The 57,197-nt window shown below is 47.5% G+C and overlaps 2 protein-coding genes across 5 annotated transcripts in view; both read left to right on the forward strand.

The window, feature by feature from the left end:
- The first annotated feature begins 18,881 nt into the window (after positions 1–18,881).
- On the forward strand, positions 18,882–46,076 carry CNR2 (cannabinoid receptor 2). 4 transcript variants are annotated; one of them, XM_058718650.1, is made up of 4 exons: positions 18,882–19,055; positions 19,536–19,648; positions 42,630–45,214; positions 45,444–46,076. In XM_058718650.1, the coding sequence occupies exon 3, from the start codon at positions 42,675–42,677 to the stop codon at positions 43,755–43,757; it is 1,083 nt and encodes a 360-aa protein (XP_058574633.1). In that variant the 5' UTR covers positions 18,882–19,055; positions 19,536–19,648; positions 42,630–42,674; the 3' UTR covers positions 43,758–45,214; positions 45,444–46,076. The 4 variants fall into 4 exon arrangements, with proteins under 4 accessions (XP_058574633.1, XP_058574637.1, XP_058574635.1 ...); XM_058718654.1 differs by lacking the exon at positions 19,536–19,648; XM_058718652.1 differs by lacking the exons at positions 18,882–19,055; positions 19,536–19,648 and adding an exon at positions 33,892–34,933.
- Positions 46,077–48,623: 2,547 nt separating this feature from the next.
- Positions 48,624–57,197, forward strand: part of FUCA1 (alpha-L-fucosidase 1) — a 13,400-nt gene continuing 4,826 nt past the window's right edge. The window contains exons 1-4 of the mRNA XM_058718655.1: positions 48,624–49,051; positions 50,900–51,034; positions 53,138–53,275; positions 55,428–55,533. Coding sequence (XP_058574638.1) covers positions 48,678–49,051; positions 50,900–51,034; positions 53,138–53,275; positions 55,428–55,533 — 753 coding nt within the window. The 5' untranslated portion in view covers positions 48,624–48,677. The remainder of the gene's footprint in view (positions 49,052–50,899; positions 51,035–53,137; positions 53,276–55,427; positions 55,534–57,197) is intronic.

Genomic DNA, 57,197 nt, shown 5'->3' on the forward strand with positions numbered 1-57,197 from the left:
GAGGTCTCACACTTCCTGATTTCAAAACTTACCACAAATCTACAGGAATCAAGACAAAATGATGCCAGCACAAAGATAGATATGCAGGTCAATGGACTAGAATAGACAGCCCAGAAGTAAATCCTTCTGTATATGGTCAAATGATTTTTCAGCAAGGGTACCAAGGACATTCATCAGGGAAAGGACAGTCTATTCCACACACGGTTCTGGGAAAACTGGAGGTCCACCTGCAAGAGAATGAAGTTGGACTCAAATCTTATACCATAGACAAAAAAAAATAGCCACAAATGGATAAAGACCTAAATAAACATGAGAGCTGAAACTTGGGATAAAAGCTTTACCACATTAGATTTGGCAATAATTTATTGGATTCTGACACCAAAGGCACAGACAACAAAAGAAAATATAGGCAAATTGGATGGATTTTATGAAAACTAAAAATTCTTGTGCATCCAAGGACACTAACAACAGAATGAAAAGGCAACCTATGGATTGGGAGAAAATATTTGAAAACCGTATATCTTTTAAGGGCTTCATAGCTAGAATATATAAAGAACTCCTAAAAATCAACAACCACAAAACAACCCAGTTCAAAAATGGGCAAAAGGCTTGAATAGATATTTCTCCAAAGAAGATCTAGAAATGGCAAATAAGTACATGAAAAGATGCTCAGCATAACTGATCATTAGGGAAATACCTAACTCCACAACCATTAGGATGACTGTCATAAAAACAAAAACAAAAGACAGAAAATGTCAACTTTTGGCAAGAATGTGGTAACACTGTAACCTCTGTGCATTGTTAGGGGGAATGTAAATTGCTATGGCCACTGTGGAAAACCATATGGTGGTTCCTGAAAAAAATTAAAAATAGAATTACCTTATGAACCACCAATTCCTGTGCTCGGTATATACCCAAAAGAATTAAAAGTGGGGTGTTGAACAGATATTTGTTCACAGCAGCTTATTCACAACAGCTTAATCATGGAAGCAACCGAATATACACGGACAAGTGAATGGATAAGCAAAATGTAGTATATACGTACAATGTAGTATTATTCAGTCCATCAGCCTTGAGGACATGACATTAAGTGAAATAAGCCAATCACCAAAAGATAAATACTGTGTGATTCCACTTACACACAGTTCCTTGAGTAGTCAAAATCACAGAGAGAAAATAGAACGGTGCTTTCCAGGGACTCAGGGGCTGCGGGGGTTTGGGGGAGGGGCAGGAATGGGAAGTTACTGTTTAATGGGTATAGACTTTCAGTTTTACGAGATCAAAAAGTTCTGGAGGCGAGTGGAGCTGATGGTTGCACAACAATATGAATGTACTTAATCACTGGACTGCACACCTTTTTTTGATTAAATTGGTAAATTGTATGCCATATGCATTTTAATTGGCATTAAAATTGACAAATGCTGAATTGACAAGAGAGTGAAATAAAGATACTTCTTTGTTGTTGTTTGTTTTTAAATTTTATTTATCTAAGTAATCTCTACCCCCAACACAGGGCTCGAACTCACGACCCTGAGATCAAGAGTCACACGCTTTTCCTACTGAACCAGTCAGGTGCCCCAATATTTCTTTATACCACGAATCTTTTTCAACATACCATCATACTTGCTAGACATATGTGGGATCTGAGGTAGGGATACAAACAGACACCCACATGTATTTGTCTAAATATTTAATTGGGGCAAACTAAATGAAAGTTGTTCTATATTCCTACTTCGTCAAATTGTCATTCAACTCCTGGCTGATAGAATTAGGTTTATTCGGACATTCTGGTTCACATTTCTGGATCCATTTTGAGACAGGGTGCTAATCGCCTGCTTGTGTACATCATTGATAACAATGATTTCTTGCAATTTGATTTCGAGATTTCATTTTTACCTCTTATTCAATACATTTATTTTATGTGTGTCTGCGATGGGGCCCTGTCAATCGTCAGGCCCAAAGCAAGGGCCTCTCTTGCCTGAAATAGGAGGTAATGTATCTGCTGATCTATCCCTAGAATCTGGTAGGAATGAAGGCAAGATCTAGTGGCGTATCCAATGGTCCTGTGACCGCTGTGTCCATCAGAAGCAGTGGACACATAAGGGCCTTGCATTGCCTTTTCGCTCTGTTGATAGTGAGTGTCCTTTGATGCACAAAAGTATTTAATTTTCATGAAATCCAATGTGCCCATCTTTTCTTTTGTTGTCTGTGCCTTTCTGGTGTCAGAATCCAATAAATCATTGCCAAGTGTAAATCGGTAAAGCTTTTATCCCAAGTTTTCCTAAAAGTTTCAGCCCTCACGTTTAGATCTTTCTCCGTTTGTGGTTATTTTTTGTCTAAGGTATTTGACAAAGGTAAGATTTGAGTCCAACTTCATCCTCTTGCAGGTGGGTCTCCAGTTTTCCCAGAGCATGTGTGGAAAAGACTGTCCTTTCCCTGCCGAATCGCGTGGGCACCCTTGTTGAAAACCATTTGACCATATACGCGAGGATTTACTTCTGGGCTGTCTGTTCTATTCCATTGACCTGCATATCTATCTTTATGCCGGCATCATATATTTTGATTCCTGTAGATTTGTGGTAAGTTTTGAAATCAGGAAGCGTGAGACCTCCGACTTTGTTCTTCTGTTTTCAAATTTGTTTTGGCTATTCGGAGTCCCTAACGCCTCATCACTTTTGCTATGTTCTGTTTGTTGGAAGCTAGCCACTGAGTCTGGCCCACAATCAAGAAGGGATTACACAAAGGCTGTGAATACCAGGAGGCAAAGATTACTGGGAGCCATTTTAGGGGCTACCTACCACAATAGCTAACATTTATTAAGGACTTAATACGTAAGCAATATGTATATATAGTCATTTAATCCTGAAAATAACCCTGGGAATCTGGAGCTATTATTACACCTAAATTTTACTAGAAAGAACTGAGGTTTAAAGAGATTAAATTATTGGGGCATCTGGGTGGCTCAGTCGGTTAAGTATTCGACTTCGGCTCAGGTCACGATCTCATGGTTTGTGAGTTCGAGCCCCATGTAGTGAGTTCGAGCTGTGCTGACAGCATGGGGCCTGGAGCCTGCTTCAGATTCTGTGTCTCCCTCTCTCTCCGCTCCTCACGCTCTGTCTCTCTGTCTCTCAAAAAGCGAATAAACATTTTAAAAATGTTTAAAAGAGAGAGACTAAATTATTTTACCAATGGCCCCACAGCTACAAATGCTGGAGTTGGGATCCAGACCCAACCTGTCTAAATCCAAAGCTGTACTTTTAAGAGCTGTATGAACCACGGACACTTGGCTGCCTCAATATTTCAGATGCATGTAAAATGTTATTAGTTATAATTTAGAGTTTACATCTATGACTGGCCAAATCTCAGATGACTGCTCATGAGTAAAATAAGCTATTTCAGCTGTGTTTGGCACTAGTCAAATGAGTTTGAAAAATTCTTCTATTTTGGTTCCACGTCAACTTCTTACGGAAATTGCCACCCACTGTGGAAAAGGAAAGACAAAGTCACTAACTGGAGCATGTTGAAGAATTTCCCTGCTGCCTACCCTGAAGCCTGTTTAGGTTCTCCAGGCTTCTAAAAGAAGGACCTCAGCTAAGGGAAGCTTCGGGACCCGATTTCAGGGGCAGCTGCCTCATAACATCGAATTTCTCTTGAACTTCCCCCGATTTCTGGGTCAGGTCACACACAAGAGAACTTTGTGAAAACAAGTCTCCACAGAACTTCTTGGCCTGAGAGAATTCTGCTTTCAAAGGACCCCACCCCACCTCCTCCCCAGTTGGATTCTGCCACTTGGGACCAAAGGCCTCTTTCCCAGCCTGGGGAACGCCTTAGGGAGTGTCTGAAGGAGTCACAAAGACTCTTTGCTTCTCTTTCTCCCCTTCTTTTGTGATTACATCTGCAAACTCTGAGAAGGAAAGCACTGGGTTGTGTTTTAAAGCCCAGGATAAAAATCTTGGGCTAAAAGTGGCTCGGAAATGTTGAGAGGTGTGCTTGTTCTCGTTACGTTTCTGTGAGCGGATATAATTGCCTTCACGGTTCAGCTTAAAAGGGGAATCCACACTGTCCACATTTTTATCTCAGAGCCCCAGTTCAGTCCCTGGAGCTGGGTTGGGTGCTGTGCAGGTGCAGAGACGAATTCTGGGTCTTACCTTTAAGAAGCCTTGGGGCGCCTGGGTGGCTCAGTCAGTTAAGCGGCCGACTTCGGCTCAGGTCACGATCTCGCGGTCCGTGAGTTCGAGCCCCACGTCGGGCTCTGGGCTGACGGCTCAGAGCCTGGAGCCTGCTTCCGATTCTGTGTCTCCCTCTCTCTCTGCCCCTCCCCTGCTCATGCTGTGTCTCTCTCTGTCTCAAAAATAAATAAACGTTTAAAAAAAAAAGAAGCCTTGCCAGTAGGACCCAGAATCGGGAGCAACTGTGTCTACGGTGGGGCAGAGCATGCCAAGGGCCACAAGGGAGCTGCAAACACCATAAAGCGGGCTCCTCACCTTTGCACGAGGTGCCACTTTTGTTTACTTTGTGAAGCTCTCCTTGAGTTTCACCCACCCCAGCTGGGTCAACACAATGTTAAGAACACAAGCTTTGGACGGAGCGCCTGGGTGGCTCAGTGGGGTAAGCGTCCAACTTCAGCTCAGGTCATGATCTTGTAGTGCGTGAGTTCGAGCCCTGCATCGGGGTCTGTGCTGACAGCTCAGAGCCTGGACCCTGCTTTGGATTCTCTCTCTCTCTCTCTCCCCTTCCCCCGGCTCATGCTCTCTCTCTCTCTCTTTCTCCCTCAAAAATAAATAAATATTGGGGCGCCTGGGTGGCGCAGTCGGTTAAGCGTCCGACTTCAGCCAGGTCACGATCTCGCGGTCCGTGAGTTCGAGCCCCGCGTCAGGCTCTGGGCTGATGGCTCAGAGCCTGGAGCCTGTTTCCGATTCTGTGTCTCCCTCTCTCTCTGCTCCTCCCCCGTTCATGCTATGTCTCTCTCTGTCCCAAAAATAAATAAAAAACGTTGAAAAAAAAAATTAAAAAAAAAAAAATAAATAAATAAATATTAAAAGAAAGAAAGAAAGAACACAAGCTCTAGAGCTAGACAATCTGCATTTGAATCCCAGCTCTGCTGTCCAGAGGATGCATAACCTTGGGCAAATTATTCAACGTCTCTGGGTCAGTTTCCTCATTGGTAAAATGGAGACAATATTCTCTATCTCACTGACTGGTTGTGGTGGTCCATTTAAACTGCTCTGCGTTGGGGCGCCTGGGCAGCTCAGTTGGTTGGGTGGCCGACTGCGGCTCAGGTCACGATCTCGCCGTCTGTGAGTTCGAGCTGTGCTGACAGCTCAGAGCCTGGAGCCTGCTTCCGATTCTGTGCCTCCCTCTCTCTCTCTGCCCCTTCCCTGCTTGGTCTCTGTGTGTCTCTCTCTCAAAAAAATTAATAAACATTTAAAAAATTTTAAACGGCTCTGCGCCAGGATGTGCAGAACATTCAAGAAATGTCAGCAGTTATGGCTTGTCCGTTTCATAAACGAGGAGGCTGAGCTTTAAACTGACCTGCCCAGAATCATTCAGCTGGGGGGGGGGGGGGAGGGCGGGGGGGAGGGGGGAGCTTGGACCCAGGGCTTCCAACTCCAAGTCCAGTGCTCTTTCCATTGTTTGGCACCTGAAAAGCTATGGGAGTCTTTCCCCCCTGGGGCTGGGGGAAAGGATGGAGGTGGGAGTGGGGAGGGGAAACCCAGGGAGGTTTCCTAAGACGGTACGAAGTGCAGACTTTTCTTAAGCTCCTGAATCCAAAAGCCTTCACCTAAAGATTACTTCCAACAACTCAGTTTGATGGTGTATCCTCTTAGATATATTAACGTAATTTCCTTCTTCATGTAGAACATTCCACCACCTTTAATGGCTGCCCCCGCCCCACCCTTGTGTTCTCCAACACACTGTACATCTAGGGCATTTGGGTTACCTGCTCTTCCAGTTTCGGTTGCTGCACAATAAACCACCCCAGAGCTCAGTGGTTTAAAACAACAGCAAGCATTTTATCATCTTTCTAGGTCTCTGAGGGTCAGGAATTCAGGAAGAGATCGGCTGGGCGGTCTGACTTGGGGTCTATCGTGGGGCTGCTGGGGCGGGGGGGCGGGGGTAGACGGAGCTGGAACAGCTGGAAGCTGGCTGGCCATCTCTGTGTCCTCACGTAACTCTCAGAGCCTCCCCCCACCCAGGTTGTCCCTCCATGTGGGAGAGTTTGGGTGGCTCCCAGCATGGCTACGTCATGGTAACTGAAGGCTCCGGGAGGGAGTATTCTCAGCCTTGAAAGTCACATAGCATCACTTCTGCAATACTCCATGGGTTGAAATCATCACAAAAGCCTTCCTAATTTCAAGGGGGAGGGGACATATGGGAGAAGTCATATGGATGGGAGAGTCTACTGAGGTCATCTTTAGAAAATACAGTCTGCCAAAAATATATATATATATATACAATCTGCCAGACACGTTTTTGTGTCTGCCTTCCCTGCTAGAACACTTATTCATTCAACCACTCATGCATAAATTTGTTCACGCATCAAACGTTTGTTGAGCACCTATTATGTGCCAAGCACTAAGCCAGGCCATTTATATTGATTATTTATTTCACTTAATCTTCATGTCAACCCTTGGAAGTGAATGCATTATCCCCACTTAAGAGGTGAGGAAACTGAGGCTCAGAATGGGACAGTGATCTACCCAAAGTCACGTGAATGGAGAAGCCATGATTTGCACCCAGAACTGCCCATTCTAGAACCTTTGCCCATTCTTTACATCAAGCTACACTCCCAGCCTCAACATAATCTGGTCGACTCTAGGGCCTTTCCACCTGTACCTTGGCAAACCTCCTTGCCCTCCATTTCTCCGGAGCAGGTCAGTAGTTGGGGAAAGGAACAGAGAGACGATGTATGGGACCAGTGGGAAGGAACCCCAAGTCTTGTGCCAGTAGCCACAGGACCACCATTTGTGGTCTCAGAGGTTCTGGCCGCACAGTGCAGGGTTGCGAGGGATTCATGCCTTTATTGACTTGTGTTTTCGTGCATGAAACCAGGTTTATCTGGTGCCACCTGCGGTCGACAATGGCAGCCTGGAGTGCGACCCTGAGGATGATCGGGAGCAGCATCTGGACCCCCCAGAAATAAAGACCTTGATCAACTAGTCCTGTCTACCACTGACATGTCACTGGGAGCCTCAGGCCTTGCATCCACCTTCCCAGTCTCAAAATGTCACACCTGTTTTCAATGGGAGGATACCAGGATGAGAGCAGGGCGAGGATTTTTGTCTATTTTGTTCACTGTTGTATCCCCAGCACCTAGAACAGTGCCCAACAGGAATTAGGATCTCAATAAACATTCTCAGAACGAATGAAGCAGTTAAGGGATAAAGGTTACATGGGCCGAGGCCAAGGGCGTCACAGCTCTGGGCTTGAGTTTCAGCTCTGCCCCTTGCTAGCTGGATAACATTGGGCAATTTATGTAACCTCCCTCAGGCTCGGCTACTTTCCTTCATTCATTTCTTCGTTCAACAAATATTAGCTGAGCACCTGGTGAGCACCACGCACTGCTCTAGGCACCAGGGATGTAGAAATGACCAAAACAGACACAGATCTCCACTCTAAGGGAGTTTATATTTCTGGGAGGAGCAGGCAAATGAACTACTAAGTGGAGGATACAGTGGGCTTCAGCTGATGATACGGGCTTTGGAAAAAACAAGGAGATGGGGTTCTGGGGTGAGGAGGGAGGAGCTTTACCTCCTGGCCTATGGGACCACGTGAAGATGAGAGTCCAGGGCGCAAAGGACTGACCCAAAGCACCTGGAGCTCGGCCTACTCCTTCCTGGAGAATACTGTGTTATATTTCCACGCGTAACATCACGTGGATATAAAAGTCCTTACTGCTGCTAAGTGTTGTGAGGCTCTGAAGAGAAAATATCTGAGACACAGATATATCTGTGCCTGGTACGCAGCTCACTGCATGCAGATTGATATCGCTTTCCTCTCATGTACTCAGTGCACGTGTAAGTAGCCGCAGAAGGTCAGAACCGGATGGTCTGTCCCCTTCTCTAAATCTTACGCAAGAGGGATCTAAGGCCTAGACTTGTTCAAGATCACACGGCCACGGCGAGGCCGAGCCAGAACTAGAGCTCGGTCCCTCATCCCTGCATTGTTGTTTCCTCCTCCATCCAGGCCCCCCCCGGTGCCCCACCCCCCACCCCTGCACTTGTGGACTGTTTCCTATGTCCACTCATGGGTCCTGCAAGCTACCGTTAAAGAACATTATTCACGACACTCGCTTAAGATCATAAGGGGCAGTGCGGGGGGGGGGGGGGGGGAGGGGGCTGTGGATGAAAAATGACTAACAAGACACAGCAGGAGTAAGGAAGGATTCTTACTGACCTAACGAGATTCTTGCTGCAACTGGGCAATGCAGGAACGAACACAGAAATCCCTGAGAAACTCAGGAGAGACTGAGTGGAGTTTGGTCAAGGGGAGAGTCTTCGTCACTATTCAGTGGATGATTTAAAACCATGAAATAGCTTCGTTTCCCTGGGAGGTTCACGCTAAACCGATCCGTGGCTTCTCGAGCCAACCCTGGGTCAGGAGTATCCCGCCAGGTGGACGCTTTTTGCTTAATCACCGGGGGCCCAGCCAGCCCGGCGGCAGGAAGCGCCTCCCTCTGACCCACTTCCCTTGACCCCTGCACCGGGCCCTTGGATGCTGCCTCCTCTTTGTTCAGGGGACAGTTCTTCCTGCTCCTCTCCTGTCTAGCTGGAAGCTCGTTTTGTCTCCAGCCCTCTGTCTGCCCTCCCTCCACTCCTCTGAATTCCTTCGGGCAGGGGTGCAGTTGCGGAGTGAAGAGGGTCCCTCCTTCCTCCAGGAGATTGTCACCCGCTCATAGGCGGCCTTCTCATGATCCCTATTCTCTGAGTCTCGCTCATGCCAACGCAGTACCTGGACCCTGAATGTGTCTCGGGCCTTTCTGACGCCTCCACTGTCCCAAGCACAGATGGAGGGAGACACTTGAGTACCCAAGCAAATACTAATTGGTAGACATGGCCCTTTATGAAAAACAAGCAAACCAGATTGAGAAGTGAGACCAGTACTGTGGCAGAGATCACTCCCGGCGAGGAAGGACTTGAGTTAAGCCTGGAGGAGTAGAGGTCAAACAGGTGAGCAGCAGGGGTGGGCCCACAGGCTGGCAGAATGGCAAAACTGAGACGTGGCCAGCGGATTGGGATTCAGACCGAGACGGGAGGCCCTCCAACCAGTGGTTTTCCGACTTTTGTAACCCGGTGGTGAGTGATCAAAATGATTTCTTTGGCTACAAATACCTTTTGTTTTTGTTTGTGTTTTTTGAAACAGAATAGAAGCAAATAAGAGAAAGGAAAACGTCTGAGCATATCCCACATAGTAAGGATTATCATCATTGCCTAAAATTGACCTTGCAATTTTATATACCGTATTAAGTATATATAATTAAGTGTACGGGGTCATGATGTAAAATGAATGGATTACACTTAAACAGAATTATATAAAAAAAAAAAAAATCTCTTACCAACCCCTATTCATCTTACAGATGAGGAGACTGGGGCTCAGAGAGGAAGCTCAAGCAGAACTGGGGCCTAGACCCGGATCTGCTGCCCCACTATCCTCCCCCCCGCCCCACCCCACTTCCTCTCTCCACAATATCCCACCCTCCTCAGCTGACGGAAGAGATGGAACTCGGTGCTTTAACACTCTGGCTCCTATTAGTTCCAATGTTCCACGTTTTGTTTTGTTTTGTTTTGTTTTGTTTTGTTTTGTTTTGTTTTAAAGTAGGCCTTACACCCAGCATGGAACCCAACACGGAACTTGAACTCACAACCCTGAGATCAAGACCTGGGCTGAGATCAAGAGTCAAATGCTCAACCGACTGAGCCACCCAGACACCCCTCCACTTTTTAAAAAAAAAAATTTATTTAAATTCCAGTTTGTTAACATACAGCATGATATGAGTTGCAGGTGACAACAGAGTGATTCAACACTTCCATACATGACCCGGTGCCCATCACAAGTGCACCCCTTCATCCCCATCACCTATTTCCCCCATGCCCCACCTCCCCTCTGGGAGGAGAGTTTGTTCTCTATAGTTAAGAGTCTGTTTCTCGGTTTGCCTCTCTCGCTCTTTTTCCCCTTTGCTAGTTGGTTTTGTTTCTTAAATTCCAGGTATGAGTGAAATCGTATGGTATTTGTCTTTCTCTGACTTTTTTCGCTTAGCATGATACACTCCAGTTCCACCCACGTTGTTGCAAATGACAAGATGTCTTTCTTTTTGACGGCTGAGTAATATTCCATATTATATATATATCGATATATAGAAGGTATATATATGTGGATATATAGAAGGTATATATATCTACATATGGATATCTATATATTCATATATAGATGGATATATAGAAATGGATAAAGAAGGTGTGGCATATATATATATGTATATATGCCATATATATATATACGCCACACCTTCTTTAATCCATTTGTCAGTTGGACACTTGGGCTGTTTCCATAGTTTGGCTATTGTAGATAATACTGCTGTAAACCTTGGGGTGCGTGTATCCCTTTGAATTAGTATTTTTGTATCCTTTGGGTAAACATCTAGCAGTGCAATTGCTGGATCCTAGGGTAGTTCTGGTTTTAACTTTTTGAGGAACCGCCATACTGTTCTCCAGAGTGGCTGCACCAGTTTGCATTCCCACCAACGGCGCAAGAGGGTTCCCCCTTTTCCGCATCTTCGCCAACACCTGTCGTCTCTTGCATTGTGGATTTTTAGCTATTCTGACAGGTGTGAGGTGACAGCACATTGCAGTTTTGATTTGCATTTCCCTGACGATGAGCGATGTTGAACATCCAGGGACACTCCACTTTCATTAGTCCAATAAATCCTTGCTGAGGGCCTACCTACTCCGGGCTGGGCGTCTGTGCCACGTACAGGAATAGTATGCCGTTTAGAGTGCCAGTGTGGGATTTACTGCCTCGTACCTGGGTTAACTTTTTAAATTTTTGGTTTCAGATGGGGATGTTAAGGAGTATTCTGACACTTGTTTAAACCGCACGGAAGACTTTATTCGAGAATCTTGCAACGCAGAGAGAGATGGGGCTCAACTCCCAACACAGCACAGACAGCTGGGGGTTTACAGTCGAGGAGCACAGTGAGGGGGTCAGTGGACAGATGGTCACCGACAGGAGACATCGAGGGTAGGGGACACCCTCGCTAAACTGACCTAACAGGATTCTTGCTGAAGGCAGGCCAAGGACTTGAACCTCAAAGGTGGGAGATGAATAACCTAATCACGGATCACAGGTGGATTTAGCAGGATTCTTTGCTAAGACAAGGCTGGGCAGGCCTCAGACAGCACAAGGGCCAAGATCAAGGCCTACTTGGAAGAAGGGCTCAAAGGAACCCAACTACAGTTTGGTCAGAGAGATCCTTTGTCAGACAGCATTTCCATCTGTCTTCTATATCTTGTGTTTTCCTTGTCTCTGATATTTATATGGTCCTTTCTGATTCTTGCATTAAATGCTAGGTAGTAAGGGGCGCCTGGCTGGCTCAGTCGGCTGAGCGTCCGACTTCAGCTCAGGTCGTGATCTCACAGTTCGTGGGTTCAAGCCCCACATCGGGCTCTGTGCCTACAGCTCAGAGCCTGGAGCCTGCTTCGGATTCTGTGTCTCCTTCTCTCTCTGACCCTCCCCTGCTCACACTTTGTCTCACTCTGTTTCTCAAAAATAAATAAATGTAAAAAAAAAAAAAAATTAAATCCTAGGAAGTAGCAATAGATGGGAAAACTGAGGTTTAAGAAAATCCAGTCACTTGACCAAGGTCACACAGCTGTTCGCTGGCAGAAGAGGGGCCCAGGTCCATCTGTGTTTACAGCCCAGATGCTTAACCACGGTGCTATGTTGCTTCTCGCGGCCAGAACCCAGCTTGAAAATTCAAATCCAGTGTTCTACTGAAGATGCCTGCCACCATGCTGTTTTTGGAGCCTGGGTGTTATCTGCCTGAAACCCCCCAGGAGAGTCGAGGCTATTATTGAACACTTTGAGTCTCAGAGCCTGGCAGGCTCAGATCTGCCCTCAGCCCCTGCCCACGCTGTTATTTATAGCATCGGTTGTTTACTGCTGGGGCTGGGCCGCAAGGGCAAAGAACAGGCTGAAATACCCCGGCAGTGGCCGGGGCACCGGAGCCCAAGGTTGGCTCCAAAGTCAGATTCTGTTGATCAACCCTGTAATATATCTGTTCAACTGTCCTCCCTCCTCTGTGCCCACGGCCCCCATGGGCACGCTGAGCCCCTCAACACCCCTGGCCTGGATATGTGGCAGCCTAGAGAGAAACACATCGAAAAGTTAGCAATGTTTCCCTCCCCCATTGTGGCAGGATCCAGGGGCATTTTTGTCTTCTTCCTTGTAATATGTAAAATTTCTTAAAAGGTTGCATTGAAAATTATTGCTTTTTCTAGGGGACCGTTGGGTGAGTTTACGGTCTTAAGCAGACCCCTTGGGTCTATGGCTCGCTGTCACTACTCTGTGCAAGGCCCCTCTCGTCCATTGATTTATTGATGCACTGAGCTTGTTTTAAACCCTTTTCTCCCCCCACCCCCACCACAGATAACCCCTCTGGGGTACCTCTTTGGTCCCTAAGTATCCTTGACTTTAAATGCATGCATGTAAAATATGCTGTACTGTTTTGTAAGTGTGTTTTCTAATCTACAAAAAGAGTAGTGTCCTAAGTGTCTTATTCTGCTTCTTCTCTTTTTTACCTTGGCACATAGGTGGACATTGTTACTTCTGTTTACTTTCATAGTCAGAAAAAAAGGCCTAAGGAGTAACAAAAGTTGAGTCTGATGGATTTCAGGGGGAGCTGGGAATGGCTGTGAAGTCTCTTGTTTCCTTCTTCTGAAATACACAGGCATTGGGGCGCCTGGGTGGCGCAGTCGGTTAAGCGTCCGACTTCAGCCAGGTCACGATCTCGCGGTCCGTGAGTTCGAGCCCCGCGTCAGGCTCTGGGCTGGGCTGATGGCCCAGAGCCTGGAGCCCGTTTCCGATTCTGTGTCTCCCTCTCTCTCTGACCCTTCCCCGTTCATGCTATGTCTCTCTCTGTCCCAAAAATAAATTTAAAAAAAAAAAAAAAAAAGTTGAAATACACAGGCATGCTTTGGGAAAGGGAAGGTACCCCCGGGGAGGGGATGTGGGTATATTCATCTAGAAGTTTCCAGCCATCCTCACTGGGAAGGGCAGGAGAGGGAGCAAACGGGCAACACAGAAACACCAGGGAAGGGCCCTCGGGCAAAGGTGGCAGACTGGAGGCCTTCAGGACAGGTCCGGCCCACAGTAACCTGTTATTTGTTGCTCACAGAGTGAGATTAAAAAGTTGGAAGAATTTCACATGCAAATCCAGATTGTTTACTTCTTTTGAAAAATCTGTGGTTTGGCCCCTTGAGCCCGTTCCCACAAGGACCGAGCAACAGAGCTGGGCAAGGGCTCCCTGGCTGGCCACGAGCCTCCATCTGATGCCACACCTGCCCCCACGCAAAGTTGCGTTTGCAATACTTGCCCTAGATTTTATCAGATTCTTTTTTTTTTTTAATTTTTTTTAATGTTTACTTATTTTTGAGAGAGAGAGAGTCGGAGTGTGCGTGGCGGAGGGGCAGAGAGAGAGAGGGAGACACAGAATCTGAAGCGGGTTCCAGGCTCCGAGCTGTCAGCAGAGAGCCCGACGCGGGGCTCGAACTCAAGAACCTCGAGATCAGGACCTGAGCCGAAGCTGGATTTTTAACTGACTGAGCCACTCAGGCGCCCCAAATTTTATCAGATTCTTAAAGAGGATCATGATCCCGCAAAACCCTAAGAATTACATTCCAAGGGTGCCAAGACTTGGCTTGTGGACAACTGCTGCCCCTCTTACACCACTACAGACCTCATTTACAGACCTCATTGACTGACCATGACATGGTTTCCCACTGAGTTCATACACCCAGCTTCGGAATCTATGGTCTGATAACACCCACCAAAATACCTGACGTAGCACTGAAGCTAAAATCTATCTGCCATTCCTGGAAACCCAACGGTCTCATTTTCTAGAGGAGACCAAGACCTAGAGAGGGAAAAGGACTCGCCCAAGGTCTTGAGGAGCTTGAGGACAGCCTTGCCCAAGGATTAACACTATGCTCACCAAGTCTACCCCTGATTCCCACGTGCTTCCCAAATAACACTGGAGTGACCTCACCAACGTCTACTCGTGCACAGATTTTTCTCGAGCGTTATGTATGTGCCAGGCACTACAGCCAGTTGCAGAGGCGACAACAGTGAATACAGTAGATGGATCTGTGATGCGATGCGGTTTATAGTCTTCAGACAGGGAAGGGCAAGAGTTATAAATATAAGAACTGCTTATAACAGTGGGGCTTAACCTTGCCTGGGTAGTCAGGGAGGGCTTCTCAGGGGAGGCAATGGCATTGCGGCTGACGTCTTAACAATGAATTAGGAGGGAAGAGCTTTCTGGTTGAGGGAACAGCATTGAACGCCCTGAGGTGGGAGGACGTGTGGGATCTTTGAGAAACTAAAATAAGGACCCATGCCCCAGTGGCTCAAATGTAGAGGGGAGAGGGGTAGAGGCCGATCCCCCCACCCCAAATCCCCACCCCCAGCCCCTGCCCCTGTTGAGCACGTCTTCGTATATTTAACAAGTGGATATCAGCTCATAACATCCAAGCCTTTTGCTTTTTTTTTTTCGTCTTAATTTATATTGTGAGCATTTTCCAAAGTCATTGTGATGGGTTTTTTTGTTTGTTTGTTTTGTTTTTTTTTGAAAGCTTCATTGCTGGGACATCTGGATGGCTCAGTCAGTTAAGCGTCCGACTTCAGCTCAGGTCATGATCTCACGGTTCGTGGGTTCGAGGCCCACGTCGGGCTCTGTGCTGACAGCTCAGAGCCTGGAGCCCGCTTCAGATCCTCTGTCCCCCTCTCTCTCTGCCCCTCCCCCCCCACTCTTTCTCTCTCTCTCTCTCAAAAAATAAACATTAAAAAAAAAGACAGCTTCATTTCTAATAGCTGTATTGCCTTCCAACGCATGGATGTACCATAATTTATTAAATAATTCCTCTATTATCGGATGTTTAGAATGCCTCCTGGTTCTCACCATCATAAATGATACCAATGTAACATCGTTGATCATGTGATTAGTTTGTTAAAATAAGTTTCCACAAGTTAATTACTGTTTCAAATGCTCTCTGTGGGCGTGTTTGAGATTCACGAGAGGAGCCACAACTTTGTGCAGGACCGCCTCACATACTACCTGCGATCACCCTTTGGAGATTCCCAGGTGAGGAAGCTAAGGCTTGCAGGGGGCTTCACCAGGGTGTCACATAGGTGACAAGGGAGCTGGTTAAGACAGGTGTACTGTCGCGCCCACTTGGACCCGTCGGACGAGCATCTCTGTGCCTCGAACTCTTCTAGCCCTTCTGGTGATCTGATGAAGTCTGACAAACATCGGCCGGCTCCCAGTTGCTCATTTCAAAGGCTGAAGAAATTAAGAAAGTGCTTTGACCAACACAGTATGTTCCCCCCAGGCTAGAATTCCCTAGGTCTAGCCCGGGTCCAGGGGCTGCGCTCAAACCTCTATCCCACACTGCAAAACCCGGAGCCGGCTTCCTTCCAGGCCACACGCCCACTGTGTCTGTCTCACTGCCTGCTTGCCAGCGTCGCCATTGGTTTGGGTTTTTTCTTAGTTTGATACACGAATCACCACATTTTAAACACGCCTTATGCAGCCACCTAAAAGAGTACCTGTGGGGGCGCCTGGGTGGCTCAGTCGGTTAAGCGGCCGACTTCAGCTCAGGTCATGATCTCGCGGTCCGTGAGTTCGAGCCCCGCGTCGGGCTCTGTGCTGACAGCTCAGAGCCTGGAGCCTGCTTCAGATTCTGTGTCTTCCTCTCTCTCTGACCCTCCCCTGTTCGTGCTCTGTCTCAAAAATAAATAAAGGCTAAACAAAAAAAAATTTTTTTTAAATACATAAAAAAATATTTAAAAAAGAGTACCTGTGGTAAAGACTCGTACAGATACACAACCCTTTCCCATATATATATCACCACCAGCATTTGCACTTAATGAATTCAGATCACTGGTGTTGGGCTTTCAGAAGCTTCAAGGAGCAACAGTTTGGTGAAAACTTCTACCCCACGGACTTGCAACTGCATTTCGTTTTCATTTTCCTAGGTTAATTCAGGCTCCCACATCCATACCGGAAACTGAGTCATCTGAAGGGGTCAGAAGGCCCAGACCTGACAACGTCTGCTTCCCTGGGGCCCATTGGGAAATACGTCACCCCTGAATGTCCCTCCTTCAATCAGGTCCTAAATGTAGCACCATGAGAGGCCCGGCACGGGCTAGATGCATCCAGTAGATGGCAGAATCTCACTGTGCGCGGGCTGGTGAGGCTGGCTGTCCAGAGGGGAAAGCCAGCTGGAGAAAACCAGCTCCTGGACCCTTCCCTGCCGATGCACCTAGCCCTCTCTGGGGAAAAAAAGAGAACAGACTTCCTTAGCGGGTCCCATCAGCCCTGCGCAGGGCACCCAGGAAACTTGGGGATCCTGGACCGCCCCGGCAAGAAGGTCTCTTATCCGTCATTTCCTTCAGGCTCCCCAAAGTGTGTCCAAGGACCAACAACATCACCTGGGAACTTGTTAAGAATGCAGATTCTCAGACCTCCCCCCAGAATACTTCAGTCAGAAACCTGGGGTGGTGGGGCGCCTGGGTGGCGCAGTCGGTTAAGCGTCCGACTTTAGCCAGGTCACGATCTCACGGTCTGTGAGTTCGAGCCCCGCGTCAGGCTCTGGGCTGATGGCTCAGAGCCTGGAGCCTGTTTCCGATTCTGTGTCTCCCTCTCTCTCTGTCCCTCCCCCGTTCATGCTCTGTCTCTCTCTGTCCCAAAAATAAATAAACGTTGAAAAAAAAAATTAAAAAAAAAAAAAAAGAAACCTGGGGTGGAAGGGACAGCAATCTGTGTTTTAACAAGCCTTCTGGGCGATGCAGATGCATGCGGAAGTTATAGAAACACCGATTAGCTCCAACTTCCTCATTTTAGGAATGGGGAAATGGATACTACACAAGGGAAGTAACGTCACTCGGCCAGGCAGTAGCCAAGACCACACTAGAACCCAGATTCCCAGTGTTCTTCCTACCTTAACCTTGAAACTTCTTTTTATATATATATATATATTTTTTTTAATGTTTGACCATTTTTGAGAGAAAGAGACAGAACACGAGTGGGGGAGGGGCAGAGAGAGAGGGAGACGCAGAATCCGAAGCAGGCTCCGGGCTCCCAGCCGTCAGCCGTCAGCCCAGAGCCCGACGCGGGGCTCGAACTCACGGAGCGCGAGATCGTGCCCTGAGCCGAAGACGGACGCTCCACCGACGGAGCCACCCAGGCGCCCCGCCCTCCTACATTCTTACTGAGTCCGGCACCTCTGCCTCAGGGGCACGGTCTCCCTTCCTGAGAACCACAGGCCTAGATCCGTCCGTTGGGGTCTGGAAAGTGGGGGTCGTAAGTAAAAATATCTAATGAGATAATCAAATGCCATTCATCTAGGAAGGCAGGAAGTTTACCGCACTCATCTCTGTACCCCTAGGTCGAAGCAGATCTCATTAAATATCCTATCTGATAAGCCATAAAACAGACCCTTAACTATAGAGAACAAACTGAGGGTGGCTAGAGGCGAGGTGGCTGGGGGATGGGCCAGACGGATGCTGGAGATTAAGGAGGGCACTTGTGGGGATGAGCACTGGGCGTTGTATGTAAATCAGGAATCACTAAATTCTACCCCGCAGACTACTATTACACTGTAGGTTCACTGGAATTTAGATTACCACTTGAAACAATACATAAATACATAAACATTCTATCTGCTAACAGGTATGAAAACACCCAGGACCGGGCATTAGGGACACGATCCCTGCCTTCAGGGAGCCCGTGATCTAGCAAACGTGAACGGAAAATGGTGTTGGTTTGACCCACATAGCATTTCTAAAATATTTGACTTTGGGGCGCCTGGGTGGCTCAGTCGGTTAAGCGGCCGACTTCGGCTCAGGTCACGATCTCGCGGTCCGTGAGTTCGAGCCCCGCGTCGGGCTCTGTGCTGACGGCTCAGAGCCTGAAGCCTGTTTCGGATTCTGTGTCTCCCTCTCTCTGACCCTCCCCCGTTCATGCTCTGTCTCAAAAATAAATAAAATGTTAAACAAAATATATATATAATAAAATAAAATATTTGACTTTGTGGTCAACATTCTAAAATTGGAAGCCATTACATAAAGGTCAGGATTTCTATTATCTCTTAGAAAAAGGGGAACATGTTCCAAATGTTTGGGACAGCTGGCAGCCGGGGTCTGCACTCCCATGCAGCAGGGCTTGGCTGGAGCTGAGATGCCAGCCCCCTCTGACTGGGTCATGTGTCTCCACTCCCCCACAGTCCCCGCTACTCTCTCTTGCCCCATACCAGCACCCTTCACCCATTTGTGTTATCTGGCGGGTGCCGATGGGCATTGGATTTCAAAGCTCTGATCTGACACGCAAGAGGGATTGATTGGAACGGAATGTCCTTTGAGGTGATCTGTGTAAGGCTGGTGCATTATCTCCATTTTGCAGATGAAAAAAAACTAAGGTTTGGGAAGGTTAAAGCGAATTGCTCAAGGTCATGAGCGCTATGTTGGATTAGAATCCAAGTCCCTTGGCTCCAGGGCCTATACCTGTGCCCTACGCTGGCCCGAGTTCCTTGTGAGAAACAGCTCAGCTACAGGGACAAGAATGCTGTGGCAGTGGGGTCCCAGAGGGGAAGTGGTGACAGGGACGGAAAGCCAGGCCTCCCCACACTCACTCATCTGTGAGAAAGAGCAAAAGCAAGTGAAAGCTGCTTGGGGTGGCTGTTCAACAGGGGCTCTGACTGGGACCCAGACCCACCACCTAGACACGACTGCCAGGACTCCTCAGCGCCCAGCAGGATCAGGGAGCTCAGCCACAGATCACCGTGAGTAGCTGTCTGCAGCTGTTTTCTTTGGGGCCTCTTCCTCATTTCGGAAAACTGTGTTCTGTGGGGCGCGGCTGGCCTAGCGGTTAGTTAGCATATAGCTGCCTTCCAGAACACCTGTGCTCTTACTTCACCCCTTCCCTCCAGGGATGTAAGGAGTTGGGAGGGGGAGGACTGCCTGGGGCCGGGAAATTGCTGCCGTATGAGGGGGACTCCTGAGGTTTTTGAGGACCAGTCACAGGAAGGCTCAGGGCTGGTGCCGTCCTCCCCTTTGGACAGGACCACCAAGGTCAGGACAGAAGGAGACACTCACCGACACACAGAGAGCCTTACTGCATGCAGGGCTTGACTTAGTTAACTCTCACATCTGTCTGCAGTCAGGACTGTTATCCCTCCCCGCCCCACAGATGGGGAGAAGTGACTTACCTAATGTCACATTCAGTGAGACACTGGCTTGAACTCAGACTCTCTGCTCCACAGTCACCCTTTCACCACCGGGGTGTCCTGCCTTACAAGGTCAGGCCTAATGAGCAGACAGTGGGCCCAGAAAGAACCCCAATAGATCGGCTGGAAGAGGCCTTAGAGGTCATCTGGTGAGTACAGGGCCCCTCTGCTGGACGGGGGGGCCGGGAGGGGGGGCAAGGCTGAGGCTCAGGGAGCACGGCTTCCCCGTCTGGGGCAGTTCCACAGCGTTAGAGCCACACTAGACTCAGGAGGCCAGGGGTCCGCTCCATGGAGGTTCCACTTAGCAGGACAGTCGTGTTTCCGAGTGTGCCCTGGGCCAGCACCCAGGTGCATCTCAGCGCTGGTAGGTAACTCCACGGCCTCAGGAAAATCGGTCCCCTTCCTTCCCACGCGGCTCCCTCTTCTGTGAATATTGGGCCCGATGCCAGCACTCGTGGGCCTGTGGTGAGGGCGGGCTGGATGATGCTGACGCCAGGCGGGCACCTGGGTCAGCAAATGACTACAGTGGAGAGACTCTGATCTTCATCCATCGGCTCCTGCGATGGAGTAGAGATAAGGACGTCATGGCTTCGGGCTGTTTTTCTCTCGAAAGGGTGGCAGGTAGATGCCTTGAGGACGCAAAGGCCAGGACTAGGGCAGAGGAGGGGCCAGGACTAGGGCAGAGGAGGGGCCGTGGAGGAATCCAGGGAGTCCCTGGGAGTCAGCACCCTAACGACTCTGGCCCTAGCATTAATTTCTACCAATGAAGCGTGTCCTTTACCTTTGGGAGGGTTAAGACCATGTGGTTAAGGTGGGCAAAATGGGAGCACGGCCCAGCCGAGCAGAGCCCTCCAGTGTATCTCTTCTGTTCCCTCCTCATCTTGGTGCACCTGTTAATCTTACTTACCCTGTGCTCTCAAACGTGCACAGAATGTTCTTTTATTCATTCTTATTAAAGCATGTTCAGTAGGACTCCGAGCTCTCACCCTACTGAGCTGGTCAGCGATGGGGTCTCGGTGCGTAGCGAGTTTCTCTCGCCTTCCAGCAACGCACGTGGCGTCCTAGGGTCTCATACAGAGCACAGAACGAGGGAGGCGCCCGGCCTTGGTGCCACCCTGGTTCCTCCTGTGATAGATGCCCATTGTCCAAAGGGGTTTGATTTCCCTGAAGTCCAGCCCTGTCCACTTCCCTGGCAGGCCTGGAGCCTGGATTCTTTGCCAGGATTTGAAACCACTGTGCTTTGGATTCAACTTCAGGGTGAGCCACCCAGTAACTTCCCCCAGAGGCCCCACCATCTCCCCAAGACAGCAGAGCCCAGGATGTCAACATTCAAGGGACCCGTGACCTCTGGTCCCTTTTTAGCCCGGGGCCATCTGTCCTGTGTCCTTGGCTTTGGGTCACAGATGTAGGCTCTTCTCCCCACCCTCCTGGGACACCCACTTAACCGCACCGCACTCAGATTTTCACAAAGGACAGGAAGAAGGGCTGTCTTCAGACAGTTTCTGCTTTCTACCCCAACCCATGCAAAAAGGCCCTGAGCCAGGAGAAACCAAGGATACTCTTTGAAGGGAGGCAGGCAGCCTGTGAGACAAGGCTCACAGGCAATGGTGACTCATTCAAGGTTGACCTTGAATTCAAGGCCAAGGAAGAGTGTCAAGTCCAGCTCTCTGGGCTCCAAAGCCTGTGCTATCAATCGCTGAATCCTGTGGAAGACACAAGTCCCCCTCCCCAACGAGTCAGATGGCCTTGGGGGGAGTCGCATCACCTTTCTAACCTACAGTTTGTCCACCTCCAAAAATGAAGCAAAGCCTTACCAATCTGCCGCCAAGGGGAGCTCCTTTCCTTAAGTTAACATTTAGTGAGCGTTCACTACCTGCTGGAAGTCTGCCGGCACGGCTGCCTCACGTTGTCCAGTGCTCACGACAGCCTGTGAGGGAGACACATGCTCTCACCACCCACATCTGAGAGGTGAGAAACTAAGGCTCACCCAGGACTAAGACCTAGCCCAAGCTCACACAGCGGGTGGCACACGCAAAGCCGGGACTCAAACCTGGGTCTGTCTGAAGCCAGAACCGGCTGCACTGCAGTGAGACCCAAAGAGAACAGGTGTGGAGAGTACCTTGCAAGCACTGAGGTGTCATGCAGCCTTGAAGAGCCATCAGCCCTCTTCCAGCCGAGCTCGGAAAAGGAAATTGAAGACCATAATTCCCTCTTCCCTCCATCTCCTGGGGAAAGATAGGGTCCACAGAACATGGGGTGTATCCTGCCCCACCCCCACGCAGGGAAGACCCCCCCCCCCCAAATGCCAAGGAAAGAAAATGGCAGAGAAAGGCAGATCATCAATAGGGTAGATCAGAAGGGGAGGAGCCCCCCAGTGTCATGAAAGCCAAGCTTGGGGGAGGGCGCCTGGGTGGCTCCGTCGGTTAAGCGGCCGACTTCGGCTCAGGTCAGGATCTGGCGGTTTGTGAGTTCGAGCCCCGCGTGGGGCTCTGTGCGGACAGCTCGGAGCCTGGAGCCTGCTTCCGATTCTGTGTCTCTCCATCTCTCGGCCCCTCCCCTGCTCATGCTCTGTGTCTCTCTGTCTCTCAATAATAAATAAACATTAAAAAAACATTTTTTTTTAAAAGCGAAGCTTGGGAAGGAAGGCTGCCGAGGTCCCATCCAAATCAGAAGAATGTTGGGGAGACCTCCGGACAGAAATGGGTTGGGCTGAGTGTCCTATGGGCTTTGCTGCCTCCCTTCTCCTCCCTCCACCTGCTCCTACCCCTCCAGAGGAGGCCCCCAATCTTCTGCTTGCACAGTGAGTCAGAAGCAGCCCCTCCCACTACAGCTACCACCCCCCCTCCGCCCTCCTCTCCCTGGGGGGTTGGGGCCACCCCAAAGTTCCTCCGAGAACCACAGCTGCGTTCACGGTGTTGCCTCTGCTGGACAGTGAATCGTCCTCTGTGGGTCTCCGTGGATCTGCCTGGGTCCTGGGAAATCTGACGGAGCTGAGAGGAGGGGGTGGGAGCCTGCTGAGAACCGGGCGGGGGTGCAGGGTGTCTCACGGACCTTCTCGAAGACTTCACACGAGTCCTATCTTAATAATACCCACTTGGCAGATGAGGTCACCAAGGCCCAGTCAGAGCGGGCAAATGGCAGAGACCAGAGTCAAGCTCAGCTCTGTGCTCCCACTACTTTCCACGAGGTTTTCCCAACAAGGAGGAAGGTATTCCAGAAGGTCCACACACTAGAAGTTCATGGTGCTTGGTTCCATTTTTTAAAAAAATTAGCGAATAATTATTTTTGCTATTTAGAAGATTGTTTTTATTCAGACTGAGAGGTTCTTAAAATAAAAAGAATCAAAAGCAGAAGTCAGTGGTGAGCAAATGAATGATAACCTAATGAATTTCCACCCGGGATGTTTCTTATTTGGCGACTAGAGTGGCTTTAGCTGATATATATGGTTTTACACTGGTCTTATTCTTAATTGTTTATTATTTAATTTACACCCTTATTGAACCAATGATCAAAGACAGGATGCAAAAGGAACTCTGATGTCAAAAACACAAGGAAATAAGAAGGAAAATAATACCTCCTCTGAAAATTTGCCTCAAGATTCATGAGTTGTGTTTATCTGATCAAGTTTCTTACAAAGCATTTCAGGGAAGTTCTTATGCTTCTCCACATTTCAAGATTGTTAAAAAGAGAAAATAACGTGTTCTTTCTTCTCCTGTGTTGGGCATAAAGGCGATCCACACTTGCCAGGCAAATGCAGAGAGAGGCTTGCAAATAGGGACCTCAGATTATTTTCTCTTGCCTGTGACAAACATGAGATTCTTTTTAAAAAGGTACAAACTAGGGGCAGTTGGGTGGCTCAGTGGGTAAGTGTCCAGCTTCTGCTCAGGTCATGAGCTCGTGGTTGTGGGTTCGAGTTCTGCGTCGGGCTCTGTGCTGACAGCTCAGAGCCAGGAGCCTACTTCAGATTCTGTGTCTCCCTCGCTCTCTGCCCCTCACACTCTGTCTCTGTCTCTGTCTCCCTCAAAAATAAACATTAAAAAAGTAATAAAATTTTTAAAAATGACAAAATAAAGCCATGAGGAATTAAAAAAACTTTTTTAAGTACAAATTGGCTTTTTAAGCATTGAATGCAAGAATTCAAACCTTCAGGGTACTTGGGTGGCTCAGTCGTTAAGCATCCCACTTCAACTCAGGTTATGATCCCGCTGTTCTTGAGTTGAAGCCCCCTGTCGGACCCTGTGCTAACAGCTCAGAGCCTGGAGCTCTGGATTCTGTGTGTGTGTGCTCTCTCTCTGCCCCTGTTTCCTCCCCCTCCTCAAAAATAAATAAACATTAGAAAAATTAAAAAAAAAAAAAAAAAAGAATTCAAACCCTCAGGTCATGAAAGTGATTCCCATCCTCTTCTTACATCGCAGCCTATTGTAACGTCCCTTTGGTCCCAATATTAACATTCCCTCAAAATGTGTTCAGTAACCAGGCATTTTCTTCTGTTGTGACTGCAAAGCAGAAAGGAGCATACATGCCCCTTGGAAGGTGGGGAGAAGTCAAAAGTTATCCTCACACATCATGCATATAATTTAAAGGGTTTAAAATAAATCTTAGGGAAAATTCTGAAATGATACACGTGTATTGAAAATAGTACGTGTAACTTAAAATCGCTTCCTTTTTCACAAGCCATACACAATTACAAAATGGCTCAAATAATTCCTATTGGGGTTTCTAACATTACATATTACTGTGAAACGGCTCCCAAGTCGGAAGAGATTGGAGATATTCTAGTCTGACGCCCTCACTCTGTTTTGTTTTACTCTTTCAGTGTTGGCCATGACCCTTAGATAACCTGGCACACAGACAGACGACCTTAATTGAGGGTAGATTAAGTGCCGGCCAGGTACTGAGCTATGCATCTGCTACATGCCCCCTGCCCCATATACTCCTCACAACAGCCCTGAGTACTTTCATTATCCCCATTTTACAGATGAGGACACTGAGGCTCAGGGAGGTGAGGCAATCTGCCCAAGACACAACGGACCTAATAAGAGGCAGAATCAGAACTCACAACCGTGACTTGGGGCGGCCTCTTAAACCTCCGTCTGTAGGGGCGCCTGGGTGGCTCAGTGGGTTAAGCGTCTGACTCTTGATGTCGGCTCAGGTCATGATCTCACGGTTTGTGAGATCGAGGCCCATGTTGGGCTCTGTGCTGACAGCACAGAGCTTGCTTGTAAATTTCCTTCTTATTCTCAGTCGATCCTTATCTGTTGACCACCTCTCCTTACGGAAGCAGGAGATGGAACTCCAGGCCTCCTTGCAAGTTGGTGTACCGAGGGAATCAGTGTGCTGGGTCTGATCCCAAATTCTAGGCCAGAAATGGTGACATGCTTTCGTCCTCACTGCCCCAGGGCCCAAAGCAAACAGCGCCACCGGGGCACATTAATTCGCTCTGTAGAAAGCAGTAGGTGGAGTGTGCGTGAGGGTCACCTCCCCAGATGTCTGGCCCATCTCTGGCTTCTCCGCATCTCTCCATGGCCTGACTGCCCACAGCAGGTTTCATTCATTCATCAGCCTGCATCCAGCTGTCCCCGTGGCCCTCTAGCCACTTTGTCACCCCAGATGTTAGGGGCCCAAAGTCTTATGAATCAGCCCCTTTGCTGATGCCAGTTTCCTCGATTATGAAATGGGAATGCTACCAGTCCCCTCGTTGGCTTGTCGTGCAGATTATATGAATTACTGTGCAAAGGGCATAGAATGGTTTGGCACACAGTATACAGTAAGCGCTCATTCAGTGTTACTTTCCATTATTGTCATGATCACCACTGTGTTCCGTGGCTCTGTCGCCCCACCACTCCCACCTCCGTTTGGAGAGCTGGTCTGAATTGCAACCCCCACGGTGCAGCTAGAAACAACCAGAATCAAGGTTAGGGCAGGGACCACACCCTTTGGGATCTGGGCAAGCCAGGAAGGAGTAGAGGAACCTGGGGGAAGCTGCAGGTGATTCAGAATATCCACCACTTAATTAGCCCTTGCCTACTCTCTGCTGTATAGAGAAACCACCCCGAAAAGTCCCCATCATCACACCTCTCTGCCCCCTCTCTGGTTATAAGGCCTTGTTTGCCCTACAGGGAGCACTTCATGGTCAGAAGGGGTGATCAGCCGCTATACACACACACACACACACACACACACACACACACACACGCTTCCCAATGACCAATGACCAAGCTTCGCCCTCAGGGTCAGGGAGATCCATGCACTGTTTCAGTCATGCAGACTTTAACGTGACTGAGTTTCCAAAATTTTCTGTAGCAGGTTTTCTTTGAGAGAGAGGTATAGGCCTTTTTTAAATCCCTGTTACAGAGATAAAGGTAAAAGGCAGGGAATCAGAGTAACAGGCCCTGAATCACAGGGGGGCTCCCTGCTAGGGCAAAACTAAGACACCTGTCATCAGACACCCCATCCTGAGACCCTGAACCCTGGGATCTGGTAAAGCAGGAAACAGGGGACCTCATGCTACTTCCAGAATTTCAAGAAGCGCCCCCGCCCCCTCCTCAGAAAGGACAGAGGTCCTCAGGAGAAAGCTGCAGGGACCCACTGAGCAACTGGGAGGAGAGGTCCCATGATTACGGGCCAAGCCTGGGTTTGAATTGGGCTCTGCCCTTTCGTATGACCTCAGGCAAGTCACTTCGTGTCGGTCTGCAAAAGGGAGCCGATGATAACAGTGATTATCATGCAGATTAACTGAGTTCACATGCAAAGCCAAGCTTGGCGCACAGGAAGCTGTTAGTATTTAGGTTCGATCCCCCAAGTCCCCACCCTCTCCTGCACCTTTCAGCAGGGCAGGGGAATCTCCTAAAGGCTTGTCCTAAGTGCTCTTGTCGCAGATCCTTTGAGAATCACTTCTGAAACGTCAAGCCCCGCATGTTCTTCCTGCTGATATACATTCCATCAGCCCTTTCCCCCCCCATACATTTTTTAAAAATGTTTTTATTTATTTTTGAGAGAAAGAGAGATAGAGTGTGAATGGAGGAGGGGCAGAGAGAGAGGGAGACACAGAATCCGAAGCAGGCTCCAGGCTCTGAGCTGTTAGCACACGTGGGCTCGAACTCACAAACCTGAGATCAGGACCTGAGCCGAAGTCGGCCCCTTAACTGACTGAGCTACCCAGGCGCCCCTCTGTAAATAGATCAGTTGTGTCCCCTTTGAAAATCACCCTCCTTGAGGATTTTCACAAGCGTCAGAGAGAAGCCCTTCAGCCGATTCATTCGGAAAACATTTAATTGGGCAGCTACCATGTGCCAGGCACTTGAGACACAGCAGTGAACAAAACAGACAATGAACACCTGCTCTCTTGGAGCTGAGGTTCTACCGCCCTCGCAGCTAAGGGTCGTGCTAGAGGCCCAGGTTGGAGGAAAGAGTCCAAAGAGGAAAGGATGAAAAGGAAAGGGAAGAGATTGTCGCCCCGAGTGCGTCCCTCCCGTGGACAGGGTCCGCCACGCGCATAGCCACCCAAGCCACCTGCAAGTCGTGTGACCTGGGGCAGATCCATCCAGCTGGGCCCCAGCACTGTCATCTTAAAATAGGGAAAATAAGACAATCCACCCACAAGTGCGGTTTGCAGGATAAAGGAAACAATGCAGGTAAAAAGCCTCTTGGAGAGCCTGCCACAAAGGAAGTAGTAAAGGGTGGTGACAAATTCATTTTCCTCACATACTTTAACCACAATGACCTATGACAATAGGCTGACTGCAGAAGCAGAGATGAGAATCCGGCTGCCAGATAATTAAGAGATTTCCTTTCCCCCAAAACTATTTTCATTAAAAATAGGCTATTTCTGGGGCACCTGGGTGGCTCCGTCGGTTAAGCGTCCGACTTCGGCTCAGGTCATGAGCTCACGGTTCGTGAGTTCGAGCCCCGGGTCGGCCTCTGTGCTGACAGCTCGGAGCCTGGAGCCTGCTTCGGATTCTGTGTCTCCCTCTCTCTCTGACCCTCCCCTGTTCATGCTCTGTCTCTCTCTGTCTCAAAAATAAATAAACGTTAAAACATTTTTTAAAAAATAGGCTATTTCTAGGGGCACCTGGTTGGCTCAGTCAGTTGAGCGTCCAACTTTGGCAGAGGTCATGACCTCGTAGTTTGTGGGTTCGAGCCCCACATCTGGCTCGTTGCTATCAGCCTGTCAGCGCAGAGCCTGCTTCAGATCCCCTGTCCCCCCCTCTCTTAGGTCCCCTCCCCCGCTTATGCTCTCCCCCAAATAAATAAATATTTTTTAAAAATAGGTTATTGCTATTAACATGTAATATAGTTTCACTAAACATATTTTTTCAGTTGTCAGGTTTATTTTCTAATACAGTAAAGAGTGAGAGATGTAACCTACATCAATGAAAGCCCTCCAGGGTCTGGTGATTTTTTTAAGATAGTAAAGGGGTGCAGAGAGCCCAGAGTTTGAGATCTGCTGCTCCAGGCTTTCCTAAGCTGACTTTCTCATGCCCAGCTCTTCGGCAAGTGAACAACAACCCCCCTGCCCCATGTGATTAATTGCACAACTTCAAGTTGGAAAGAAGGACCCTTTGAGATGTCATCAAAAACCCCTTCCTGGTACAGATGGGCACACTGAGAAGACTGTTTTGCCTGAGGTTACCCGGCCATCGTTTCCACCCCAAGCTGGAACCAGAAGCCTGTCTCCTTGGCCCAGGGCTCTTGTCCCAATTGCAGGCTGGCAGGTGCTGACTGCTTTACCCCAGCCTGGTTAATAATCCATCAGGCTCCCGGCACATCCTCAGCTTCCGGTTCACTCAATTCTTAACATCCTGAATGGAAACAGGATCTTCTCCCTCTGCTCCCCTAACACTGTCCCACTCTCCATCCTGCCTCTCAACTGCTCTGTTCTCCTAGACCCCCCTCCACCAGCCCAAGGGCACGACAGAAATGACATTGTCCCTCGGTGTCAATTAGCAAAGAACTTGGGGAAGTGAGGAGAAAGCTGTAATATGTACACATATTGTGTGTGTGTGTGTGTGTGTATATATATATATATATAGTCTCTACTATATATATATATATATATATATAGTCTCTACTATATATATATATATAGTCTCTACTATATATATATATATAGTCTCTACTATATATATATATATAGTCTCTACTATATATATATATATATATATATAGTCTCTACTATATATATATATATATATATAGTCTCTACTATATATATATATATATAGTCTCTACTATATATATATATATAGTCTCTACTATATATATATATATATAGTCTCTACTATATATATATATATATATATAGTCTCTACTATATATATATATATATATATATATATATATATGTGTGCCAGGCATTGTATTAAGCATGATGCTATCTCAATTAATTCTCGTGCTTCACCACCACCGGTGAAGTATGTCCCATTTGTCCCAACAAATAACTATTTGTTATTCCCATTTTATGGATGAGGAAACAGAGGAAAAGAAGTGAATGAAGTGACATTTTTAGTGTTTATTTTTGAGAAAGACAGCGTGAGGGGGGAGGGGCAGCGACTGGGAGTGGGTTGGGGGGGGTCAAAGAATCCGAAGTGAGCTCTGCCTTGACAGCTGAAACCCATGAACCGGGGGATCATGACCTAAGCCAAAGTCTGACGCTGAACCGACTGAGCCACCCAAGCACCGCCAGAAGTGACTTTATCTGAGGGCACAAAGCTAACACTTGGCTGTGCCAGTTCTGGAAGTCGGGTCTGTCTGACTCCAAAGCCCCAAGAGCTTGACTGGCAAATCCTTGGGGGTGAGGAGGTCAGGACTCCATCTGGTTGGCGGGGATAAGACTAAAATCTAGATCAGCTAATGTAAGCAAGGGAGGCATTGCTGAGTGAGATTGGTCCAAAAAGGAAAAAGCCAGAAAGAGAAACGATGCAATTTGCCCCTGGGGCTAAAGGACAAAGATCGCCTATTTGCTGTTGTTAGGGCCCCTCGCCCCCGGGCAAGGTCATGCATTGGATCCTGTCCCTTTACCAACCTGACTTTGTCGGAGCACTGGGGCTCAAGTCCTAGCTTTGCCTGGCACTTGCTGTGAACTTTGGGTAAGTGACTTGCCCTCTCTGCACCCATTTGCTCAAGACATGCTACCTGCTTCAGATACCATCGTGAGCCCTCCCCACTGTGCAAACTGTCAAATATGATATGGATGTGGGCACCATTGGTTCATTCTCTGAAAGGGAAGTTGCTGGAACATAAGGTAGTTGAAAAAAGGAAGAAAAGATCTGAAAAGACTCAACCACCCTGTCCTGTGGGAAGATTTCAGATCAGTCAGTTAATTACCAAGACTTAAGGAACAGAAACCAACAGGATGGGACCCTGCGTCTTCAGAGGAATGAACACGTGCCCGGTGCCCCCAGCACGTTTCTTACATCCATCCCTGGGCCCTGCTTTCCTCATCTGGAAAATGTGGAAAATAATTACACCAGCCTTGCAGGGTTGTTTTGAGGTTTCAGTGAGATAATGCGTGGAGGGCGCTAGTACCATGCCAAGCCCTCGTCATCATTATCCTTCGGTCTTCTTCTCAGATGGCAGCACTGGGGACAGGGAGGGAAAGTGACCTCTCCATAGCACCAACTGGTGCCAGAGCCAGGCTCAAACCCTGAGCATCCGCGGCTTAGCGTGAGACCCTTTTCTTTCCGCCACATCACACACCAACACGCTATAGTCCATTCAGGCCCCCACGGGACTGCTTGTTTTAAATCGTTACTTAATCTGCACATCAAGAATGCAGGCAGTAATAGTTTCCCCAGTCACAGATGAAGAAACTGAGGCTCAGAGAGTTTGAGTAACTCGCCCTCAGGTCCCACAGCCCACCACTGGCAGAGCTGGGGTTTGAAGCCGGCAATGTTTCATTCCAAAGCTTTGGCCCTTTAACCTTTGCTACCGTGGAAAGAGACCTCAGACACCGTTTAGCTTAATTCCTCCCAGGAAGGGAGGCTGGAGACGATACAGAAAGACGAGGAAGGAAGGTTGAGGGAGAACAAGTGTCCAGACAGCAGGTAGTGATCCCACAGGCCCCTGGTGGGAGCGATGAACAGCGAGTGGATAGCAGACAGGACGGAAACTTCCAGGCCCACAGGGCAGACTCATGGGGAGTGAGATTTTTTTGCCAACCGTTAGATGTTTGAGAAAGGCCTTCATGGTGATCTTTTGCGCCAATTCTATAAATTAAAAATCCTTCCCTTAAAGAACTGGTGGAGGTCTATCTTATGAATTAGGGCAGTGGAAATAAAAGCAAAGCATTAGAAACCACTGAAAGAGAGAAGAAATGAATCAGGAACCAACACTGAACGAACCAGGACTGCAGGCTTGCATCGTGTTTAGCTCTGAACTTCCTGGCAGCGGAGGGAAAAGAAAATACAAAGTCTCTCTGAAGAAGCCTGCTTTTTTCCCAATAGGACATTTGTTCGTTCGTTTATTCAACGTGTTGATTTCAAAATATTTAAGTGCCTGCTTTATGCCAGGCCTTGTGCTCAAGTGCTGGAAATCCCAGGAAAAATGTATTAGAGAAATCAATTTGAGGCGCCTGGGTGGCTCAGTCAGTTAAGCGTCGGACTCCTGATTTCAGCTCGGGCCATGATCCCAGGGTTGGGGGACCCAGTCCGGCTTCAGGCTCTGCGCTGAGTATGCAGCCTGCTTGGGATTCTTTCTATCTCTTCCTCTGTCCCTCTCCCCTCTTGCTCGTTCTCTCTCTCCCTCTCAAAAAAAAAATTTTTTTTTGATTAAAAAAAATAGAAGAAATCGGTCTGCGCAGCCCTTTGTATCCCTCCCCTAGGGCAATTTCCATATTTTGCCTCACATCCATAAGCTTCTCCTAGGGCTTATATCACTGGAGAGGTTTCTTTTTAATTTTTTTTTAATGTTTATTTATTTTTGAGAGAGAGAGAGAGAGAGAGACAGAGCACAAGCAGGGGAGGGGAAGAGAGAGAGCAAGACACAGAATCCGAAGCAGGCTCCAGGCTCTGAGCTGTCAACACAGAGCCTGATGCAGGGCTCGAACTCACAGATCGTGAGATCATGACCTGAGCCAAAGTCAGACGCTTAACCCACTGAGCCACCCAGGCGTCCACATCACTGGAGAGATTTTTAAGTTCCTTCACTCACAATCTGTCCCACCTCCTCTGGGATGACTACCGTAGTGGTCTATTTACAAGGTCAAAAAGAGCCTGGACAGTTGCCAACCTTTTAGTTCACTTTCTGCCTTAGACCTGCTGTTTGTGGTTCCCATCTCTTTCTAGAAGGCTGGTTCCCTGGATAAAGGGCACTAGGGTGAGGCTCAGGATGAGGGGGATTTGGGGCCGATGGGCACTGTCTGTCATGGCTTGGGAACAGGGAGTGGTGGCTCGGGGCCACCTAATTGTCTTGCTTAGCTGGGCTGAGTTCCACCTCCATGAGGGCTGCTGAGCCTAGCTCAGAACCCCTCATTACAAGAACTTCGTTTCATTGTAAAGGGAACTAAAATACAAAGATGTCTTCCCTCCCTGACCCCCAGATTCAACTCTCAAAACTAGAAGCTCACAATCCAGGAAGCAAGAGGAGACAAATATTACTGATACAAATAACAGAAGGTAGATGGTGATCCATACAGCAGGACTCAATGAGTTTCAACCACCTGGAAGGGTTACGGGAAACCAGAGAATGCTTCCTGGAGAAGGTGGCCTTGATACAGGACCTGAAAAAAATAGATAAGATTTGGGTAAAGGACAATAGCCTACAGCCCCAAATCCCAGAGAACTTCCTTGCAACTTGCAGCCAAGGGCTATCAAGCACAGAAGGGAAGTAGGAGAAGAAATGTGGAAGGAAGGCCCCGTGACTCCCTTCCTACAGCTGGACATAGCACCAAGAGCCCAGACTGCTGGGAAGCAGGCCAAGAAGGTCATGTGGGTCAAACAGGGTTTTAAAAATGTGATGGTTTGGCCTTCATGGTGATAAAGTGCCAGCTAAGAACGAGCAGAGATCTTTCTATTTGCCTCAGCTCTCAGATGAAGGTCAGACAAGCCTTGAGCACAGAATCCTGTAAGAATTCTAACTCAACTGAGTTCTTTCCTGCCTTTTATTGGACACGTACTGTCAGCCAGGCACAGCACCATGAATTTAGGAAACTTCGGTTACTTAATCGGTACAGCAATGCCATGTGGGTGGTATTTCTCACCGGTTCACAGCTGAATGAAACAGAGGGGAGGTAACTTGCCCAGTGTCACACAGCCCACGAAATGGAGAGCTGGATTCGAATCCAAGGAGGTCTGGGATTCAACATGGTGAATTTCCAGGAGGAGACCTAAGAAATCACCCAGTCTACCCACCTGCTTTAAAGATGCAAAAAGAAAGACCCAGAAAGGAGAAGGGAGCTGCCCAATGACGATCAGTAGCAGAACAGGGACTAGAACCCAGGCCTCCGCACTCCCAGTCAGAGAGAAAAATGACCACTCTTGACCTCCAATCTCAGCTTTTCACTGCAGGTGTAGCAGCCACATTCAAAGGGTTACGATCCTCCTCGTCCCTAGTGCCCTCAGGCTTTAACGTGGGGGCAGCTGTTACCGTGGCGCTCACTTTTTCACTTCACACTTTCAGTTCAGGTAGGAAAACCCCCCAGGGGCACCCACCCACCACCACCGCCCCCCCACATCCCCCTGCCTGAAGGTTCCCTTCCCAGACACTCAGCATGAGGGCTCTAGGACTGCAGGCCCTGCCAACCCACCACAGCCATGGACATGCTGTCTGAGAAGAGTGTCAGGCAGTTTGAGGACTTTGACATGTTTCTTAGGTGGGGATAGCACTTGCCTGGTTCCTTTTTTTTTTTTTTTTTTTTTTTTAGAGAGAGAGAGCGAGGTGGGGAGAGGGGCAGAGGGAGAGAGGGAGAGGGAGAATCTCAAGCAGGCTCCACGCTCAGCACAGAGCCCCATGCAGGGCTCGATCCCATGACCCTGGAATCCTGACCTGAGCCAAAATCGAGAGTCAGAGGCTCAACCAACTGAGCCACCCAGGCGTCCCTGGTTGGTTCTCTTTTTTAAAAAATTTTTTTAACGTTTATTCATTTTTGAGAGACAGAGAGAGACAGAGTATGAGCGGGGAGGGGGCAGAGAGAGAGGGAGACACAGAATCCGAAGCAGTCTCCCGGCTCCGAGCTGTCAGCACAGAGCCCGACGCGGGGCTCGAACTCACGAACCGCGAGATCATGCCCTGAGACAAAGCAGGCCACTTAACCAACTGAGCCACCCAGGAGCCCCAAGGTTGGTTCTCTTTTCATCTTGCATTTGTACAGAGTCGGCCACAAAATGGTTTTGTATGACTTGGTGCTTCGTACTATTGGGAACTTCATTGACACAGTGATAAATATATATATATGGGGGCGCCTGGGTGGCTCAGTCGGTTGAGCGTCCGACTTCGGCTCAGGTCATGATCTCACAGTTCGTGGGTTCGAGCCCCGCGTCGGGCTCTGTGCTGACAGCTCGGAGCCTGGGTCCTGCTCCGGATTCTGTGTCTCCCTCTCTCTCTGCCCCTCCCCTGCTCCTGCTGTCTCTGTCTCTCAAAAATAAATAAATGCAAAAAAAATTAATTAAAAAAAATATGAACGCTTTCCCCTAAAAAATGTACAGACATAAAGTCTTACACACACTTTGAAAAGATGGCTACACCCATCACAGCTCACTGGCTTCAAAAGCCATGGTGGAGGTCATCAACCAATTGGTTTTTCCAAGGAGAATGGGACAGGTATTGTCACTGCCGTTTCATAAATGAGAAAAGGGGATGGGGGGCGCCTGGGAGACTCCGTCGGTGGAGCGGCCGACTCTTGATGACAGCTCAGGTCATGGTTTCACGGGCTCGTGGGCTCGAGCTCTGCACTGACATCTCAGAGCCTGCTTGGGATTCTCTCTCTTCCTCTCTCTCTCTCTGCCCCTTCCCCTGTCCTCTGTCTCGCTCGCTCTCTCTCAAAATAAATAAGTAAACATTCAAGAAAATAAGTAACTGAGAAAAGGGGCTCAGAAAGTCGAAGGGACTTGCCCGGAGTCACGTGATGAGACAAGGCAGAGGTGGAACGGTTCCACCTCTGTCGCGCAGCCCACGCTGGGCCTCTCCCCGTGCCGGGCATTCAGACCAGTCCTCGCCCTGGAGGCAGGCCCGTCCGGGAGCCAGATGCTCTGACTCCAGAAGGTATTTCTATCCGCCCACCGGGAAACCAGACAGGGAGCTGGGTTTCCTGTTGCTTTGTTCATCCTGTTGCCGTTGGATGTTGTCTTGTCAGGCCCTCCCTCTAAGGGCCTGCATTTCCTGACCTTGCCGAATTTGGACACCACCACAGGTCAGTGTCCACGCCAGACCTGGGGGCAGCACAGAATGCCGGCAGCCACCTCTCCGGCATCCCTCTTCTAGGCTGGACGCTGCGTGGGGTAAGCCATGCTCTGGTGGGAAGGGGACCGTTTTCCCAGGGAGATTCAGGGAGAGGGGAGTTTGGCTGGGGCCGCAGGGTGCAGGGAGGAAGCTTCCAGAAGTGACAGGGTGGGGACGTGGGAACCGAGAAAGGTTTGCACTGTCTGTCACTCATTCATGACCAGGGCTGAGAACTCGGCCAGCACCATTTCCTGTCTCAGCTCAGATGTGACTTTACCGACATTCAGCAAACTGTACGTCTCAGGGAAACACTTCTGTCGGTAGGGTCACCTCTGCGCCTACAGAACAAGAGTCTTGTCTTGTGATTTGGGGGGATGTGAAGTCTGGTTTCAGGTCTGCTGCTCTTTTGCTGGGCGACCTCAGGGATTGTATCCCCACCCTTGGACTGTTTTCTTAACGGTAAAATGATGGAGCTGGATTAGACGAGAGGTTTCCGACGTTCCTCGGGTTGCCTTGAAGAGAGGCTACCAGTGACGTGAGCTCAGATTTTACCTGACTTACGAATAGGGGTTCCATCAATTGTAAAAATTATTCTGCTGTCTTAAAATTTTTGAAGCCCTAGCGGTGCCTGGGTGGCTCAGTCAGATGAGCGTCCGACTTCGGCTCAGGTCATGATCTCAGAGTTCACGAGTTCAAGTCCCATGTCCGGCTCTGTGCTGACAGCTCAGAGCCCGAAACTGTTTCAGATTCTGTGTCTCCCTCTCTCTCTGCTTTCTTCATCTCACGCTCTGTCTCTCTCTCAAAAATAAATAAAAATTGGGGCACCTGGGTGGCTTGGTCGGTTGGGCGTCTGACTTCGGCTCAGGTCATGATCTCACGGTCCGTGGGTTCGAGCCCCGCATCAGGCTCTGTGCTGACCGCTCAGAGCCTGGAGCCTGTTTCAGATTCTGTGTCTCCCTCTCTCTCTGCCCCTCCCCTGTTCATGCTCTGTCTCTCTCTGTCTCAAAAATAAATAAACGTTAAAAAAAATTTTTTTTTTAAATTTTTAACCTGGATTATAAGGGTTAACATTTATCAAGCTCTTGTGATGTGCCAAGCATGTTATTATTTTTTTTTAAGTTTATTTATTTATTTTGGAGAGAGAGAGACGTGGGAAGGGCAGAGAGAGAGGGAGAGAGAGAGAATCCCAAGCAGGCTCTGCACCATCGGCACGGAGCCCGATGCAGGGCTCGGACTCATGAACTCTGAGATCATGACCTGAGCGGAAACCAAGAGTCCGACGCTCAACTGACTGAGCCACCCAGGCGCCCCCTGGCATGTTATTCTTAAGAACCTCATGGAGTAGGTGAGTTATCCCCATTGGAAGATGCTCAGCAGCAGCAGCAGAAGCACTTTCAGATAGTATATTAATGTACTTAAAGCCTCACAAAACCCATTTTGCAGATGAGAAATGGGAAGACTGAGGCATTCGGTATCTTCAACAAGGCCACCCTGCTGGAATTTTAACCTACAGGATGTGCTCCCCTCCCCCTCACATTCTTCCTTGGGGTCCACTCCACTTGAGGCAAATGGGGTCCATTCATTAGGGAGTTTTTGAGCACCTACTGTGTAGATGGCAGGCGTTGTGCAAGGCACTAAAAGACCCAGAAATAACGAAAGCCCAGCCCCTGACCTTGCCAAGCTGTGGGACCTCCGCCAAGTGGTTTAACATCTCTGAGCCCACTTTATCTATGCAAGAACAATAACCATAATCTTTATATTGTCAAGTTGTATGAAGTGGATGGTGGCAAATTACTTTGTAGAATTTCAGTCCCATACAAATGTTGGTTAGTGCGGTTATTCCTCCGGTTGGAGAAAAGCCTAGTGCAGAATTGGTTACAACATAAGCAGAGTAAGGCTGGGAGCTTCCAGAGTGATGGGGCATCGAGGAAGCCTTCACTGGGCGAAAGATGAGTCCAGAAGGAAGGAAAAGAAGGAAGGTGAGCCAGAAAAAGGAACCCTGGGGCGAAGGTGTGGGCAGAGGTGCAAGAAAGCAGAGCTATCTGGGAACCAGTGGGGCATCTGGTGGAGCAGCTGAGCCGGATAGGACTGCCAGCCGTGGCTGCTGGGCGCTGTGCCCTGCCCTGCCTGGCCGTCCCCTCGCAGCACAGCATGCTGGCGTGGGCCAGCGCCATCCCGCGAAGGCTTCATGTGAGCCACATGTCATTTAAAAAATAAGTAAGGGGGCGCCTGGATGGCTCAGTGGGTGGAGCATCCAACTTTGGCTCATGATCTCACAGCTCGTGAGTTCGAGCCCTGCCTCGGGCTCTGTGCTGACAGCTCGGAGCCTGGAGCCTGCTTCGGATTCTGTGTTTCCCCCTCTCTCTGCCCCTCCCCTGCTTGCTCTCTCCCTCTCTCTCTCTGTCTCTCTCAAAAACAAACATTAACATTTTTTTTTAAATAAGTAAATACATAGAAACAGGAGAGTTAAGTAAACATCCTTGTTGCTGTCTCCTCGGTCACACGTGTCGGTGTCCCTCAGGAGCATATTCCCGGCAGAGAAAGTGGTGCATTCAAGGGCAGGGGCACATCAACTTTGCCAGATTTTGCCAAACTGCTCTCCACGGTGGTTGTGCTAGCTTACACCCCCGTCGCCTTGTTGGTCTGCTCAGTATCGTCAGGCTTAATTTTTTTTTAAGTTTATTTATTTATTTTGAGAGACAGAGAGAGAGCGCGCGATAGACAGAGCATGAAAGTGGGGGAAGGGCAGAGAGAGAAAGAGAGAGAGAGAGAATCCCAAGCTGGCTCCGCACTGTCAGTGCAGAGCAAGTTTCAGGGCTGGATCTCACGAACTGGGATCGTGACCTGAGCCACCCAGGCGCCCCTCTCAGGTTTAAGTTTTTACCACCCTGCTTGGAGCGAAACTTACATTTCTGTGGCCGTTATCGAGGTTAAACATCTTTTCAAAGGATCATTGACCAAAAACAAGAGCAACAATGTCAACAACAAAGGATCGTTGACCATTTCTCTTTCACACCATTATTTTTCTCTCCTTTTTTCTTCAGAAATCTTTCCTGAAGGGGCACCTGGGTGGCTCAGGCAAGGTTAAGTGTCTGACTTCGGCTCAGGTCACGATCTCACGGTTCGTGAGTTTGCGCCCCGTACAGGGCTCTGTGCTGTCAGCACGGAGCTCACTTGGGATCTTCCTCCCCCTTCTTTCTCTGCCCCTTCCCCACTTGTGCTCTCTCTCTCTCTCTCTCTCAAAAATAAAAAAAATAAATAAACATTAAAAAAAAAATCTTTCCTGAGGGTTGCCTATTTTATCACCTTTTCAAAAAACTAGCCTCAGTCTTTTCCAGGCTCCATTAGTTTCCTATGTAATTAATTTCTGCTCTTCTGAGTTGTCTTCTGCCTTCTTTGTATTTATGTTGTTGTCCCTTTTCTAATTTTGTGATGGTTAGCACATTTTTTTTCCTTTTCCACTATGAGCATGTGGGGCTATAGATTTCCTTTTCGGTGCTGCTCAGATGCATCCCACGAATTTTAATGTTACAATTCTAAGTATTTTCGGACTCCCTTTATGATTTCTTGACCCAAGAATTATTCAGAAGTGGGGTTTTTTTATAATTTTTTTTAACGTTTATTTATTTTTGAGACAGAGAGAGACAGAGCATGAACGGGGGAGGGGCAGAGAGAGAGAGGGAGACACAGAATCTGAAACAGGCTCCAGGCTCTGAGCTGTCAGCACAGAGCCCGACGCGGGGCTCGAACTCACGGACCGCGAGATCATGACCTGAGCCGAAGTCGGACACTTAACCGACTGAGCCACCCAGGCGCCCCTTCAGAAGTGTTTTTAAAGCTTCGTACTATGAAGTTTGTTAGTTATATTTTTTTAAGTTCTTAATAAATTGCACTATGGTCAGAGAACATGGTTTATATGTTACAGATTATTTTAAATTTGTTAAAATTTACTTTTCACCTAAGACTTATCCAGTTTTGGTAAATGTTGCTTGAAAACAGTGTATATTCTCTAATTCTTGGGTGCTGAGTTCCATATATGACTATTTTTTTAATTTTATTTTTAAGTAATCTCTACACCCAACGTGGGGCTTGAACTCACAACCCTGAGATCAAGAGTCGCATGTACTACCAACTGAGACAGCCAGGTGCCCATCCATATTAACTATTGGATCAAGGTTGTTCATTGAATGTTCAAATATTATACATTCTATTAATTAGTATGTTGTCAACTTAATCTATCAATTTCTGAGAAAGGAATGCTAAAGTCAGTCATTATTCAATTTCACTTCACTTCAAGTCCACAATATTTATTGAGTACCTATTATGTACCAGATACTATTGTAAGACCTTATATGAGTGAACAAAATAGCTCCTTGACCTCATGGAGCTTAAATTCTAGTGGAACAACAGACAATAAACAATAAAACATAATACATAGATAAGTTATGTAGGGTAAAGTGTATGTTAGAAAGTGATAAGTGATATGGGAAAAAATAAAACATAGAGCACAGGGAGGGGAACCAGAAGAGCAGGAGGTTGGTGTGAGTTACAGTATTAAATAGAGTGGTAAGAAAGATGTCATTGAAAAGGTAAAACTCAAGCCAAGACTTGAAGAAGGTGAGCGACTAAGTCAAGCATATATCTAGGGACAGTGTGCTCAGATAGAGGGAACAGCCAGTGCAAACGTCCTGTGGCAGGAGGTTAGACACCTCAGGCATCCAGTGTGGCTAAAGCTGGTTGACCAAGGAAAGCATGATATTAAAGATAATAGGGCCAGAACACATAAAGCCCTTTAGGCCATTGTAAGTACCTTGGCTTTTACACCAAATGGAATGGGTCCTATACAAAGTTTCAGACAATGAGTAGCACCCTCTGACATATTTTAAAAGGATCACTCCAGAAGCCCAGTTAGTAAACTATCAAAGTCAACCAGGTAGGAGATGATGCTTGATTTTTAAAATCCTGAAGTAGATCAATGCCTTTACTCACTTCCTAAATAAAGCTTCCACTCTTTCTCTTTCTTGGCTTGTGTTACTGTCATTCACAATTTTGCTTCCATTTTTTTCTTTATGCCCTCCAAACTGATCATCAGCATTCTTATTAGTGTTGTATACAAACTGTTGTTTTTATTTACACATACATTTAGCAATTTATTTGTTCACAGTTCCTTCTTGCCTTCCTATTCTTTCCTCTATGAAAAATTTCTTTCTGGTGATGGCACATCGTTTAAATGTTCTTTCAGTAAAGGTCTGTTACTAGATACGTCTACTTCTATTTATTTATTTTGAGTTGTAGTTTAGTTACCTCCCTCCCACCTCTTTCTTCTGGCATCTATTGTTGCTTTTGGAAAATCAGCTTTTAAATGTAATTATGATTCATTTGCAGGTATTGTGTCCTTTCCCTCTGATTGCTTTTAATTTTTTTCTCTGTCTTTGGTGTTTGGAAGTTTAATTATGATATATGTGAACGTTGAATGAGTTTGTTTTTAAAATTATGCTGGGGGGCACCTGGGTGGCTCAGTCGGTTAAGCGTCCGACTTTGGCTCAGGTTATGATCTCACGGTCCGTGAGTTCGAGCCCCACATCAGGCTCTGTGCTGACAGCTCAGAGCCTGGAGCCTGTTTCAGATTCTGTGTCTCCCTCTCTCTCGGAACCTCCCCTGTTCATACTCTGTCTCTGTCTCAGAAATAAATAAACATTAAAAAAAAATTAAAAAAAAAAAATAAAATTATGCTGGGGACGCGCAGGGGAACCTGGGTGTCTCAGTCAGTTAAGCATCCAATATCGGCTCAGGTGATGATCTCATGGTTTGTGAGTTTGAGCCTAGGGCTCAGTGCTGACAGTGCAGAGCCTGCCTGGGGTTCTCTCTCTCCCTCTCTCTGCCCCTCCCCCACCTGCATGCACGCGCAAAGTCTCTCTCTCTCTCAACATAAATAAATAAACGTTAAAAAGATACTTGTAAAATAAAATAAATAAAATAAAATTCTGCTCAGAGTTCACTGTGATTTCTGAATCTGAGGAGAATTCTGGACGATTCTCCACCATCCGCCTCCCTCTTTGGCCTCCCCAATGCCTACCCTCAATTCTATTTTTCCCTTCTGAAACTCCAATTAGATATATTATAGGACTTTTCATTCAATCCTTCATGCCTCTTAACCTCTCTTTTATCTGTCCCATCTCTTTGTCTCTTTGTGCTACGTTTCAAGAAATCTCTTCAGCTCTACTTTCGGGTTCAGTGCTTTCCAACGAATCTGTTCTGGGGTTTTTTTTGTTTTTTTTTTTAATTTTTTTTTTTAATGTTTTTTATTTATTTTTGAGACAGAGAGAGACAGAGCATGAACGGGGGAGGGGCAGAGAGGGAGGGAGACACAGAATCCGAAGCAGGCTCCAGGCTCTGAGCCATCAGCCCAGAGCCCGACGCGGGGCTCAAACTCACGGACCACAAGATCGTGACCTGAGCCGAAGTCGGACGCTTAACGGACTGAGCCACCCAGGCGCCCCTGTTCTGTTTTTTTTTTTTTTTTTTTAATTTTTTTTTTCAACGTTTTTTATTTATTTTTGGGACAGAGAGAGACATAGCATGAACGGGGGAGGGGCAGAGAGAGAGGGAGACACACAGAACCGGAAACAGGCTCCAGGCTCCGAGCCATCAGCCCAGAGCCTGACGCGGGGCTCGAACTCACGGACCGCGAGATCGTGACCTGGCTGAAGTCGGACGCTTAACCGACTGCGCCACCCAGGCGCCCCCCCTGTTCTGTTTTTTTAACCTGCCTTTAAGAGTTTCTTTTTTCAAAGACTTAATTTTTCAGTGCCAGAAATTCAACTTGATTCGTTTTTAAATCTGCCTAGACAGTCTCCCATTATGTACTCATGTTTTTGAGCCCTTATTGTTTAATTATATTAAACATATTCCCAAGAATGACACAAAGTCCTGGGAAGTCTCATTCTACTGTCTGACATTTCTGTTAACTCTTGTCCATAGATTCTTAAGTATTTTGTAATTTTGTATTGTGAGCTCAAACACCATGGGCTTCTCCATGTGGGAATCTTGGATCACCTGGCTAGAAAGTGTATCTCTCTAGAGGAATTTCCAGTCTGCTTTCTAGTAATATCTAATGATGTCCCCTATAATATTTGGGAACCCTGGTTCGGTTTTTCTCAATATTTAGAATACTTATACTAAAAAATGATTCATTATCTGACATTCAGGTTTATCTGCATTCCTATATTTTATCTGGCAACCCTACTGGCGTGAGGCCAAAGACTCATCTTTGTTGTTAAAACTTCGGCATCTTACTTACCGAAACCGGCAAACAAAACAAAACCGAACAAAACGCCGATGGAAAAAATCCCCTCCCGCCTTATCACTCTGGATTCCATTTTTTTCTTGGTTTTGATTTCCTCTCAGTTTCTGATGCTTGGAGATTTCTTTTACTTTCAAAGGGAAGTCTCAGGATTGGTCTTTTTGAAAACAAAAGACCAAAAACCTTGCAGGACACTTCTGCTTCTTGAATTCCCACATACCTCTCCTAAAGCAAAGCAACCAGTACAGACCTAGTGACCCAGTGGGATAGAGCAAGGGCAAAATACAGGGGAACAAAACACAAATTTTTTTCAAAAGTTGAAAGGTCTAAATCGCTATGGCAACGCAAGATCCATCGGCACAGGTAAAGGGTGTGGCTAGAGCCGGTGATTGTGTGAAGTCGTTATTGTGCTAATTGAGAAAGACTCATTTCTTCCCCTCATTGTACTACAGCAAAGGCTTCTTGGCAAGCCCGGCAGGAGCCAAGGGACCCGCCTCATGGAGAGACGCTGGGTGATGGAGGCGGCCAATGGCTGCAAGGATGGCTTGGATTTCAACCCCATGAAAGAGTACATGGTCCTGAACGCTTCCCAGAGGATCGCTATTGCGGTGCTGTGCACCTCCCTGGCCCTGCTAAGCGCCTTGGAGAACCTGGCTGTGCTCTACCTGATCCTGTCCTCCCACCGGCTCCGCAGGAAGCCTTCGTATCTGTTCATCAGCAGCTTGGCTGTGGCTGACTTCCTGGCCAGCGTGATCTTTGCTTGCAACTTTGTCAATTTCCACGTCTTCCACGGTGTGGACTCTAAGGCTGTCTTCCTGCTGAAGATTGGCAGCGTGACCATTACCTTCACAGCCTCTGTAGGCAGCCTACTGCTGACCGCCATTGACCGCTACCTCTGTCTGTGCTACCCACGCACATACAAAGCCCTACTCACCCGTGGGAGGGCGCTGGCAACCCTGGGCATCATGTGGGTCCTCTCAGCATTTGTCTCCTACCTGCCCCTTATGGGATGGACCTGCTGTCCCAGTCCCTGCTCTGAGCTTTTCCCCCTGATTCCCAATGACTATCTGCTGGGTTGGCTCCTGTTCATTGCCTTTCTCTTCTTTGGCATCATCTACACTTACGGGCATGTCCTCTGGAAGGCCCATCAGCATGTAGCCAGCTTGGCTGAACACCAGGACAGGCAGGTGCCAGGAATGGCACGGATGAGGCTGGATGTGAGGTTGGCCAAGACCCTGGGGGTGGTGCTGGCTGTGCTTTTCATCTGCTGGTTCCCGGTGCTGGCCCTCATGGTCTACAGCCTGACCGCCACCCTAAGCGACCAGGTCAAGAAGGTCTTCGCCTTCTGCTCCTTGCTCTGCCTTGTCAACTCCATGGTCAACCCCATTATCTATGCCCTGAGGAGTGGGGAGATCCGCTCCTCTGCCCACCGCTGCCTGGCCCACTGGAGGAAGCATCTGAGGAGACGTGGGCTTGAAGGAACCAAAGAAGTCCCGAGGTCCTCAGTTACTGAGACAGAGGCTGATGTGAAAATCACCCCATGGCCAGATTCCAGAGGACTATACTGCTCTGATTGCTGATGAGGCCTTTCACAATTCAACAAGCTGAGCCAATCATTTCACTCCCTGGAGGAGAGAGAGCAACCTTGACCCTATTGTCTTACTTGAGCCAGCCCCAGGGGCCTGGACACTTACCCCTTTTCACTGATGACTGATGGCACCCACCCTTGGCAGGTAGCCTGGCCACGCCTATTTGCACACAGACTGTTGGAGAGCTAGGCCCTGTGAGGAGTGGCAACGTGGGCAAGAGGCCTGGGCAGGCTCAGTGCTCGTCAGGTTAGGAGAACCTCCCCAACAAGATGGCTTAGTGCTTGCATCCTCCAGAGACCACAGAGACCGCAGCCAGATGGAGCCTCCAGGCTCAGCAACAAGGGACTTGGAGGACATCTGGGAAGAAGAATGGATTCTTTTCCTGGGATCTCAAAGTATCGGATGGGATGGCTGGCCAACCCTGTTCTTGCTTAATTGTCAGGGCCTCCTTGGCTCTAAGGCTATGAAAGACCCCACTTTCTGGTCATCCTTTCCTACTGAGAACCGAAAAACTTTGATATGATAAGGCTCAAGGGGGTTGATCCACCTCTTTCATAGGTAATTGACAAGCCTCCAGCTCAGGGAATCTTGCTATTAGGGCAATGGCCCCACTTGACATCCTGAGAATCTCCACTCACAGCCACTGTGACCTAGGTCCCGGGGATACAGGGGAGGCTGGCACTGTGCAAGACACAGAATTTTCAGAGCATTTTATTGACCCTGTGAAGTCCTATTTGATGGTTTGGTTCCCCTGAAAGCAAGCAGTGCCCCAATCTAATACAGCTCCAAGAAAAAGAAAGACATTCACTAGGATTTCATAAACTCCCAAATTGTTCTCCGCTGTCCCTCAATTCGGCCCCTTTGTCTCTTCCACACCCCTACAGCAAAAAATAAACAGGGCAAGTGAGAGGAGGGAGAAATTCCCTTCCTATGTGCCAGGCATGGGACTGACATCCCACAGTCTGTTATCGCCAGCAAGAACACAGCCCCATGCTTCCGAAGATTCCAGGACACCCATATTTTACATATCAGGGAAGCTGCGTTCCTACCAAAGAAGCTTAAAACAGGCAAGAGAAATTATTGTTGGTGGGGAAGATTACAGAGGCATTCTAATGCAGTTATGTGGGACCACAGACAGAGTAAAAGGAAAGATATTGTTTAAACATGTCTTCATTTAATGTTTACAAGACAAGGTGTCCACTATTCATTAATTCATTCATTCATTCATTCATGCACCCATCTCACAAATACGTGCCAGGCTTCGTGCTAGGTCCTGTGTGCAGCCATAAATGAGACTCTGCCCCCACCTAAAAGGACTTACATTTTACACTCTGGTGGGAAAGACAGCCACTAACGAAGATAATTACTGGTGGTACAATGAAGGAACTCATTAGTCAAGGGAAAGGGACTAACTGAGACAACTTTAGGTTGGTCATAAATGTCAGCTGGTTTTTTTAAATTTTTTTTTTTTAACGTTTATTTCTTTTTGAGACAGAGAGAGACAGAGCACGAACGGGGGAGGGGCAGAGAGAGAGGGAGACACAGAATTGGAAGCAGGCTCCAGGCTCTGAGCTGTCAGCACAGAGACCGACGCGGGGCTCAAACTCACGGACCGTGAGATCGTGACCTGAGCCAAAGTTGGACGCCCAACCGACTGAGCCACCCAGGCGCCCCAAGGTTTTTATTGAGTCTTTACTATGTGCCACACACCAGGATGAGTGCTTTCAAATGAGATATTTCATTTAGTCCTCATAATAACCTGACCATGAGGGTCTTAAGATCCTTGTTTTATGGATAAGGAACTATCGAAGAGGCAAAATCACTTGCCTGAGGTCACATTGCCGATATGTACCCCAAACTGGGGTTTCCAACCCTTTCCCACTAACCTTTTGGCTTAGTTCAGCCAAATTCTGTCAATGAGGAATAATACTCGATTTCTGTAACATCAGATTGTTGCTCTCTTAACTCACCATTATTTCTCACTGCACTTCATTGTATGTCCTGTGTTAATTTCCTGTAACAATGTTCCACAAACTGAGTGGCTTAAAACAACAGAAATTCATTATTTCACAGTTCCGGAAGCTGCAGTCCAAAATCAAGGCATCGGCAGGGCCATGTTCCTTCCAGAGGTTCAAGGACAGTATCCTTCCTGGCTTCTTCCCACTTCTGGGAGTTCCTGATGTTCTTTGGCTTGTGGCAACAGAACTCCAATCTCTGCCTCCGTCTTCATATGGCCCTCCCCTCCCCACCTCTCCCGGCATCTTCTTTTAAGGACACCAATCATTGAATTAAAGGCACATCCTAATCCAGTATGACTTCATCATAATTTAACAAATGACATCTACAAAGGCTATTTTCAAATAAGGAAACATTCACTGGTTCCGAGTGTACATGAAGTTTGGGGGTGGCCATTATTCATTTCAGTACAACCCCCAAGGACAAATCCTACCCCTGTGTTACAGCCCAGATCATGGACTGTGTTAAATGGCAGTCACTGGCTAGTCTCCCCCCATGAGATGAGCTACACGTTCACCTCCTGGTCCCCAGTGCTCCCTGACAACCCAGCATAGAGTCTTAAGAGGGCTGGTCAATACTTGTGGGACTAAACTGCTCCTGAAAACCATTTTGGAAAATCAAACTTTCTTTTAACCCAGATGCCTATCTTTTTGTAAGGCAAAGACATGGAATGATTTTTTTTTTAATTTTTTAAAAATGTTTATTTATTTTTGAGAGAAAGAGAGCACAAGTGGGGGAGGGGCAGAGAGAGAGAGAGAGAGAGAGGGAGGGAGAATCCAAAGCAGGCTCCAGGCTCTGAGCCAGCAGCACAGAGCCCAACGTGGGGCTCGAACTCACGAACTGTGAGCTCACGACCTGAGCTGAAGTCGGATGCTTAACCGACTGAACCATCCAGGCATCCTGGCATGATTTTTTTAAGGTGAATTTGTGATTCCTTAAAGTTTGGGCATGCCTTTCTTTAATCATTCGTGGGGTCTGCTCTCATTTTAGCAAAGAAAATGCCCCAAGTGCCTGGCATAAATTGACACTCAGCAAATATTTATTGTTTAACGAATGAAACTGGAGTTTAAAAATCATTTGCACTTCCACACTTCCTACCTCTCTCTTTTCACATTCACACTCAATTTCTGCTCTAAGTAAAGAACTCGAGTTTATGGAGGAGGAGAGCAAGTGGGGAAAGGGGTCCGTGGATTTCACTGAGAACTCTCCTTATTATTGAGATGAGGGAACGGACCTAGACAGTGGACGAGACTTGCCCAAGAAGAGCCAACAAGGTGATACCCAGTGCCAAAAATGCAGGTCTCCCAACTTCCGGTTTTGTCCACACCGTCACCATGCCTCTCACCTACCTGTCCCTGCAGATTTACATTTTGGTGAGGAGAATAAGGAGACGTGAAGGTCACAGTGTCCCATTTTACCTTCCCCAAGATAAGTTCCATAACGTCAGAGCCCATTACTCACTCTGATCACTACAAGATGTGTGCAAATGGGTTGGGTTAGGTTTCTCGAGGTGGTCCATGCTTACTGTTCTGGGCACTATGTTAACATAATCTTGCAGAGAAAGACACACAGAAGATAAACTAGCTGTTCAATCAGCAACACCACTGTATTTCCTTATCACTCCTTGAATGAGGAAGTGCTTGGTTTTGTCAACACAGGCTCCAACCCCTCCCAGAAAGATGCAGCCTATAGAGGAGAGGCACAGATTCCACATCTGGAGACCTGGATTCTGGTCCCACCTCCGGCTCAAACTAGCCTCGTGATCCGCGGGCAACTCCAGTCCCCTCTCTGGCTCTCAGTTTCCTCCTCCATAAGTAGGGAAGCGGATAGTGTCCAGGGTCTCCAAAGTCCCTTCAAACTCTGATGTGCCTCAGCTCTCTCACTGATACATGGGGACTGGCTGTGCCACATGGGGTCATTGGGCTTCCCCCACCTGCTGGCCTCACCTGTTTGAGCACACGGCGTTAAAAGGGTAGAGAAGCTGGCGACATCCCTGAGAGACAAAGTTGACACGGGCGCTCCTTGGGCCTGGGGCTCTCAATTTTCTCACTCTGCTCTTCTAAAAACGTTCCTTAGTGGCAGCCTGTGCCCGGGTCTTGTTTTTTTGTTTGGTTTTGTTTCATTTGTTTATTTTTAATTTACATCCTTGTTAGCATATAGAGCAATAATGATTTCAGGGGTAGATTCCAGTGACTCATCCCCTATGTATAACACCCAGTGCTCATCCCAACAAATGTCTTCCTCAACGCCCCTTGACCATTTAGCCCATCCCCCCACCCACAGCCCCTCCAGCCACCCTCGGTTTGTTCTCTAGGGTCTCATTTTTCCAATTAGATATTACACTCTTTGAATTGCCTCAGAATGCCCAAAGCAAGTTCAGTAAATATTAGACGGGCACAGTGACCACAGGCTCTTCCTCTCTCGGCGCCCTCTCTTCCCCCTCTTCTTCCCTGGCAATGCCTCCACCATCCCTCTAGCCCGCATTTCTGCCTGGGCCGTCACTATGCCCTTCCATCTGGTATTCCTGCCTCCAGGCTGGCTCTTCTCTACTAACGTTCGAAAAGTCCTCTATGGCTCCCAATGACAAAATGCACTAGTCCCAGCTCTCAGCACTCGCCAGGCCTTCCTCACCCCCACGATTTAACCCAGCTGTGACTCCCTCATCCCTCAGGGACCACGGTCAACGACCCTTTGCGTTTTTCTCCTTTTGAGCGCCAGAGGGCGCTGCAGGAAAAGCCGCGGCGGAGAGGAACACAGTCGCCAAGCCGCCTAGGTTGACACGCCCCTTTTCCCTTCCGAGCCAATCATTAGTTGGAGTAGGCGGAACCGGGCGGCCCGCACCTGCGCGTTAAGAAGCGGAGAGGAGGCTCGGAGTCCGCCACTCGGTTCTCCGAGATGAAGTCGCGGGAGGTGGGCGCCGGGCTGGTGCTGCTGCTGCTGGTGCTGCCCCGAGCCGCATACGTGCGCGGGTTCCGGCCTCAGCCCCGTTATACCCCGGACTGGCAGAGTCTGGACTCCCGGCCGCTGCCGGAGTGGTTCGACAAGGCCAAGTTCGGGGTGTTCGTGCACTGGGGCGTGTTCTCGGTGCCGGCCTGGGGCAGCGAGTGGTTCTGGTGGCACTGGAAGGGCGAGGGGCTGCCGCAGTACGAGCAGTTCATGAGGGACAACTACCCGCCCGGCTTCAGCTACGCCGACTTCGGGCCGCAATTCACCGCGCGCTTCTTCAACCCGGACAGCTGGGCCGATCTCTTCCAGGCGGCCGGGGCCAAGTGAGTGTCGCCGCGGGGACCGGCGGAGCTCGCGTTCCCGGCTCGGGCTGACGTTGGGCAGGTGGGAACTGAGTGGGGGCGGGGCGGGAGGGGGGGGGAGGCGAGGCCGCTGTCCCCGGGTCGCACGGCTGCCCGGCTGACTTAAGGTCCCCCCCGGGGCCTGTGATTTGCCTCCTGAAGGATGCAGAACTGAATGTAGCACTCCTGATCAGGAGAAGGCGCGTCTGCTGGGGGGTTCGAAGAAAATAAAGCTTTCAGGGAGGTGGTGGTCTGGAAAGCCCCCTGGTCTACACCTGTTGATCGAGACGATTGAGCTCTGATACCTAATGTCCTTCCAGGTCAACAAAACAATCAGGATTCCAGAATTTTAATCCAGTGGTCTGGAGTTTTGTTACCTCCCTGCAGCCTCCTTCCATGGTGATAGAAAGGGGGTGTATTTAGTTCGTTTCAGCATTAATATCTCCCAGGGGAAGAGGGAGGGGAGGGGAGTTCTGGTGTGCAGTCCATTTGGACGACAGTACCAGTTCTCACTCACCTGCTTCTTCTCAGTGCCCTGCACACAGAAAGTGCTCAAGAAATGTCTGAACTCTTTTGATAACTGTTGGAGCTTGAGTGTGGTCGGTGCAGAGAACTGAGAGTGTGGCATGCTGAAATGGGGAAAGGAGAGGCTGGGGCCAATCCTGAAGGACTAATCCATGAGGGCAGTGTGTGAAGTCAGGTGTGAAGTCAGGGGATGGTTCCCTTCAGCTTCTAGAAGAATCAGCTTGGCGGCCAGGAGGGAAGCAGGTTGGAAGAGGGTAAGAATGGAGGCAGGGAGGTTTCTGGGCTCCTGGCTTAGAGTGGCCTTCCACCCTTACCTTGTCTTCTCAGTCATTTTCTGGGTTTTAGTTTCCCTTGGGTAAGTTCTTTTGTCCTAAAGAAAAATTACAGCTGACTCTTACTAGTGTTTGCCAATAAATATGTGGGAACATAAGGCTTGACCAAATGGAGGTGGTGGTCACTGTCTAATGGGAGCCTTAGAGATCCATACTTTACAAATGACAAAAAATTAAAATCTGGGAGACATCCTTTGTCCAGACCCCTTATTTTGTAGCCCAGGTGACTAGCCCAGACAGAGGAAGGGAACTAATGTCCTGCATCCAAATCTCATGACTCCAAGGCGAAGGTTCTTTCCACCACACCAGGGGTCTGCATACTGTGGCCCGAGAGATGGCCTGTTTCTATAAGTTCCATGAGATGAGAATGGTTTTTACATTTTAAAGGGTTTAAAAAAGAAAGGATATGCTACGGAGAGGAGTGGGGGCCACAAAGGCTGAAGTACTATCTGGCCTTTCAAGTCTTAGAGCTCCCTACCTCAGCCAGTGATTAAATTATCACCTGCAGGCTTCCTCTGTTTTTCTGCCATTAAAGCAAATGAGATGTTGAGTGATTTGGTTATTTCAACATTTTTCTCACCAGTTCTTTTGGTCTTTTGTCACCTCTGTAAGTGAGAGGCAATCCAGGTGACCTTTGCCTTTACTTTTCTATCATCTGCTATTTCCAGAACTGGAGAGCTAAGGTGCACTTCTTTTCCCTTATCTACTCCTCCCTTCCCTCTGGGCGTCCTCCTTGGCTGGGGACTAAAGAATGGTCCTCCTTAAGTTTGCTTCCATTCCTAAAACTCCCCATGGGGGTTTGTGACTGCAGCAGCTCCCTGGGTGTCGCTAATGCAATTAACCATATGCAAGTACGTTTTCTGTAATCACGTTCTCCGGACCATTTTTAAAACCCTCAGGCATGCTGGGCAAGTTCATGCTTGTGGCCCGCCGCCGCCTGCTTCCTTTGCTCATGTAGTTTTGATGTCCACAGATACGTAGTCCTGACAACAAAGCATCACGAAGGCTTCACAAACTGGCCAAGTCCTGTGTCTTGGAACTGGAACTCCAAGGATGTGGGTCCCCATCGAGATTTGGTTGGTGAGTTGGGAAAAGCTGTTCAGAAGAGGTAGGCATCTACAGATGGTTACTCTTTCATGTCTTTTGATGCACCATTTCCCTCCGATCTTACGTGTCGTCTAAGTTTACGTTCAGCGAGTAGCCTGGCCTTTGAATTAGCAGGCTCTGATGCCCAGCGCTTTTCATGCCTGAACTTTCCATGATACCGTGAGAGAAGGTCATGGCCTTGTTTAGGTGAAGGATACCCAGAGTAGCCCACAATGCCTCATTTGCACCCTGTGAAGGATTCTTTCTGGAAGGCCTTGCAACCCAAGGCCTTTTCTGGTGGCTGATGAAGGACTGGGTCTGTCATCTCTGTGCCCCCCTTAGCTGTCAACACGCAGCTTTGCAGGCATTCGGAGAAAGTCTGGCTGAATGGTAGATCCAGAGGGAACTGAAAAGGGCAGTTAGAGCAGCTGAAAAGTGAGGCGAGGAGCCGCTTGGTTGATTCTAATTAATGCTTCCTAATATTTATCAACTTAATAAGAAGTAACTTTCCCAAGGGGCACCTGGGGGGCTCAGTCAGTTAAGCATCAGACTCTTGATTTCGGCTCAGGTCATGCTCTCACTGTTCCTGGGATGGAGCCCCCCCCCCCCCCCCCCCCCCATCAGGCTCTGTGCCAAGAGCTCGGAGCCTACTTGGGATTTTCTCTCCTTCTCTCTGCTGGTGCACTCGCTCCCTCTCTCTCTCTCTCTCTCTCTCTCTCTCTCAAATAAACGTTAAACATTAAAAAAAAAAAAAAAAAGTAACTTCCCAAGATCAAAGAGCTAGGAAATGGTAGAGGTGGGCTTTGAACCCCATTATCCTGGTTTTGTGCCCTACAATTCTAGGTATGTTTGCCTGTAGAGAGGAAAAGTAGTGTTTGTCCCCTGCCCAATCCCGCTCTTTTGTGATTTGGTAAACTTGCTGCCCTGTTTCAGGGATAGGCCAGCTGCCTGTTTGTATAAATAAAGTTTGATTGGAACACAGGCACGTCCACTCATTTATGGGTTATGTCTGGGGCTGCCTCAGGCTGCAACTTCAGAGTTGTGATAGAGACCGTGAGGCCCACAAAGTCTAAAATGCTATGTGGCCATAAAGAAAGCGTTTACTGACTCTGGTCACCTGTTCAATATTCAGTCTCCCAATGCTGTGCTTGGCTCACAGTCCTGCTGTAAAACTCTGAGATGTTGATGAGATCTGGATTTTACCATCCTTGATTTTTACCTTCTTTGTACCTGGTTAGGCCCCAGGTCATATGATGAAACACTTTAATTCTTTCTGCCTTATCTGTGCGGTTGCAATGTTATCCTTACTTCTTACTGAGTATAGCATTTCTGTGACACTCACCACTTAGAACTCAAAACAAGTTTTATTGTGTACAAAAATAGGTCACTTTGACCCTTTTTCATTTTGGCTAAGAATTCTTAACATTTCAATGTTAAGAACTATTAGTAAATCTTAGGTAAATGAAACAATAAACCTGTATTCATTAATTTCAACTAAATAGAAAATGTTACTAATGATCACTTCTGAGAGATAAGATTTTGGATATTCTTTATATTTTTTTCTATTTTTTCTATTTTTTATATTTATATATATTTATAATATAATATTATATTATATTATATTATATTACAATATATTATATATAATTATATATAATATATATTATATATTATATTATAATACAATATATTATATATATAATTATATATTATTATATTTATAATTATATATTATATATATTTATATATATTTATAATATTTTCTATTTTCTATTTTTTCTATTTTTTCTATTTTCCAGTATCTTTACTGGAAGAAAAACAGTTCTTAAAAAAGAACTATGTGTCATTACTGAGATAATGGACATAGATAAAATATGGTTTAAAGAACATTTGGTGTTAAGATAGTTATGTATAAAAAGTAGTCATGTGTATTATCAAAAACCCAATCATCTTGTTTAAGTTAATGATAAGACATAATTTAAGGAAATGGTTTGGGATCCCACTGCCCTGCATACCCTTACGGGTGACTTTCACTGAGATGTAAAATGCTGTCACTGATTTTTCTTAAACTAAATTATTTTTTCTTTGCTTACTGGACAGGTACTGTTCTGTTTTTCTTTTTCAGGAACATGCGTTATGGACTCTATCACTCACTGTTAGAATGGTTCCACCCACTCTACCTACTTGATAAGAAAAATGGCTTCAAAACACAGCATTTTGTGTATGCAAAAACAATGCCAGAACTGTACGACCTTGTTTACAGGTAAAAAAAAAAAAAAAAAAAAAAATCCTTTTTGGTCTTACGACTTTTATCAGTGAAATTAGAGCTTCCTATAGGATACTGTTAAGTTGGGGGAAGGGGAAAAGAAGGACTATGGAAAAAAATCTACAAGACATCAAAATAAGAATGGTGGTTTGTATTAAGACAGAGTATATTTTTTTCCTCCTCTACTTCTCAAAACTCCCATAATGTGGTCATAATTGTCTTTATAGGTTAAAATGAACAAAACCAAGGATGGTGGTTAAGTCAAAACTTCAGTCCCTCTTTACATGTAGTTTTCTCTGTCGGGACCTTGCAGAGGGGCAACAAGCCCCTGCGTAGGATTTGGCATCCGGCAGGTTTGCATTTGAACCCTGGCTCTTGTTACAAGCCTTAAATGACTACCCTTCTGAGCTTCAGATTCTCACCGTGTAAAGTAGGGAAATAGTGCCTTTTACATAGGGCTCAGAACAATATGTGAAAAGTATCTGTCACCTTGCTTGTACAGAAAAAGGGTGGCGTTATCATTATTATCATTAAAACGATCACTTTCACATTGGGGTTCATCACTAGTCTTCACCATGTTTTATTTCTAGTTTGCCCTTCTCGCACCTGGGCGTGCCACCTCGTAGAGGATGGTGAACCTTCAAGACTCTAGCGGCAGCCATCTCTGCCTGGACTCTCATTTTAATTTTTTTTTTTTTTCAACGTTTTTTATTTATTTTTGGGACAGAGAGAGACAGAGCATGAACGGGGGAGGGGCAGAGAGAGAGGGAGACACAGAATGGGAAACAGGCTCCAGGCTCCGAGCCATCAGCCCAGAGCCTGACGCGGGGCTCGAACTCACGGACCGCGAGATCGTGACCTGGCTGAAGTCGGACGCTTAACCGACTGCGCCACCCAGGCGCCCCTGGACTCTCATTTTAGACCAAAACAAAAACAAAACTCCTTGCATCCAGATGACTTCCCTAAGGAAATAATAGTACGGTCGTAAGAGACCCGCAGAGGTTCGGAGTCCCGACGGAACTGGATCTGAAACCCGGTTCTTTTTCTTGCTGGCTGTATGGCCTTGAACAAACTCCTTAATCTGTCTAGATCTCAGTTTCTTCATCTGTGAAAGGAGGTTAATAGACACTGCAGGGCTGTTGTGAAAACTAATGAGGTAATGATGAGTATAAAGTGCCTAGTACAGTTTCTCATACGCGGTACCACACAGGCCACCTGCGTTTTATCTTGCCTCTCAGACAGGCAGTCTTTTTCCTGAAGTCCACTTGCTGTCCTGCTTACAGAGCACAGCACAGGATCAGGATCGGGTAAATTTGCGCATGAGTTTCAGCTCCTATTCCTTACAGGCTTTGCCACCTAAAACACACTGCCCTGCTGAGCGTCAGGTTCTTGCTCTCTAAATGGGAATAATCGTGCTTACCTCATAGGTGCGTGTGCTCACGCCGCACAGAGCTCAGAGTGTCAATATGTGAAAGGTGCAGCTGTGGCTCAAGTGGACTCAAAAGATCCTTTATAGTTGAGGCTATGGCAGTTGTCCAAAAACAGTGCATTTGGTGGAATAGTTGAAGCTTTTTTGTTTTTTTTAACATTTATTCATTTTTGAGAGACATTGTGAGTGGGGGAGGGGCAGAGAGAGAGGGAGACACAGAATCCGACGCGGGCTCCAGGCTCTGAGCTGTCAGCACAGAGCCCGACGCGGGACTAGAAGTCACAGACCGCGAGATCATGACCCGAGCCGAAGTCGGACGCTTAACCGACTGAGCCACCCAGGCGCCCCGAAGCGCTTAATACATCTTAAAAGCAGACACCTTAATCCTACAGTTCTGGAGCACCACTCTTGATCAGAAGTAGTTGCTGGAAGGAAATCAAATTGTATATATACCGATTACGACTCTTTTTTCGGAAGACATTGAAAAAAGATTAGGAGGAAATATACCAAAATATTGTGTATTAAACAGCGGTTATATGAGCAACCATAACAGTTACAGCTGTTGTTTTTGTCTCTTTAGTTTTCCACATTCTCTGCACCACGTAATTTTTTGGTACTTTCAAAATGGGAGAAATTTTTATATTTGTTACAAAATAGATCCGTAAGACCTTACTGCGAACAGATTCAGATGATAAACTTTCCTAATTGTGTATCTTTCAGGTATGAACCTGACTTGATTTGGTCTGATGGAGAGTGGGAATGTCCTGATACTTACTGGAACTCTACAGAGTTTCTTTCTTGGCTCTACAATGATAGCCCAGTCAAGGCATGTGATTGTATGACTTCTCTCTTATTTGTCTGTTATGAGAAAAGAAAGAGTAAGGAGCCAAGATCTGGAGTAATAACAGTGACAACAGCAACAATAATAAATACTAATAGCAACGGGGAGGTGGTAGGGACCAGGGGACTTCATGGAAAGTAAAGGTTTCTCCTTTTCCCCCCTTCCTTAGAGTATAAGCTTTTCTTTTTCTTCTTTAATTCTTGATTTAAATTTTTTTTTTTAATATTTACTTGTTCTTGAGAGACCGAGCATGAGCGGGGGAGGGGCAGAGAGCGAGGGAGACACAGAATCCGAAGCAGGCTCCAGGCCCTGAGCTGTCAGCACAGAGCCCGACACGGGGCTCGAACTCACAGATGGTGAGATCATGACCTGAGCTGAAGTTGGACGCTCAATGGGCTGAGCCACCTTTGATTCTTGACTTTGACAACAGAGGTTTACATCTTGTTAAATTTAAGGAGTAGAATAGAAGCAGTATGTAGAAATCCCAGAGACTCAGAGAAAGTAAAATATACTATTAACCACACGAACATTATAAATGGAAAAAAAAAAAACCCAGCCCCCCCCCCCAAATTAATAGACAAAACATAAAAATTAAATGATGGGAATGAGATGTACATATTTATGACTGTACCTAATCTGTGTTGGTCATGTGGTTTAACTCTCGAGGAAATTTCCTTTCCCTTCTATCCAAATTCTTGACGGAACTTTGCCTCCCTCCCCTCCCCCTCCTCCTCCCCCCTGCTACATACTCAGCTGCCCGTTTCTGGTTTGTATTTCCGTACGCTTACAAAGTCACAGAAGCCTGGGTCTTCACCGCACAAAAATTTAACAATTCTGCATATTCTGGATTTGTTGTGGATTTTCAAGAAAAATCCAAGTATAGCACCAGGTTGTACTGAGCTATCTTGGTAGATTCATAAACCTCCTAAGGAGCTTATTGGGTAACTGTTACTAAATTCAGGAGGTAAAAAGGGAAAAACCGATGTGACACCTAGAAGTTAAGAGTGCTTTTCTGGGATTTGCCAAGTGTGGAGGGACTCAGGGGGCACAGCTTAAAACGGGCTTTCCCCAAGGTGCTCACCCTGGACCGGTTCCGATGTGCACCCTCGGGTGGGACGCTGCAGATGCTGTTCTGCACACTCTCGTTCTACGCTTTCTCGTGCGTTAGGAAGGAGGGTTATTTCGGAGCTATGCTCGTCTTGGGAAAGTGCTTTTAGGAGAAGTCCCTTTTCCTTACTGTTCCTTCTGTCCGTAATTCCCACATGGCTCCCTCCTGTGCTTCCTCCAGTCTTCCCCCAGAGCTCATCTGATTCGTGCAGCCTTCCTAGTCCCCCTGTCTGAAACTGCAGCATGCCCCTGTCTCCCTGCTGGCTTTTTCCCATAGCACTGCCTGGCTTAACATTTTTCAGATGTCACTTGCCTTGTTTCTTAACTCTCTCTCAGTAAAGGATCAGCTTTCTGAGGGCAAGGTTTTGGGTCTATTCATTGCTACATCCCCAACCCCAAGAACAGTACTTAGCCAGTTAGGCACCTAATAAGTATTAGTTAAATGTTAACTAAATCTGGCTCCTGACAATTCATATTCTTTGCTAGAATTAAGAAACACTCCCGGATTAGTGTTTCCCCTTTAAGTTAGGTAATTAACTCTG

Source organism: Neofelis nebulosa, chromosome 2 (assembly GCF_028018385.1).
Source record: "Neofelis nebulosa isolate mNeoNeb1 chromosome 2, mNeoNeb1.pri, whole genome shotgun sequence".
In the NCBI taxonomy this organism is placed as follows: Eukaryota; Metazoa; Chordata; class Mammalia; order Carnivora; family Felidae; genus Neofelis; species Neofelis nebulosa.

Coding starts and splice junctions, on each gene's coding strand:
- CNR2 (XM_058718650.1), top strand. CDS start 42,675: ATGGAGAGACGCTGGGTGATGGAGGCGGCCAATGGCTGCAAGGATGGC.